Genomic DNA, 72,089 nt, shown 5'->3' with positions numbered 1-72,089 from the left:
ATACTACCAGATATACATGCATACACACACTATGCTGAGTATGGTTCAGATAAAGTGCCAGGTTCACATAAAGGCATTGTGACATGAATACCAACATAAGCAAAAAATAAGTTTGTACATTCTTGTATGTACAATTTTAAGAACATGTTTAAAAATGTACATAAAATTTGGACAAAGACTTAAATCTAAAGATTCCTTATCTTAATGTTACTTATTGTGGCAAAGAATTACAAATATCTTTAACAAATTTGAAGTACGTTTTTAAACAAATGATGGTATTTCAGAATAATGAGTATTTAAAAGTGATGTTGCAGATTAATTCTCTTTATATGGAATATTTTAACTTATTTTACATGTGTTTTGACATAAAAACATATCCTAATAAATTATAATAATTTTTTATCTATAAAAATGACCCCACTGAATATTATCAGTGTTTTTTATGGCTAGTAGACTTATGCTAATTTTGATTCTTTAATTCCATGTTTTACAGTTTTTCTACAACAACATGTTTTCCTTTTAGAGTAAAATGTATTTAGTTCTGAACTACAGCAGAAGTATTTAATGCAGATAATCCTTGTGTTTTTAAATATATTGAATAAATATTAATTGAATTGCTGTTTTAAAATCAAATGGTGGACATAAATCACAGCAAGATTCTTTTTGACCCACCTCCTAGAGAAATGGAAATAAAAACAAAAATAAACAAATGGGACCAAATGAAACTTAAAAGCTTTTGCACAGCAAAGGAAACCATAAACAAGACCAAAAGACAACACTCAGAATGGGAGAAAATATTTGCAAATGAAGCAACTGACAAAGGATTAATGTCCAAAATTTGCAAGCAGTTCACGCAGCTCAATATCAAAAAAACAAACAACCCAATCCAAAAATGGGCAGAAGACCTAAATAGACATTTCTCCAGAGAAGATATACAGATGGCCAACAAACACATGAAAGAATACTCAACATCATTAATCATTAGAGAAATGCAAATTAAAACTACAATGAGATATCATCTCACATCAGTCAGAATGGCCATCATCAAAAAATCTACAAACAGGGCTTCCCAGGTGGCACAGTGGTTAAGAATCTGCCTGCCAATGCAAGGGACAAGGGTTCGAGCCCTGGCCCAGGAAGATCCCACATGCCACGGAGCAACTAAGCCCATGCGCCACAACTACTGAGCCTGAGCTCTAGAGCCCACAAGCCACAACTACTGAGCCCACGTGTCACAACTACTGAAGCCTGTGCGCCTGGAGCCTGTGCTCTGCAACAAGAGAAGCCAACACAATGAGAAGCCCATGCACCGCAACAAAGAGTAGCCCCCGCTCGCTGCAACTAGAGGAAACCTGCGTGCAACAACGAAGACCCAACACAGCCAAAAATAAATAAATGTATTTTTAAAAAAAAGCTACAAACAATAAATGCTGGAGAGCATGTGGAGAAAAGAGAACCCTCTTGCACTGTTGGTGGGAATGTAAATTGATACAGCCACTATGGAGAACAGTATGGAGGTTCCTTACAAAATTAAAAATAGAACTACCATAGGACCCAGCAATCCCACTTCTGGGCATATACCCTGAGAAAACCATTATTCAAAAAGAGTCATATACCACAATGTTCATTGCAGCTCTATTTACAATAGCCAAGTCATGGAAGCAACCTAAGTGTCCATCAACAGATGAATGGCTAAAGAAGATGTGGCATATATATACAATTGAATATTACTCAGCCATAAAGAGAAATGAAATTGAGTTATTTGTAGTGAGGTGGATGGACCTAGAGTCTGTCATACAGAATGAAGTAAGTCAGAAAGAGAAAAACAAATACCGTATGCTAACACATATATATGGAATCTAAAAAAAAATAAAAAACAAAAAATGGTCATGAAGAACCTAGGGGCAAGACGGCAATAAAGACGCAGACCTACTAAAGAATGGACTTGAGGACACGAAGAGGGGGAAGGGTAAGCTGGGATGAAGTGAGAGAGTGGCATGGACATATATACACTACCAAACGTAAAATAGATAGCTAGTGGGAAGCAGCCGCAAAGCACAGGGAGATCAGCTCGGTGCTTTGTGACCACCTAGAGGGGTGGGTGGGAGGGAGGGAGACGCAAGAGGGAAGAGATATGGGGATATATGTATATGTATAACTGATTCACTTTATTATAAAGCAGAAACTAACACACCATTGTAAAGTAATTATACTCCAATAAAGATGTTAAAAAAAAAACCACACACACACACACACATATAAAATTAGAAGAAAAAAAAAATCAAATGGTGCCCGAGAAATATTTTTTAAGTTGTGTAACAGGAGAAACTTACACTTAGAATTTAATTTTTGAAACTCTAGTCATTTGATAATTATTAAATGATATGGGAAATGGCTAATACATAAAAACTTACTGCACTACTCATAATCAGTATATGCAGACAACAACTGCAGGGAACACACAGGCTATCATTCTTCAGTTAGAAAACTGAAGATGATTCTACCACAAGTGTTAGCCCTCTAGCTAGGATGACTTTCCTGTCATAGATAATTATGGACATTAGCTGTCCTTGATAGCTTGTTATCGAAAGTGACATTGGGTTTGAGTGTATGAATGGGAGGGAAAAATAGAGAAGTGGCTGTTAAAATAAAATGTAATCAAATATAATTAAAGAAGATAGATTATTGAGTTTTTTGAAATAAGCCAAATGAGGTAGTGTGATTTCAATATAATCTTTTGTTTTGAATATTAATCATATTTTACCATTTATAAAATTATTTTATTGAAATTTAATTTTTTCCCATGAGTAAAATATAAAGATTGAGATGTACTGTTCTAACAATATAAATTTTTAATCAATTTACTATTTCTCAAATTTTGTATAGGAAAATATGTGTAAAAGGTTTTTAAATGAATCAGAAAAGGAAAAATAATTTGTGTTCATCTAAGAAAAGACACCATATTGTGTACTAAAACCTTGAAAATTATTTCTTAATGTACTTTTGGCCTACTTGTCATGATTAAGAGTATTTCAAATAAAATATTAATTTATTCATTTATAACAAGACTTTACATTTTACAGAATATAAAAATTTCTTCCCTGGCTATTTATCCTGATGAAATGTAAATATGTCGTTCTTTATCTGATTTCTGGGGGCATACAAATCCAAGTTTGGCCAGGAGGATCCCCACTTTATATGTGTTGGAATAGTCTGGACCATATAACTTGGAAATTATTCTTTTTGTTTTCATTTTTTAATTGTTATAGTAATATTCACATTAAAATAAGCCAAAATGGGTTTGGTAGAACTCCACTTTGAAAATATAGCTTCTTTGGTGGTCTTTTCCAGTAATCCCACTTTAAAACTTGGTTATATCTATAAGATTACTTGAGACCACAATTCTCTCTTTATGTGAGCCTTTTTGTGGGAATGTCAGCAAAGGTTACCCTCGGAAATATGGCTTGTTTGGCTGCTCATTAGTAAGACAAGGTGTGGGTGTGTAGAAAAAAACGGTATTTTTGGTAATAGTTTTTTAAAATCAAATATGTTATAAGTTAATAAATATAAATAAATTTACTCAAGACATAAACATAAACCTGTTCAATTTTCGAAGCTTTGCTGGTTGATGATAAATTATATAGTCAACCCTACCTATTACCATCATCCAAAAACATTGACCTTTTTATTGTACCCAAAGTTCTGTGTGAATAAAACTCTCTCATAAATCTCTGAATGCTCTTTAACAATGAAATATCAAAAATGCCCCCAACTCTTTTATTATCGAGCTATTAAAGTTCTTGCCATGATGTTATCAGTAATTAGAACTCAAAATAACTTATTTATTCAAATTCTTCTAATTAATCTTTTATACATTTAAAAATATAACTTAAAAAATGTATGTACAGTACTACACATATAGCTGGAATTAAATGATTCATTTATTCAAAATATATATATAACTTTTTAAATAGCTTTTTACATTACTTGGCAAATACACTAAAGGTTTTGTGTTGCCTGTTCTTTTGTATGATGGATGAAAATGTACTAAGCTCGCTAGCTTTTTGTTTTTGTATGTCTTTAAATACAGATATAGAGTCAAGACATCTCATTGCTTCAATTGAGTTGCTATGTAAAAATGTTTTTATTAAAATTGCTTTCATTAATTTATCTTTTCACCATTTGCTGCAAATGAACAGTGAAGTGATAAAAAATGATAGATGCCAAAGACAAGAGGAAAACAAAAAAAAAAAAAACAAAGAAAACAGATTCTGATTATACTAAACTGATCTTTTTACATTTTCAGGTGGACTTTGACTAAACACTGTTTTTCTTTCAGAAGTAAATTATAGAGCTATTTAGAAAAGCCACTCAAATGAATTCCTATGACCTCTAACTGGCTTTAGGAAGCTAATTCAAACTGAGAAGAATTAAAGAAAAGCAAGATATAACCTTGAAACTAGAAAATTGATGCTCAAGTAATTCTGGAATTAATGATAATCTGATGTGTGAGATGTATGTCTAATATATTTGTCATAGATCCGTCTAAGATATTTAGAACAAAGTGTAAAAGCATTACTGTGTGTGGGGAAGGGAAAAAAATGGAAAATGAGTAGCATCTTTTTCAAGAGTTTAAACTTCTGGAATGACTTCAAGGAAAGCAGAACTAGCAAACTATTATAGTAATTAAGCCTACTTTAAACAAAAGATCTTCCCATGGCAATGTCTGCATCTGAATAAAATGAATATAAGTAAGATATTACATTTCCTATTATTTTTGTTACTAAGTTACTATTGTCATCTTCCCTCATTTTGGAAAAGCACTAAAAGTAGAACATCTGCTTTTGATGAAATTGGTGTGCCAGTATTTCTGTTCAAATCCCAACCATAATTAAAGATTGCTATTCCTATCATCTCAAAAGATGTTTTGGAAATTACATCTCATTTTAAAAAATTACTCTCCTTTTTATCTAATAGTTATACTTCTTTTTGTTTCTCAAAAATAAAATAAAGTAAAATGACCTGTTCTGTAAAGGTTAAAGCCATTGTTCTAAATACTCTTTAGCGCATGACAGATTTTTTATGATGGTTGTCTTAGTGAGTTTAGCTAATAAATGAATCTTCTAGACAACTTTCGTATGCTTTCCTTTCTGAAAGTTTGTCAAACTGCAACATTATCCAAGAGCTCAGTTCTTTGATTTATGTTTAATAGTGCAAGGGAGGACTCTGCGTTTAAAAGAAAATGAAAGATTGAAAAAAAGCTTTCAGTAAGTGTGGTTACAGCTAAATTTTTTCTCTTTTTATTCCTCAAACTTGGAAATTTTCTATTAACCAACCCTTTATTTTCTTCAATACCTTTAGTGAAACTATGTCTAGAACTATCCTAATAGAATCTGATTACTTGCCATAAATCTAGAAAGAATGTCTTGACATCTTCAGCTCTGATTCTCACTGACATCTGAAACTCAAAATGTACAATATGAACCAAACGTTCAAGCCATTTCTTCCTACATTTCCTATTTCAGAAATTTCCCCACTATCTGCATCAAATTGGTCCACTCTATTGATGACATCACTTTAATTGTGACCGATGAGCAAGAAATGGCAAGTGTTGTGAATGATTTGGTAACACACTCTAGAGGATGCAAGGCAAACCCTACCAAGATTTAAGGGCTTGCCACATTGGTAATGTTCTTAGGGTCCAATTATCTGGGGCATGCTAGGACATTCCACACCAACGTAAAGGTTAAGTCATTGCACCTTGTGCCTCATACAACTAAGAGAAAACGTAAGGCTTGGAAGGTATCTTTAGGTTTTGATATCAGCATATTCCATACTGTAGAATACGGCCATCACCCATTTATTGGTGTGTAAGGCTGCTAGACTGAATACGACAGGAAAAAGAAAAGGGTTTGTAGCTGTTCTAGACTGTGACATAAGAAGTCCTGTCACTTGGGCCATATAACCCTACAGATTTCAAGGTACTTGAGGTATCTCTGATAGAAAAAAATGGCATACAGATTTGCTAAGTATTTGCTAATACTGACAAGTCTTAATACAACAGTCAAAGTGCAGACAGACACTAGGACTCTGGAGTAAGGCTATGCCAACTGCTGCAGAAAACTACAACATTTTAAAATCAGTTCTTGGCATGCTCCTGGCCCCTAGTAGAAAGGGTATCTGACTATGGGCCAGCAAGTGATCATGTGTCTTAAACGTTCCATCGTGAAGTAGATACTGATACTGTCAGAGCCACATAATTATGGGTGAGCTCAGAAGCAGACCATCAGAAAATGGAAGTGGGCTCAAGAGGACTTAGAGAGCACAAGCTGCACAAGTCAGGTGCCCAGCACCGCATGTCACCTACCAATATTGAACCAGTACCTCTCTCACAGCTGATGTCTATCCCTTAACAGCCTCCCTATGAGGAGCTGATGAAGGATGAAAGCATCTGAACTTGGTGCATGGATGGGTCAGCATGGTGTGAGCGTATGAGCTAAAAATGAGCTGCTTTTGCACTAAAGCTCATCTCAAACATGGCCCTTTCTCAAAAGTGAAAGAGAGAAGTGAAGGAAATTCTCCCAGTGGGTACAGGTTAAGTTTGTTTATGTGGAGATAGAAAAGACCTGGCAACAGAGGTTGGCTTAGTTTGTTCATCAGGGGACTGGGAAGAATGAGATTGAAATATTGATTACAAGGAGACCCGAGAAAGAATTGTGTAGATGGACCTACTGACATGGGGACAAAGTATAGAGACCTTTGTATCACAAATGAATGCCCACTAGAAGTGTCCCTAAACAAGTAAGTAGACAACAGATTCTCCAGTGAGTAGATTTCAGTCAGTCTCTGTCCTAAGCCAATCCAGTGCTTAGGCAGTGGAATCATAACTATCGGTACTATAGGGGCAGAGGTAGAGGCCCAATATCATGGGCTCCTTCAAATCAAGGGCTATCTACTGGTGCCGCTGAATAAATAATTGCCAGCAACAGAGACCAAAACTGAATCCCCAGTATGATACCCTCCTCAAGGGGAACAACCAGCCACCTGGTAGCAAGTTGATTATATCAGGTCCCTTCTACCCTAAATAGGTAACATTTCTTATTGATTGAGATTGACACATATTCTTGGATGAATTTGCTTTTTTTTTCTTGCAGTGCCTGCACCATCATTATCCAGGGGCTTCCAGAGTATCTCATCTCCATCCTGGGATAGCACATAACATCTCCTCACTCCAAGGAATCCACTTTACAGCAAAGGGGATGTGGTAGCGAGCACATGATAATGAAATCCATTGTCTCCATCCACATACTGCATTCCCAAGTTGCTTCCTGACAGAGCAATGGAATGGCCTTTTGAAAGTATAGCTGAGGAGCCAGTAAAGAAATGACATCCTCAGAAAATAGGCTCTATCTTTCAAGATAGAATATGTACCTTAAACCAATGGCTTATACGGCACTGTGTCCCCAAACGTACAATACATAGGTCTAGAAAACAATAGGTTTAAGTAGAAGTGACCCCACTCCACCACTGCCAGTGACCTGCTTGAGGGATTTGTGGCCCCTCACTCCTGGTTTCCAGACAAGGGGTGCTTCCACAGGGTGGACACAGTGAGAGTCCGACAGAACCTTAGGCTAACGCCACCATCTAACCAATTTGGCCTTCTTGTGCTAATAAACCAGCAAGAAAAGAAAGGAGTTAATGTTTTAGTCCAGGTCATTGACCCTGAGCATCATGAGGAAAAAAGACTGACACTACATAAGAGGAAGAAGGAAAAATAGTTTTACACTTAGATGATCCTCCAAATCATCTCTGGCTGCTCTCATCTCTGGTTCTAACTGTAAATAGGCAAGTGCGGTAATCTCAGCTTGATGAGGGTGTGGTGTCCAGTGGCTGACCCCTCACGAAGGTCTGGGTCAATCCACCAGATAAGCCAGTGAAGCCGCCTAGCCAAGCAGAAGTACTAATCTCCCAGTGGAAATCTAGATTTTTTGAGGGAAATCCTAAACAGGCGGTTGGAGGGTGGCAACGATAAGCGGCAGAAAGAAACTTGAGAGCAACTGCAGCAGCAAGGGCTGTAGTTGATCCCACTTTTCCTCCTCATGTAAGTTTTTCCAGACATTGTGAAAAACCAGAATCAAGGAAAAGCTTGGTCAGAATGGAAGGAATTTAATGTAAGAGTTGAGTGATGAAGGAGGTGGAATGCCCCATCCAGATTCTTTATACAGGTGGCAGTCCCATCCCACAGGTGTTGTGACTGTTGGTCAATAACAACCCACAGTTTCTCCCTTCCCCAGAGAACCAAACAGGTCCAGACCAAACAGGAGCCACAAGACCTGGAGGAATCTGTCCCACATTGGGAGTCAGACCTCAGCCAGTAACTGACTGAAGGCAATGAGTGATTGCCTCAAGATAGGACTCACTCTGTGTTGCAGTTTGGTCCCCAAAGCTTCCTTGTGTGCTAAGATTCAAGATAGTCTAGAAGAAAAGTACATTCTTAGGGTTCCCCCCCTCCCACCTTCCCTGTCCTACTTTCCTCATTCCTTTTCTCTTGAGAGTACATCCCAGATAATTCACTTGATTAGGACCCCATCTCATGCTCTACTGCCAGGGAACTCCACCTAAGACCTAGTCATGCTTTTTAACATCTCAGCATTATTACATATGGTGTTTCCTCTATCCAGGGGCTATGCACTCCCCTTATCTAACAAATTCCTACCTATGCCACATATCAGTTAAATTGCCTTCTATTCAAGGAAGATTTCACAGATATTCAGAGTCAGGTGCCCATTTTGTCTCTTAGCTTTCCAGGCCTATCTTCTTGTTAGCACTGTCTCATCATATTATAATTGTTTTTGTCTCCTGCAATGGAACAAGTATCGATTTTAATCCTCTTTTCTGTCTTGACTTGTCTTCTCTCTCTCTTCCCCCTCTTCCTTCTTTCCTTCCTTTCTTCCTTTTACCTCCTTTTATTCTTCTAACATATATTTGGTGCCACCTATGAAATTCTGTGCTAAAACTATGAGAAGTAGAAAAGTTTATAAATCATAATTTCAGTTTTACAGAAATTTACAACCCAGAGTTTTGGGTTTTTTTCAAGTATTTGAACTATAAACACCAAAGAAAATTTTCTTTATGAAACATTTCAGTTTAACCAAAACACCTATGACAATTCTTCTTCCATCCTCTATTTCAGAGTTAGAGTTTATCTTGTAGTACTTAATTAGGCTTGATCATTTCTTTTTCTTTGGATAAAAAAAAGTGAGTAAAGTGTGAATTTTTTAATAGAAGCTTCTTTAAAGGTTTACTTTAAAATAAATTTATTTCTCTTATTCAATCATGGATTTGTGAAAAATGGACATTTTGAGTCTTAAAAATTAAATTGACATTTTTCATTTTTTATATATATAATTTTTATATACACACAGGATATAATGGATATGAAAAGTTTCCAGGAAACCTTTATTGTGACACACTATTTTATTTAACGAATTCTATTTTTTTTACTCTTATTATATGTTTCATTAAAAAAAATATAATCCCTGGAAGTAGAAACAGGCAATTTCTAGGCTACACAAATTGCTCTACAGCATGAAAATTGTTGGTGCGATCCCAAATTTTACAATATTACTATACCCTATCAGACTAATAAATGTATATATGTATGTATTGTATATATGTCTATTGAATACATATTTTTATATAAGAATTAAATGGTGTCTAAATTTAAGAAATATTGCTTACCTTAGTGGAAAAGATATATACATAATCTTCTATCAAGTTCATATCCATCAATTCATCTGTTGTGTCAATAGTAATAAAATATATGATATGACTGGTAGAAAAAGAAAAGTGGAATATGTATTACCTAGACTGCTGAATAGAAAGAAACTGAATAAGTTTGGAAAGCTATTTGTTCAAATTAATTAAATTTTAAAATGTGAATATGCTTTGAACCAGCAGATTTAGTTCTAGAAAGTGCTATGAAGATCGATGTACAGAGGGTTATATGTAGAAGTATATTAATTGCAGCAAGATTTGTAATAAAAATAATGAAATATATTAAATTTTCATCAATACAAAATTGCTAAATTTTTATCTCCATAAATTGAAATGCATACAGCTGCTTTAAAATTGAAGTGGATATTATTCATACATATTAAAAAGTATATACATATACAAATATATATATAATATAAATTGATATATATATATAAATGTATATATGTACACTCTATTTGTAGATATTTGTTTATCTATACACATATGTATTGCTGAAAGCCTGCTTTCAGTTTCAAGGTTCGTTGGATTCGCCGGCAAAATAACCACTCGTCTCACACAACTGAACAGATTTAATTTATTTCTTTAATAGATGATTTAACTTAATTTCAATATACAGTCATTAGAAGGGGATGAATAAAAGTATTAGAGAGACATAACAGAGTATACTTCACCAGATTGGGCCGACACCTTCATCCAAATTCAAACAGCAGCTGGGAAGTCCCGAGTGACAGCAATCTGGACTCCCTATTGGGAAGGGTCCCAGGCGGTGCATCCACTCCACCAGTTAGGCTTCAAATTGTAGTTCTGGGGGCTTCCATTTATAATTCCAGGCCACAAACTTATAGCATCAGTTTGCGTGCAAAAATGCAGCTCTGGTTCAATTGTAAAAATGCTGTTGATTTCACCATGTGAGTCACAAGATTTTCCAGACCCCAGGGGACTGGCCAGGTCCCCAGGGCTCAAGAAATTCCAAGACCCACTCCCTTTCTTATCGTACGTGCTGCTTGACTTGTTAGTAACAATTGTTAGGTGTGCAGGCAGGCACATGGTCAGGCAGGGTCACAAGTCAGTCAGAGGCCTGCTTTTGTATCTGAAGCCTGAACAAGACTACTTTACTAGTTTTCCCAACAACATATAGGCAATTTTTCCCAGACAGAATTTATAAAAGATAAGCTGCTAGTCATTGCATATTGTATATTATTCTTTTTATACAGGACTATAGGGATAGTTATAGTTAAAATAATACATTACAATATCTATTGATTTTTAGTGGAAATAATTGACTACTTTTATAATTATTAAAAAAGCAATAACATATTTTATAACTTTGATCTAGCAGTTCTCTTTTTAGATATGAATTATATGAAAATAGCCAAAAATTCACTGAAAGATTTATGTTCAAAGTGCTCATATAAGTGTTATTTTTAATTGTAAAAAAGGGATCCAGTAACATGTTCAATTGCAGGACGACAGTTAGTAAATTATGGAGCATTCAAATAATGTATTTTAACCATTGAAAATACTTTAGAATGTAATTAATGATCTTAGGAAATGCTTACAACATAATTCTAATGAACAAAGAGAGGATAAAATTAATAAAACATATAATCAAGATTCTGTTTTTAAAGATTCTGTTATTACATGCATAAGCACATTAAATTTGGTAATAAAGTAAGAGTTAAGAGTGAGAATGACAGGGGCTTCCCTGGTGGCGCAGTGGTTGAGAATCTGCCTGCTAATGCAGGGGACACGGGTTTGAGCCCTGGTCTGGGAGGATCCCACATGCCGTGGGGCAACTAGGCCCGTGAGCCACAACAGCTGAGCCTGCGCATCTGGAGCCTGTGCTCCGCAATAGGAGAGGCAATAGGAGAGGCCGCGATAGTGAGAGGCCCACGCACCGCGCTGAAGAGTGGCCCCCCGCTTGCCACAACTAGAGAAAGCCCTCGCACAGAAACGAAGACCCAACACAGCAAAAATAAAATAAATAAATAAATTTTTTAAAAAAAGAGTGAGAATGACAAATTGACTTATTGGGAAAATCCTCCAAGAGATAATAGCTTAAGACCCTGAAGAAATAAAGAGGAAGACAGGGGTTATGCAAATCAGAGAGCATCATCTTCCTGGAGCCTGAACATTATAGAGATGCTGAGAGGTCAAGTAAGAGTTTCCAGAAGAGTAAGTAGTGCTCTTAGGGTCAGTAATATAATATAAATCATCGCATTCCCAAACCCCCATCCTGTCTCAGGTCTCCTAAACACTCACCTTCCTATCATCCTGAAAAAATCTTCAGTAATACTACAAATATAATGACATACCTGGTGTGACTGAGTTTGGTGATGGGTAGGATTATGCTCTGAGCTGCAGTGTCATCGTGGTATTGGGTGGGGGGAGGAAGAGATTAAATTCCCTAGGTAGATATAAGAGAGTGAAGAAGCCATGTGGGAATTCAAAAAAAAGAGAAAGAAAAAGAAAAGAAAAATCAGAAGCAGCTATACAGTGTGAGGGAGAACACTAAATTTTCTCTGCTGGTGGAACTGGGAGTTTGAGTCAAATTTTATTAAATCTCCGAGGATATGGAAATCCTAAAGCAACATTTGACCAGAGGGAAAATAAACATAATATATACATTTCCTAAGTATTAAACCCTTTCTGTAATTCTTTACACCTTGACGGACTGGACTGTAGTGATTGATAAAGTTGTAAATGGAATTCTGCTTTGAGTCAAGTGGGCTAATTGTTCAGATATGTACTGGATTAAACTTTATCTATTGGTCTAATTAGAGACAGCTAGCATAAGGATTTACTTAAATCCTATAAAATGTCAATGTCTTCAGATATGAGGTAGCCATTAGTGATTACCTAGTGTATTAATTTGCTAGGGCTGCCATAGCAATATGCCATAGACTGGGTGGCTTAAACAAAAGAAACTAATTTTCTCACATGCAGTTCTGGAAGCTAGAAGTCCCAGATCAAGTTGCTAGCAAGTTTGGTTTCTCCAGAGGCCTCTGTCCTTATCTGCCTTCTCGCTGTGTCCTGCAGGGCCTGTGCCTGTCTCATGTCTCATGTCTTCCTTTTGTTATAAGGACACCAATCATATTAGATTAGGGCCCCACTCTTATAACCTCGTTTAACCTAAATTAAAATCCCTATCTCCAAATACAGCCACATTCTAAGGCACTGGGGTGTAGGACCTCAATATACAAATTTGAAAGGGAACAGAATTTAGTCTGTAAAACCTATAAAAGTTTGATGGGGGCTCTTCATTTGGATTAATTTATGACTTCATTAATTTCTTACATCCAAAAATCTGTTCACTGAATTTCTATCAAATGAAGTCTAAGTATGCATTGTTTAAAAACCTCCATTAAAAACAAGTATATTAAAAGTAAACCTGCCAAATAGAGGCATTTTTTTGTTGTTGTTGTTTTTTTGTTTGTTCTAGGCAGTGAGAAGAAAGAGCTAACAAAAAAAGCATAGATATATTACTCTTCTTGTTAAGTTTCTCAAGTAGATTGAGAATGATTTCAATCAGTCTGGTGCAGAAAAATCTATCAACCACCTTCCAGAAATAAAGGGGTGAACTATTCCAAAAATGACACTACCAGCTAGAACAGGTAAGGTCCAGGTCACTACTAGCATAACCTAATCTGAAGAGGGATTCTCTGAATAGGCAGCTTTCCAAATGAGACCTGAAAGAAAAACAGGAATTAGCTAATAAGAGTGAAGAGGGCTTCCCTAGTGGTGCAGTGGTTGAGAGTCCGCCTGCTGATGCAGCGGACACAGGTTCGTGCCCTGGTCCGGGAGGATCCCACATGCCGCGGAGCGGCTGGGCCCGTGAGCCATGGCCGCTGAGCCTGTGCGTCCGGAGCCTGTGCTCTGCAACAGGAGAGACCGCAACAGTCAAAGACCCCGTACCGCAAAAAAAAAAAAAAGAGTGAAGAACTTTCCCAAGAGGATAATCCAATTACTGCCTTGAAACTGACAAAACAAATTGCTTTTAAATCAAAGTATCCTTTTTCCATTGCAAACAAAATGTTTATCTTTACCCTTTTGGTTTAGGTAAATAGAATAGCATCCCCACCTTCCCCTGTTTTACTTCATTAAAAAACCTGCAGTTTGGATTCCACATTGTTTCAATTGTGGCCCAACTAGCTTGACTCTAATTTTCTGTGTTTATGTAATATATTCCTTAAATAAATGGGGCTGAAAATAAAACTATACGTCTTAAGTTTCTATAGTGCCTTGTATCATTAAACGTTTAATATTAATATAAAAGGAATTAAAATATCTAAAATTAAAGCAAAACTGCTACAGATGCAGGGAACACATACACTCTGACAGCTCATTACTTTGGTAGCATGTTATACTGGAGAACATCTGGCATGCATCAGAGCTGTGAGCATACTCAAGGTAATGCTTTCTTTTTGAATAATATGTCATGGATAATTAACTATTTATTAAATCTTGCATACTGATGCAACTAAACCAATTCATTGGACACCTTGACTATCAATTATATTACCAAGGTCATGGAGCTATAGAACAGGGCCAGGGGCATGGCAGGCAGTCTGGAAGGATTAGGGGGAGAGTGGTCATTCAAATGGAACCAGAGTTTCATTAGCTGTTTTAAGCTTTGTTTTTTTCCCATGAAAGGCAGATGGACCTTACTTTGCTCCATTCCCTCAATATAAATCAGATTTGGCCTGTGTGATAGCAGCACAGTATCCTGAAGCAGTAAATACATCTGCAAGGTTTGGGAAGTTTCTTTAGGCTCTTACACAGAGGTCCTAGAAGGTACTAGAGTTTTGGCTTTGGGTTTTGAGTCTAGGAAGCTGGCTCTATATTAACTGTTCCAAATTTCTTTACTCTTTTCCTTGTTGTTGAATGGACTCCAGACTCAAAATAAGAACTGTGGTTGGAAAGCCTCTGGCTTTCCAGAAATCTTTCTGGTGTATCCTGTCTCTTTTGCTAAGTGAACTCAACTAGGCTGAGCCTTGCCTTTTAAGTCAGTGCCAAGTATAGCAGTAGATCTTAGAAACCTAGAGTATAGTTGTTGCTATGAACATTATTAATTAATAAAGTTTTAATGGGGGTTCTGATTACATGGGAACTTTCCATATTGTTGGAAGAAAGCCCCCAAATTTGCTAAGAAGCCTGTACCTGGAATGTCTTGCCTTTTGGAAATCAAAATAACACTAATGTGGTTATAACGCTATTGATGTAGTAATCCCTGTGAGTCAAACTAAGGATGGAGGCACATTTAAAGAATATAATACTTGGGACTTCCCTGGTGGTCCAAGGGTTAAGACTCTGCTTCTACTGCAGGGGGCACGGGTTCAATCCTTGGTCCAGAACTAAGATCCCACAAGCTGTGCTGCCTACAAAAAAAAAAAAAAAAGGAATATAATACTAGAATGTTTTCTGTATCTATAAGTCTGTTTCTGTTTTCTCGGTTTTTTTAACATTTGTTCATTTGTTTTGTCTTTCTCTGTCTACTTATTTCACTAAGCATAATACCCTCCAGGTCCAGAGAGCAATCTAGTGGTTACCAGAGGAGAGAGGGTTGGGAGGAGGGCTGAAATAGGTGAAAGGGCTTAAGAGGCACAAACTACCAGTAAAATAAATAAGTTACAAGGATGTAAATGTCCAGCACAGGGAATATAGTCAATATTTTATAATAACTTTTTATGGTATGTAATCTATAAAAACTATTGAATCACTGTGTTGTGTACCTGAAACTAATATTGTTAGTCAACTGTACTTCAATAAATTTTTTAAAAGGAGGAAAAGAGAATATAATACAACCAGGTGAGTTATTTAGTAAATAAATATTAAGTAAATAAAATAAATCCATATTTTTTACTCCAGTCTCCTGTAGGATAGCAAAGGGATTTAATACATAACACCTGGAAACAATGGATCTAGTTTCCTCTTCTCCCAGAATCTCTTACACCCCACATTCTCTTAAGCCTCTCATTTTTCAACCTCCCTCCGCCATCACTACTCCGCTCTGGGAGCCCAGCCCACTGGACTCTGACTCCTTCCTCCCCTCTCTCCCATCCAGCTCAGTCTGTCATTCCCTCTCTCATGTCTGAGTATTATTTTGACTCATTCTCCGATTTGCTTGGGGAACAGGTGGATATGGCAGGCTCTTCTGGGTGCAGGGGGTAAAATTTAGGGATAGGTCAGGATTTGCATGAACAATTGCTTCACAATCGTTAGCAAGTTGAAGGAGGAGGGTATTTTCTCAATCTCTCTTCTTATTCCTCAGTGGTCACAATGAATACAAGAATTTTAGAGATAGAGAAAACTATCCTATCAGAGAACGTATGCGTACGTACTATAGCCTTGAAAATGGTAGAACTCATCATCGGTTAAAGTAAAAAGGGGACCTATTTATGAAAAGATTTGAGTTTTAGAGAATAGAAATTACATATATGAAAGGAAAATGAGGGATACCCTAAGGGAAAAATAGCAACAATGAAAGATGGTCTAGTTCTTTAAATACGGGACTGGAAAGAGACAGATATTTAGTTGTAACTTGTGAGCTTGATATTGACTCAAGCTCAGGGAAGATTCAAGAGAGTGAACTTAGCCAGATGGTTACAGCAATTTCTGGAAGTCAAAAAATAAACCAATACTGGAATCAATTGAGGAACCTCTTTCAAATGGGTGAAGCAATGACATAATATGTTTGCGCCAACATGGAAACTTTAAGCAAACAATAAACAAGGTTTTTCAGGCTCTATTCAGTGTGTTGCAGAATGACGCAGTTTGTGTGCGAAGGTGAGGGGAAGTAAGACTGGCACTTTTAATGAAAGAGCATGCTTGGGAAGTGTGTGGATTTATATCTAGAGGGAAGTACTAAGAAGATATGCACAAAAAGGAAGTCAAGGTTAAGTCCAGCTTTGTATTAGATACTATATCTACAATAAATAGGATAGCCACATACTTTGCTTTCCAAACTGGTACACTTGTGAGTGTGAAAGAGAGCACTATTAATAGTCATGTAAAAACAATAAATATAAACCAGCATTGACCTGAGTGAATTGGATGTGTGGTCCCTATAACCATAGAGGTTGCATTTTGGATTAAATTATTCTTCTCAGTGGGGTATCAGTGCACATGATTTGTGCAAATAACACATATTTTTGTCAGTTAAATAACCCAATGACATAGCCTTACTACCCCCACTATGCTGAAAGGAAAAGGATATTAGGAAATGTATTTATGAAACAATAAGCATAGAGGAAGGAATTGTGGTTGTATGTCCAATTTTTGTACTAAGGATAGGTCAGCTAGCTAGACCTAAGAGAAGGAGACTACATCATGTAAAGGTGAATAAGGTTGATGGTAGGATATTCACCTTGAAGATTCCAAAGCTCTTAGACATAGCCAGGTGAGGGATAGTAAATGACTGAGACTATCAGTAATGTGAAGCCCTGAAACTTATCTTTCATGTGATCTTCTCACTATGAAAATGGTCTCTGACACTGAGTAGAACAGGATTGATGGTGAACCAATCAGCCATGCTGTCTGAATACAGAGATTCGAAAATTTTAAGACTATGAGTTTCATTATAGCCTATAAGAGAAAAAATTAAAACACCACCATAATGAAAACAGACAGAACTGAAAGATGTATCCCAAATTCAAAAAGCCAATTCGTGAAAAAAAAAATGTCACTTGCTTAAAATAAATAAATGTGTTTAGGAAAATAAAAGCAAAGCCAGATAAAAGGTTAGATCATTTCCGCACATCTGAAAAGCAGATAGACTCATTAAACTAGTTCAGGTATGCTCTTTCTCATAGTTACAGTGGTCAGCTTATGTTCCAGGTGATGGCAGTCAAAGATCAGATTCCTGGAAATTTCATTATTACTATTATGGTTTTTATTAGTTTCAATCTTCTTGGAATTTATGGCTAGAGGGAGTGAGAATACCAATTTGTAGGAATCACTTTACTTATAAGGTAGGCAAGACTGTCATCAATTGAGTTAATTATCTTGTTATTGGAGAACTAATTAAAATAAGTATAATTAAATATTTTGCCAATAGGCTAAGATGTTTAGCAGTCGAAATTTCCAGTAGTACCAATGACTTCTGCCTGCGTTTATGATACCAGAAAAGGTATGGGGTGAGCACGAAAATACGTATTTGGGTATTCAGGCTTCCAACAGACAGAACATCTGTAGGCCCCAGGCAAATTGAAAACAATATGTTATTGCTATAGATTTACTATTGTCCCCAATTATTCACTTCTCACCTCCCTGTAAAGAATATTATATCCTGTCCCATTGTCCTGTGAATTGCCAAGAGTCTTCCCTGTAGGAGGAATACACTTTCTCAACAAATTGACATTGGTTTTGGCCACGTGAATGGATTTGGACAATTGGATATGAGCGTACATGAATGACGCCACTTACAAATTAAAGTTCCAAGATCATTTTCCTTTGTCATGAGAATGACATGTTCCAGGCAGAAGCTGCTCCTTCAGTGCAGAACTAGAAATGAAGCGGAGCCGCAAGAGCCAAGCTACAGGTGCTGGTGCTGTAACTTGGGAGAGAAATAATATGTTGCTGTAAGGCTCATGGTGAGATACAATGTAAGCCAGAAAAGATCTGGGACTTTTTGTTTTTTAAACCAGAGCAAAGCTAACTAATACAAGTAACCTTCAAATAAGTGGTAGATACATGTAGGTTAATTGCAGTTTAAAGGAAATAAGGTAAATGTATCTTCTTTCTAAACTCTATATTGACATAATGTTGCAAAATTAAAATCTAATAACGCCTAGAGGCTTATGAATGAGTACAGTGAGCCTAAACACTTACCAAGTCTATTAGCCTTTAATTTAATAATTTAGAACTACCCACAAATGTGGATCCGAGCCATGTTCTTTATTCCCTTGATTAAAAATTGGTTCTAATCCATACCAGTGAAGGAAAGACCTCAGTGCAAAGTTATATCGCACTGAAAGTAGGCAGAGGACATGAAGAGTTCCATCAGAAACATTTTCTAGTTATATAAACACTTTCAAGAACAGAGCTACCATTTGTTAATTGAGAGTTTTCATGATCTCTTGTTAATACCTGTTAGCCAGAATCACAGGGAGATTAGAAAGTAACTATCCGTATGTTGGAGGCACTTAAGGAAAATAATTGCTATTCTGACCTAGAGGAGTGCATCTTTCTCAGTGGGAAAATAAGCTGGACTTCAGATGTACAATGTACTAAGTTCAGCTTATTTCCAGTAACCATCAGCCATGGAGAGAAAAGCATCAGCTAATATGGAAATTAATGAAAGAGACAATAGCTGCATTTTGCTTGGCCTCATTAACATCTGATGAAACTTTTAACCTTCATGCAATAATAACTGCCAATATTATGATGATTGTAATTAAGTGCATGAGAGAGAAGACACGTGTGTTATATGTCTACAGAGGGCTTTGTGAAATTGAAGTGTCCCTGGTGAAAGAGGCATTGCTTGTTTCAAGGGAGTAGCATAAACCTAGAATTTGATTTCGGGTGGTGGTGATAGTGGCAGCAAAAATTCAGAACCAATTTTATTACTAATTGCATTAATGGCTTAAGCTGGATACATTTTTAGAAGGACCAATCTGTAATAACTGCCTAGTGGACATATCTATATGAAAATATTAAAGAGGCTGTGGTCTGATCAGGGGGGCTGTGATCAAATGAGAATATTTGTATCCCACTATAAATGTAATTTATTTCGTCTAGAGTAGGAAGACCTAGACAGTTTTGATAGATGATATATGTATAGATAGATGATACATAGAGAGATAGATAGGGAGAGAGATAGGTGATAAAATATGCTGAAGGGGGCTGCAAATTCTATAAGAACATAAGGATTTCAGGAGTTAATGTCATTATAATTCCAGGGAGAAAATCATGGATCCCTGGAATTCAGTAGGCCTTGGAAATTGTGTCAGGATGCCTAGTTAGGTGTCCTATAAGACTTTGGAAGTAAAGGAAAATTTCCCCTGATGACTGTAAAAAGTTTCTATGAATCTAGGAGCAAAATGCTATTCTTATTTGGTGAATTGATAATCAGGTTCAGGCCCAAGTTGGGTTGAGCATACAGGTAGATACAACATATAACTTCAAAATCACAACCAAATAAAAAGTGCAAAAAGTATGGGACATGCTAAGGCAAGTGTGAGGGTTAGGGAACATTGCAGAGCAGTTTTTCAATTACATTAGAAGAATGCCTAGTGTTCTCAGGTTCATCAGGACCACCCTTTCTCACTAAAGGGAATTAACTCTGACCTTCCTTCAAACAAACAAACAAAAGAGTCCACTATGTGCCTCCATTTGGGCCGGTAGCAGTCAATGATTAATCTCAAGTTCCTCACAAGGGAAAAGTCACGTGGTCTGAGGACACATTTCTGGGCCCAAAATATTTTCATATTTAAGGATAAGTATAGGAAATGAAGCCTTCAAATATTTTGTATTTTGGCTTGTGAGGCTAGGTGGAGGGAGGGGGTCAAGGAAGCAGAGAATCTAAAATTGGACACCATCTACCCTATGCAACTTCTTGATTTTCGACAAAAATAAGAGGAGCTGAGGCAAGAAAACTGGGGACTCCACTAACCTATTTTTATTACCTTCATACTAATAAAATAAATTGGACCAGCATTTTATTTGTATTATAATAGCAGTAGTTTCTCCAGAATGAATAGAGGCTTTCCTCACCAAATATCATTCTAGTAAGGTCACTGCAGAGATTCTAGCCTGTGGATTTTCCTATAAAATACATTTCTCCAAAATGATTTACTAAAATGACGATCCACCTTCAGAGTAGAAAACTTGAGGGGATTATGATAATATTTATATTTATATATATATGCCTTACATACTGTAGTAACCTGAAAGGAGTTGGGAAATTAGAAAATAAAATCATCTTGAAGGGGAAAAGATATAGTTAGTTATACCATTTGACTTTTATGCTGGCATGAAACCTAGAAGAAATCATGCTCTTCCCTTTATGAGTTCTTGGAAATCCTTCCCACCACCCCCCCGCCCCCCATCCCCCACCCACACATGCCCTTGTTCTTTACATATTTACAAGTTACAGAGAGTCTCAATTTCTAATACACATAAGAATATGGATCTAATGTCTAAATGGGTGTGACATGACATGAAACCTGATCTAACATTTCCGGATGAAGGAATATAAATTAGAATATATGCTTAGAGAATTTACATGTTTGTCTCAAACCCAAATGGCAAAGACAATTTTTTCCCTGAGTTGTATGTGGCTACAAACAATATCCACACAGGCATAGTTAAAGTCATAAAAGAAGTCCATTTCTGTAGTTCTGAAATCCCCTTCTGTGACTGTAGCATACCTGGAAGATCTGTTGAATTTACTGAGATGACGGCTATTTTATCTATCTATATATCTATTATATATTATACATGTATGTACTATTTACTCAAGATATGTATAAAAGAAATACAATAAATCTTTGCTGAATCAAATAACTAATTCATACTCTGGAACGAAAGGAAACACATTTTATAAAAGGCCAAGTAAAATTGAACACAGTCTTCTGGGAGAATAATATAACATAAACTGGTGGTTTTGTAGACCATAGAGATGGTGCCTTCCTTCCTTCCTTCCTTCCTCTCTCCCTCCCTCCCTCCTTCCTTACTTCCTTCCTTCCCTGCTTTCCTTTCTATCTATCTCACATTTTCTACACCAACCTATATTTTTCTCCCTCTTCTTTTCTGCCCATTGTGGTTTATTTAGTTTTGACTTGTTATAAGGGGTAACTGTAGGATCCTTGTCTTAACGAGGTGACTCCAAATCTTGTTTTTACTTGTCCATAACAAATTATTTTTACATCTTTATTGGAGTATAATTGCTTTACAATGGTGTGTTAGTTTCTGCTGTATAACAAAGTGAATCAGTTATACATATACATATGTTCCCATATCTCTTCCCTCTTGCGTCTCCCTCCCTCCCACCGTCCCTATCCCACCCCTATAGGTGGTCACAAAGCACTGAGCTGATCTCCCTGTGCTATGCGGCTGCTTCCCACTAGCTATCTACCTTATGTTTGGTAGTGTATATATGTCCATGCCACTCTCTCACTTTGTCACAGCTTACCCTTCCCCCTCCCCATATCCTCAAGTCCATTCTCTAGTAGGTCTGTGTCTTTAGTCCTGTCTTACCCCTAGGTTCTTCATGACATTTTTTTTTTCTTAAATTCCATATATATGTGTTAGCATACGGTACTTGTCTTTCTCTTTCTGACTTACTTCACTCTGTATGACAGACTCTAGATCCATTGGTATCCTTAACCATGGCATCTCTTTACCTGCGTCCAGAGATAGGATGGAGCTAGTGACCTGAAACTGAACCTCCACGATTCTGGAACCTGCTGGGATCTCCCTTCTTCTTTGATCTGTATCTGTCCCCAAATTATTTAAGGAGAGATTTGTACCTTTGTTTTCCAAATAAAGCAAATTAAAGTCTAATGGGATTTCACCACTGGAGAGCTTGAGAGGAACACTCACTAAGGGGCTTTAATTTTAACACTAGGAAAGTTTATTAACATATAAAAAGAATCAGATCTTTCCTTTCATATGTTAGTATGTTTTTCTAAAAATTCTTCAATATACTTGTCTATTGTTTACTGCAGGTGCAATGGTCCTTAATGCGATAGAGTAATGTAAGTTCCTGTCCTAAGAATACTCAGTCAACTGAACTTTCTCAAATTCAGGGAAAAGACTAAAATCAATGAGGGTGATTCTAATTTATGAAAATATTTTAGGTATCGTATTTAATAAGAATTAAAAGTGAAGTAGTTTAATTGGTTTTTGTCTTTGTTGTTTTAAATTTTTTCTCTTTAATATGAAATTATACTTAGTGTTGAGTCCAGAGTACTAGCTTCTAAAACTAGGAGAGAAAAAAAAATGACTTTCATAAATGTTGCTAGAATTTGGGATTCATAGCCCTTTAGAAATTTAGGAATTTAATGATGAGTAAAACAGACCCCATTTTGCTGTCATCAAAAAGTATAGTCTAGTGGGAGAAGCAGTTACTGAAAATAGTATGGTAAACATTGTGAAGGACAAATGCAGTGTGCTATAAATGAAGGATCTAACTTAGTCTAGATAACTGTCCTCTGTATTTTCCTGAAAAAAAAAGTTTTATTTTTTTCATTGAGATCAAAAGGATGAGTGGTTAGCTAACAGAAAAGGGAAAGACAAAATTGTTTGGGCAGAGGGAACAGAGTGTGTGATGGTCTAAAGCAGGGAGCAGTATTGCTCACTAGCAGAAATGAAGGAAGGTCAGAGAGAAAAGAAAAAATAGGAAAATGTTAGAAGATAAAGCTGGAGAGTGAAGTATAGACCCAATAATGACGGTCTTTATACATGTTAAAAGTGGGGAAGCCATTGAAAGGTTATAAACAAGAAACACACATTTCTGGTTTTCTTAGCCTGGCATTCAAAGCCATAGCCCCACTCCCTATCTACCAACTGACTCAAATTTCTGTGACAGGACACCTTAAGAGCTAAATATTGGATTTATTCATCTATGGAGAAGCATCAAGGATTAATTAGAAAAATTAGGATGATTCCCAATTTGCTACCACATGGTCAAGTAGGGCAAAAAGAAATTGTCCCTCGCTAACTCCTACTCCAGTGTGAGAAAACCCTGCTGATTTATTTTTGCCACTCCTGTATTGCAAACATCTGGTCAAAGTGGAACTTGATAATTGCATATTTAATAAGGAAAACAGGGAGAAGCATAGCATATACATTTTTCCCTTGGTAGCAGGCTTATATTGATGTAGCTCTCAGTAGTTATAATAGCTAATTCTTTTATGCACTTGCAGCACTATGCTAAGAATGTTACAGATATTGTCTCGTTTAATATTTAAATGACTCAGTGGAATAGATACTGTTATTTGTTCAAAATAGAGACTTACGCATTAAACTACGTGGCCAGCATCATGTAATTAGTAACTGACAAAATCAGTATTGAACCAGGATCGAAATACAAGTATTTCCATTACAGAGACTGTACTTTAATCCTACACATTATTTGGGGCCTTGTCAAAAGCAATAGGTTGAAACTCTTTTAAATGGATTCTGTAAAAAGTAGAATTTCCTTCACTATCAATATTTTAATCATGAAAGTCATATTTTCTTATCGGTAAACTATATTTGAGATGCAGAATAAAGATGTGTTAGGTAATTAACACTAAAATTTTAACATTGATTCAGAACTGTGATTTTTGAAAATATATTTAGTAACTTCAGTAACCAATTTTTAATTTTGCATCAATAATTCTGAAAGAAACATTATGGTTATAAACTGTGTAATTGGAAATTTCATCTCAACCGAGAGTGAATAGACATTTGTTGAGTTTTTCTTGAAGGAGTACAACATTATTTAACTTGTTCCATGGTCTCTCATTTCCTAAGTCACGCACACAAAAGTGGAGAAATTGCACTAATGGGAGTCGTACAGTAACAAAGAGGTTTACCTTGAATTGAACCAGAATAATAAAATATTCTTTGTATAGTGTCGAAAGATCTTTTACGTCCACCCCTACTCCCATCTCTCTCTCTTCTTCTCTCCCTCTCATAATGGTACAAGGTTTCATATTAGTGGATGTAGCCTTACAGAAGTCAACTGATTGCTATTATAACATCTTCCACATTTCCAGGTAGAAATGCATTACTCTGTGTTTTGGATTATAGTAGGTCACTGTAAAAATTACCAATAAGTGAAAGTTATAATCCTGAATGATACAGGGGAAAAATTAATCAGACATGAATAAATAGCTCGTTAGGAATTACACGGCATTTCCGCCACAGTTTTCGTCCTTTTCCTTTCCCATTCTTCAGGCCTTCCCATTTCTCCTTTATCAAGATTCGAATCCTGAATGTGCTGCAAACACGATCCTGGGCACTTATCTCTTGAGGGGCTTAAGTTTAGTTGAGGAGAAAAATATCTAAGCAAACAAACTGCAAAAGAAGGTAAAATATTTTACATAAAGAAAGTATTGCAAAGTGGATTTTCAACTGTACCACCTAGTATTTTGAAAAATGAGGTGATTTTCTAAATCAGCATTTTTGAAAACTGGGCACTAACAAAAAAAAAAAGAAAGAGTGTGATTTTAATTCAAAACTACCCGTTTAAATTATTATATTTTGCAATCTAGAATCTAAGAGCTAAATTGCATCACCTTCTAAGTTGGAATCAGATTATTTGATTAGGCAGATGCAGGGAAGAAATTTTAAAACCTCTTTCTCATTGAAATACATTTGCCATCTTTTTCCATTTCAATGATTATTCTTATGGAGAAGTTTGATGTTTAATAAATTAAATTTCATTTATAACATTTATATAGCAGTATACATGTATGACAACATCCTTTCTGAAACATTTACAAGTGAAGTAATTAATTTTATATTTTCACTAAAGTTTAGTTATTTCAAAGCATTTGACTTCAAAATGTTTACAACAAATTAGTGAAGATTAATTCTAACTAGGATCAGTCTCCTAATGATCAGCTCTGTGTGCTTCCCATTAAACTAGACTGACACTAGTTTTTTTTTATTTTCAATTCCTATTGACATAATGGTATATATATTAGTTTGCTTTAACAAAGTGTCACAAAATGGGTACTTAAACAATAGAAATGTATCATTTCAGTTTTGGAAGTCTGAAGTCAAGATGTTGACAAGGTCAGTTCCTGCTGAGGGCTACGAGGGAAGGATCTGTTCTATGCCCCTCTTCTTTCTTGTAGAGGCTGTCTTCATATTCACATGGTGTTCTCCCACATGTGCCTATTTACACATTTCCCCCTTTTGTAAGGACACTAGTCATATTGGATTAGGGCCACCCTAATGATCTCATGTTTACTTAGCCCATTACATTTGCAATGGCCCTAATTCCAAATAAGGTCATTTTCTGAGATATTGGGAGTTAGACTTAAACACATGCGTAGTGGGGAGACACTATTCAACCTATAACACCAACAAATTTTGTGTTTCAGTCCTTTTATTGTGGAAATAAATGAAAAATAATGTCATGATCTTTGGTCCTTTGGTTTCTCATTAACATAAGTACAATAAATTAGCACTTTTACCAACAAAATATATTCTTTACCATCTGCAAAGGATTATAAGACTTTTTTTTTTTCATTCTTTCTTGTACCCACCTGGGTACCAGGAATTTGGACCTGATGATTTAATATGCAATATAATATCAAAAAGTTTTGGTTTGTTATGTTTTGTGTCTGGGTGTTGGGGAAAGGGGATAGAGGTGTTGGGGGTTATTATGTGTGTGCTTATTGAACAAATTACTTTTCAATTAGTTTTGGTCCCTCGGGATTATTTCCAAGTGTCATTATCACCCTCAAAGTATTATATTTGGGACATTTTGCTTCTCCTCACCCCAGCCAACATGCAAACTCAGATTACAAAATGTGAAGTATAAAATCAGTAATAATTCTAGCTATAGATTAAGCCTCTCTTCATGCATTTCTAGTTATTTTTGGTGTTCCTATCATATTGAATTTATCACCTAAGTAGTAGAAACTTCTGTCTTTGGCAATATATCTTTCAAGGTGGAAATTAAAGATATAAAATGGTCAAGTGAAAGAAATCAGAGGTTGCAAGGGCCCTGGGATGTGAACCAGCACTCCAGCTCTTTATCCTTTTTCCTGACTTTCTGAGAAAGGCAGCTTTTCTCAGTATAAATGATGTTGCAGTCACTGTGCTTCTTCCTCTCAGTTTATGATGCTTCATAAAATTTTGTATAATTATATTCAATACTTTTTTAAAAAAAAACCTTCTTCTTTTATTTTCTTCTTTTTTTGTTTCAATTCAATATTCTTGCAACCACTTTTTTTCTATAACTTGGCTCATATTTTTTAGACATTTCAGAGAAGTCTTTATCACCGCTTAAGTAAACAAAAATTAAGACAAAGATTAAAACATTTCCTCAGGCTCTTCAGGGTAGTGTGTAGGCTTCATCCTGACTTTAATAGATGTGTCTAAAATTAAGCATAGACTTTATACCTGACTCTTACATAATCTCAGAGCTGAAAGTGGGCATAACACAAATATAAATTAATCTAATCATACCCTCTTGTTATAGAGCCTGTCAGAGACAAGATTGAAATCTTAAAAATTACACTAGTGATTTTACTGTTTGGAACTTACTTAAACTCTCTATGTTTCAGTTATCTCATCTGCAATATGAGGGTAATAATAACTACCTTTCAAAAATTTGTGCAGTGGCTAATAGAGATGACAAATGTAAAGTGCCTTGAATATTGTTTTAGTATATGATTAATAAGTACTTTACCGTTAAACAAAAGTCTTAAAAATGTTCTTTCCGTCTTCCTAATACAAACCAGCTAAGAATATTATCTTTAGCAATAATCAGTTTTATACCATCTCCAGACATAAAATTAGCTTGGTAAATTTTATTTTAATTCCAGAGGTTAGATCTTAGCTCTCTTTCTCAAAACTCTTGTGACTTTGAGCTAGCACTTCTCCTTCTGAGCCTCAGTTTACACATCTATAAAATGGGAATGATAATCACGACTAACGGGGGACTTCCCTGGTGGTCCAATGGTAAGGAATCCGCCTTCCAATGCAGGGGACACAGGTTCCATCCCTGGTTAGGGAACTAAGATCCCACATGCCACAGGGCAGCTAAGCCTGCACGCCACAACTACTGAGCCCACGTGCCACAACTAGAGAGGAGCCTGCGCACCACAACGAAGATCCTGTGTGTCACAACTAAGACCCGACACAGCCGAAAATAAAAAAAAAAAGTAAATAAATCATGACTAACGGGACTATGGTGACGACTGGTTTTGAAAATAAATTGTAAATCATAAAGCACAATATAAATGTTTTATCCATTTATGGTCAGCTTTGTACCAATATTGCCATTATAACAGATGCAGCCAGACCTAGTCAGAAATAGTGAGAAAAATGTAATTGTATACTCAGCTAGCAAGTATAAATTAACAGGTCAGTAGAATCTATCCACCAATTACTAAGATTTTCATCAGGCTCTATTCCAGTAGATTTGAATCAATTTAACATTACAATTCAAGTCATAAGTTGTTTACTATATAATTATGAACATTTCAAGGTTAATTCCTCCAAAATGAATTTATTAATCAGGCATATTATTTTTTTAGATGCATAAATAATTATCAAACAAATGGACACATATTTGAGCTTGACCAACTTTGCATATTAGGCTCGTAACCTCGAATCACAGAAGTATACATCAATCTAATGTATGTATGAATATGAGGCTTATTAGCATTTAAAAATGTTTGCTCTTGTTTTTTAAATACTCAATAGCACAGCAAGTCACTTTTATTACAGGCTGAGACTTTGGGGAACATATCTTCCTTCCTAAAAACTAGCAAATCAAATTTGCTTAATAAGTAGAGTGCTATTAAATATGTCTTCCTTCTTTGTGCATATTTTAAGTGGTAGTTTGTAAAATCTATCAACAGTTCCAAAGTAGCATTACTAATACATATACATGCTCAGTAATTCACGAAGATAAGTTGTGATTGATGCAGGAATTAAATGCAGAAATGTCTGGCAAACATTTGTGAAGAATGAGTATAAATTTACAATAATTTTAATAACTTGAGTAACATTTTCATTGAGCAAGAATAGTTTTCTGGGTTTCAAAAAAAGGAATAGAAACTGGAACCAAATATATCAATAATTTATTTCTGATCTATAATATAAACACTATAAGCTTTAAGAGATTTCAGAAAGAAAAATGCTAAGAGTATGAAGGTAAGGGCTAGCCTTAGTAGACATCAATAAAGAAAAGCAATGTAGTTTTAGATGGCTTACAAAATTACGTCAATTCATTTTTAATTGCTTTTTTCTTGAAAGGTCTTCTGAGAGAGTTTAATATGATATTTTAAGAATAAAATACCTTTCTTTTCCCATTCTCATATTTGATCATTAAAATTTTTAGCACCAAGGGAAAATTACCATATTCCACTTTGAATCAGCTAAATTATGAATAAATTTTTTATCTGTAACAAAGAGCTCACGTTTCTAAACATAATTAATAACTGTCAGGTTAGTGAATTTCAAAATAAAAGATTATTTGGAATATGTATTATATGCTATTTTCTTTCTCTTGTTTTTTAATGGTTATTAGTAGAATAAATAGATCCAAAACCAGAACAAATTGTTTTGGAATTTACCGTAACATGTTTAATTGATATGCTGAAGGAGAGTATTAATTTTCTACTACAATCGTTAAGAATAAATATCGGTGATAACGATGGCGAAGCAAAAGTAGAAGTTTATATTTGTGTTGGGCTGCACCCCACAGGCCTGCAAGCTCTGTGCTTGCCCAGCCTCAAGACTGAAGAAAAAGCCCGGAGTCAGCAACAGAGACACCAATGGTTTAATGGATGGATGGAGGGATCTTACATGTCCTGAACCAAGGTCCTGGAGAGACACCCCACAGTGGCAGTTGTCTCCTTTATGGGATGGGAATGGGAGTGCGGGGAGGGGGGCGTTTTACCAGTTATAGTGGGAATAGTTGCGTCAGCTTGGCTCATTCGTTACCCTGGAAATCAGCAGAGGGGCCACTTTGATAAACTATCATAATAGAGAAAGTTCTGATCTAAAGATTAGAACAGTCACTAGCTGGGGCCGGGGGCCAGTATATAGGCATTTATTGATTAGGCATTATGATTAAGAGGGAGGGTCAGTCAGAAGAGGAGGGTGTGTTTAGCAAATTGATCAGGTTCAGAATCACCCATGGCATTTACTTGTCATGACTCTCCAGTTTCCTTCAAACTAGGATAGTGTTTCCTTGGTTTTCATGATGTTAAAACTTTTGGAGTTTAAGGAAATCATTTTGTAGAGCATTCCTCAATCTGAGTTTGCCTAATGCTTCCTCATGATTATCTATACAGGCTATGCATCTTTGCCAGAAGCTATGCTGAGTTCTCTTTGCATCTTTATTAGGTGGCATGTCATTTCTATTTTTCTTAACGCTGATAATGACCACTTTGATCAGTTGGTTAGTGGGGTCTGCCAAAGTTCTCCATTAGAGAGTCACTCTTTTTTCTTTTGCAATAGACAAGTATTTTTTAGACAGGTACCTTGACACAATGCAAATAGCCAAGTTCATCATCAGACTTTTAATTTATTCAGTTTATTTTTATCAATACGGCTTCATGGTTTCCTATTTTATTCCATGAGTTAAAATTAATTAATATAATATAATATATAATAAATATATCAACTATACTTCAATAAAAAAATAAAATCAATTAATATTATTTATTTGGGCAATTGGAAGAGCCCCTTTAAACTGCTTCTGTAACCTTATCACCTTTGATTTCTCAACCTGCTGAAGCTCCTCTCTTCAGTCCTGTTAACACACATGCCTTCACTGCTGTGTGCCATTTAAGAGTTTTAGAACTGAATTGCTTAGAATGGTAAAGGAATGATGACATAGGAAATCAGGAGAAAGACCGTGTTTTCATTATTTAAAATGTTATTTTCTTGCCTATTTAGAAAGTGAAATACTTTTTTCAGCTGCTTTAATGTTCTTTTAGAAAACAGTGAATGTGATGGCAGTGGTGGTAATGATGGTGGTGATGGTGGGGTGAGTGTGTGTGTGTGTGCATTTTCTCCCAAAGAGGAGTGTTTTACAATTACAAATATTCTCTTATTAAGACTTATAGAGAACTAAAATTCAAAAAATTTAGAAAAATACCACTATGTAGCCAAATCTGAAATATTAACCATATATCTATAGCTCCTCTGATAATAAAATTATAGTCCCACTCATAGCCTAAAAACAAAACAATCATCTTTGAATTCTCTCCTTTATCTTCTACAAAATTCTGTTAGTTTCATGTTTGCAGTACCTTTTATATCTCTTTTTATTTTCATTTTCTTTCATCTGAGCCTTGACTCTTTCCCCTGGTTTGCTGCAGTGCCGCAAAACTGGTCTTCCCACTACAATTTTTAGGTTTTTATCCTACATTGTGCTACCAAATTAATGTCATCTGCTCCCTGCTGTCAGAGGAATAAAGGCATTCAACAACTTCAAGGATCTCTTTTCTAACCTACTTACTCAATCTCTTCTTTCCCATTCTTTTTCAAAATCAGTCACTCTAGCTAAAGTAAAGACTTATTGTTCCTTTTGGAAACCCTTGGATTTCAAGGTCTGTATCTTTTCTTTCACTTTCACCAATGGCATTCTCTATTTAATTCTCCATTTGCTTAGATCTTCCCCAACATGTAAAACCTAGCTCAACTGCAATCTCCTCTGGGAAATGTTACATGAGTCTCCTGGGTAGAAGTGCATCCAGCCAATTTTTAACCAAATGACGTGTATTATTTCCCACCATGTATTTTATTTTTTAATTTATGAACAACTTAACATTTACAATGTGCTAAACACTATTCTCAGTGCTTTACAAATGCTCACTAATTTAATGCTCGAAACAAACCTATAAGTACTATTGTTAATCTAATTTTAAATATTAGGATCCACAGAGTTTTCAAACAATTCAGATCCACAACAGCTGACTCTTGAGACAATGTATTTAAATTTTATGCTGTGTGGCTGATGTGACTTATATATAATTTTGCCTCATTTACAAGTAGATAAGGGAAAAATCTATTTATCAGTTAACCCTCCCCACACAGAACCTAGCTCATTGCATTGCATTTATAAGGCATTCAACTAGTTTTGATTAGATTTTAGGATATTGATTATTTTTACATGAGTCAATTATTTCATTAGGAATTACAAAATGGTTAATTTTTAACTCCACATATCTATAGAAATTTATTATCATCAATTAAGTAGTTATTTAAAATACAATTAACTTAAGAAAGTCAGGATGTCTGATTTTTTTTTTTCATTTTATTTAAAAATGCTTGGAGTAACTACTTCACACCACAGACAGCCTTTAATATTGATGGATGGGTTGGATTATGTACTCATGGGTTTTTACATATTTGAAGTGTTTAAATTAATGACAATTGTTCTTTTGTGTTTAAATTATACCATCTTGGGCTTCCCTGGTGGCGCAGTGGTTGAGAGTCCACCTGCCGATGCATGGGACACGGGTTCGCGCCCTGGTCCGGGAAGATCCCACATGCCGCGGAGCGGCTGGGCCCGTGAGCCATGGCCGCTGAGCCTGCGCGTCCGGAGCCTGTGCTCTGCAACGGGAGAGGCCACAACAGTGAGAGGCCCCCGCAAAAAAAAAAAAAAAAAGCACATTTTAAAGGATAACCTTAGCTAGTATTTGTTTGTAATACCATTATATTTTCAGTAATATACCCAAAGATTGTTATTTTTTATATATGCATAATGTGCTTTTCAAACTTTTTAAGCTATGGAATCCCTTATTGAGATAAAGGTTTACATAAAAGCTTAAAGTACAAATGAATGAAAGCAGAACTACTCTGTTGGGGAGGTTTTTATATAAATTTTATTTCAGTAAGCTTGCCTAGAGCTCTTCCCACTCAGAGAATCATGTTACCAAAATGACTTTAAATAGAAACATAAAATAAAAAATAAGGCTTTGGTTTTTAAGTAAGAATGACTAGGGTCTAAACTGGTTGTTCCACTTTCTAGCTCTGTAAATCAGGGTAAAATTATGTAATCTATCGGGGACATGACTTACTTGTGTGTAAATTCAGAATCTCAAGAGAGGATTTTACTATAAGAATGCAATAAAATCATGGTTTTGAAGGCATTTTATATATTCTAAGTTTCATATAAGTGCATATTGCAACTGTTCATATACTAAACCTTAATTTTCATTAACATTTTAAATTCTGATACTCCAGGATTGAGAACTGTCTCTTCGTCCTCTTCAAAAGAAAACTTACAGGATTCTCATATACACTCGGTTCCCAAGTGAATCTAAAACAATTGTGAATACCTAGGGCTTCTGTCTTTTAGGTGAAAATATGAGGCACTATTGGTAAAAGATGTTCATTCTCACCACTGACTAAATGATTCTGTGTGAGTTATTGTGTAGTCAGGTGCAGTACTGCACCTATTGATACTTTAGGACCTAGGATATTTCATACATCCCTATAAACTCATAACATCTCTAAAATCTTTGCAGCAGGCAGCATATTCATAAGCTATTAAGAAAAATCTGACGCAGGAGATAATTTTACCCTCAAACATGATTTCAATCTTTGATAGAAAATGTCTCCTTCATGAAATAATAAGCCTCTTTTAAGATGATTTCACTTACAAGGTGATCTCACATTATAGACCTTGAAGAAGACATTTTAGAGAGGTGCCCTTGTCAGTGTAATTTAACTACATCAATGATGTGAGTAGATGTCTAAATTTTGGTTAATAAATAGCACACTGAGAGACAATGTACATACTGCTTCCTATTCACTGCTTTATGTCCAATATCATCCTTACTGCTAGCATTTGTTGAACTCAGACGAATAGAAGTAAAATTATCCTAATAGAGGTTTAGCGAGATTATTCTGGATGTTATATTTTGGAAAAGTAAGAAGAATGAGGGATTGCAAGCTGAAAGCTCAATAAACATAAAAGACTCCAAAATCACAGAATATTTAACATGACTATATTTGAGTACAGACCATTGAAATTACTTTATTATTTATAACACTTCTAAGACTTAAGCAAATTATTATAATTATTCATTCCCCAAGAAGAAAATGGGTACAGGATCTTTCAGTAACGAAGTTGGAACATTGTAAAAGTAAATACAGCATTTGACAAGGAAGATGACATAGGTCTGTCCCGTCATTTGATGTAGAAACAAATGCTGCTTAACAAGGTTGAGTCTCTGGTATTATTTATCTCTGATAACACTTCTTGGAAGTCTTGTGCCTTAACAAAATGCTGTGTGATGACAGGTTATAATATAATCCCAAGATCAAAGCTATTTTGCTGGTACTTATCTATTTCCATAATGTATTTTTTTAATTTATTTTTTTACACAGCAGGTTCTTATTAGTCATCAATTTTATACACATCAGTGTATACATGTCAATCCCAATCTCCCAGTTCATCCCCCCCCACACTGCTTTACCCCCTTGGTGTCCATAGGTTTGTTCTCTACATCTGTGTCTCAATTTCTGACCTGCAAACTGGTTCATCCATAACATTTTTCTAGATTCCACATATATGCGTTAATATATGATATTTGTTTTTCTCTTTCTGACTTACTTCACTCTGTATGACAGTCTCTAGATCCATCCATGTCTCTACAAATGACCCAATTATACCCAATTATGAGTTCATATTGCAGTGGCTTCTCGTTGCAGAGCACAGGCCCTAGGCATGCGGGCTTCAGTAGTTGGGGTATGTGGGCTCAGTAGTTGTGGCACACGGGCTTAGTTGCTCCATGGCATGTGGGATCTTCCCGGACCAGGGCTCGAACCCATGACCCCTGCATTGGCAGACAGATTCTTAACCACTGCACCACCAGGGAAGTCCCTCAATTACTCTTAAAACAAAGAAAACAAAACTTTTTTCTCATGCTTACTTGCAAATTTCAGGACTTGTTTTTCTTTGTCAGTTATTTGTGAAGTAGCCATCCAACCTTGTAAACACTTTATAAACCCATTCAATAAATACAACATACTATTTTGGGTAGTAATACAACAATGGCAAAAATAATAAAAAGTGAGAAATATTATTAAACTTATTATGATTTATTATAATCTTTGTTTTGACAGAGTCTGATGCTAGATAAACCTTAAGGGAATTGTGAGTGGTCACATGCATATAAGAAAAAGGATGTGAACTGAAAGGGGGAGGCCACCTGAAAAATAGGAAACTTCCACTTTAGCAGATAAATAGCTGGTACCTGAAAGGAGGAAAATAAACTAGCTTGGTTGCTAAGGGCAACTCTAAATGCTACTTCTTCAAGCATGATATTGTATTGGAAGATTCATATCTGTGCCTCTGCTATTTATTTATCTGCAAGTGATTAAGATGATGCTATTTTAAGTCAGGTGTTCACACAACTGTCAGCAATCATGAGTTGTGAAGCAGAGAGCATAAGCACATGGGCTTAAATTCTATACCTTATGTGATGCCCAAGGCACAAAAGTAAAAGACAGTGAAGGCTAGGAACATGAAGAAATGTGGGCTTCTTTTTTTTTTTTTTTTTTTTTTTTTTTTTGCGGTGCGCGGTTCTTTCACTGTTGTGGTCTCTCCCGTTGCCGGAGCACAGGCTCCAGATGCACAGGCTCAGCGGCCATGGCTCACGGGCCCAGCCGCTCCGCGGCATGTGGGATCTTCCCGGACCGGGGCACGAACCCGCGTCCCCTGCATCGGCAGGCGGACTCTCAACCACTGCGCCACCAGGGAAGCCCGAAATGTGGGCTTCTTATCAAGCAGAATGTCACCCTTGTCAAGTAAGGCTGACATTTGCTATAATGTAACAGGATGCCCATCTGTTTTGGTCAAAATGCAATCGGTGTACAATGGAAAATTACCTGAGATTAACTTGACATATTTGCTGTTTTGCAACTCTTTGTCCAGTTACCTTACATAAAATAAGTCATGGATGTAAAAATAAATCAGGTTAAAACTACAATAGAAAATTTATAAGGATGACTCAAATTTGTTCAGGTATAATTAGGACTACTAAAGTTGTGTAAGTTTGGCTTAATACTATTTCAAGTGAAATTTACAATTTATATTGCACAATATTCCATGGAATATAAACGTTTATAACTATATCTTTTCCAGCTTTGAGATATAATTGAGAAATAAAAATTGTATACATATTAAAGGTGCACAACACAATGTTTTTTGGGGTTTTTTGCGATACGCGGGCCTCTCACTGTTGTGGCCTCTCCCGCTGCGGAGCACAGGCTCCGGACGCGCAGGCTCAGCGGCCATGGCTCACGGGCCCAGCCGCTCCGCTGCATGTGGGATCTTCCCGGACCGGGGCACGAACCCGTGTCCCCTGCATCGGCAGGTGGACTCTCAACCACTGCGCCACCAGGGAAGCCCGCAACACAATATTTTGATATACAAATACATTGTGAAATGATTACTACTATCAAGCTGATTAACATATCCATCACCTTACATAGTTGTCTTCTTTTTTTGTGGTGATAACACTTAAGGCATACTTTCTCTGCAAAATTTCATGTATACACTACAGTATTAATTACCTATTGTCACCATGCTATACACTAGATCTCCAGAACTTATTCATCCTGTATAACTGAAAGTTAGTATCCTTTAACCAACATCTCCCTATTTCCCCCACTTCCCAGCCCCTGGCAACCACCATTATACTCTCTGCTTCTGTAAATTCGACTTTTTTAGGTTCCATGTATAAATGAGATCATGCTGTAATTTAAAATCTTAAGCATTTAATATTGTTACTCTTACAGAAGTTGGAATGTTGACCTGTGCTGAAAAAAAAACCTACCAATTCCATTTTTCTAATGAAATCATGGTCACTAAAAAAATAAAGTCTCATTACGACTTTGGCATCTGGTATTTTCCATTTGAACAAAAGGTTTTGTGATTACAGGATGGAATGTTAGATGCCTATAGACTGTGGTTTCCATTTTGCCACTGGAATGTGCATTCATTTGAAAGCACAGCCTCCTTTCATCTTTGTTTCCACCATGCCAGTCAATGCCTTTAGACAAGGTATTTTAATCTGTAGTGCCTCAGCTGCATTAACTATAATCCAGATATTAAAATTGGCAAAAATAACTTGACTCCTGGGCTTCCCTGGTGGCGCAGTGGTTGAGACTCTTCATCCACTATAATCTAAAAAGCAATCCCTAATTTTTAGTATAAAAATAATATAAAGACTGTGAAAGGGAATTACCCAGATAGAGAATAAAGCTTAGACATAGTCTGTATGTAACATAAATAAACTTAACATCAAAGTTATCATTTTGCTTTGCACCTGCAAACAGATAAGTCACCAGCAGACCGCTGAGCACAGGTGTGATGTGCTCAATTCATCTGAGAGTCCTAAACAGAATAAACTTCTCTATTTAATTCTCTGTGAAGCCTCTGAGTCTATCTTTATGAAGCTCTTGACAGAGTGAACTTTTCTACATCCCTAAAAGTAGTTAGGTCCAAATTCAGTCCCATTGTTTGTGCCAATGAGATATAAAAAATCTGCGGTATTACTTGGTACATCAAAATCAATGGATTTGTTCTCAAAAAGCTGATAATGGAAGCTTATTATATATTAACGTTCTGTACTTCTTAATAAAAGGGTGACTATAGCTGGTCCCAGTGAGACATGGTGAATTGACTTTTTTTAACCAGCTCAGCAGGGCAACTCCGAGCTTAGAACAATGGAACAAATACTTATGTCAGAGCAGGGGCTTTGGTGGGGGGGTAATTATAAAAGGTGTGGTTCTCAGGAACCACACTCAGAATCTTATTCAATAGGTCTTTTGGGGGCCCAGAAATCTCAATGCCTGACAAACCTAGATCCCCAGGTGTTCTTGTTGCAATCAAAGGTTTATAGACTGAAATTTTTTTAAAAGTCAGGTTTACTGAGGTACCTATTTACATAAATAAAAATCATCCTCTTTAAGAGCACAGTTTATAGAGTGAATTTTTTTTAAAAGTCAGGTTTACTGAGGTATTATTTACATAAATAAAAATCATCCTCTTTAAGAGCACAGTTCTTCAAGCACATCCTCTTGAAGAATTGTGTGACCACCAGCATTAACAATATAGAGAACTTTTCCTCCTGCCTCTTTGCACTCAATGCCTCTTTCTGCCCCAAACAACCAACAACCAACCACTCATCTGTGTTTTTGTTGCTACAATTTTGCCTTTAGGAGAATGACACATAAAAGGAGGCACAGTGTATGCATTCTAAGTGTTATTTCACTAACATTACGCTATTGTGATTCACCCATGCTGTTGCATGTATCAGTAACTCATTTATTCCCTTTTGATAACAGAGTAATATTTCATTTTAGGAGTGTACCACATTTCTTGATTTATCCACTAGTATGAGCACATTTGAATTTTTCAGATTTAGACAATTATGGGTACAGCTGCTACAAATATTAGAAAGTAAGTCTTTGCGTTGACAAACGTTTTTGCTTCTCTTGGAATTGCTAGTCATATGGTAGTTGTATGTTATGTTACAAGAGAGTGTCAAACTGCTTTCCAAGTAACTATGCCATTTTGTGTTCCCACCAGCAATGTGTAATAAAGCAATTTGCATACTTGTCAGAACATATTTTGTTGTCATTTTTATTTTAGCCATCAATATTTAAGGGTATCTCATTGTTTTAATTTGTATTTCTCCGTTGACTAATGATGATGTTGGCTGCCATCTACACACTTCCAAAGGCAAAACATGTCTGTGTGTCCTGTCTCTCCTACAAGGGACTTGTCAGCGTTTGGATTATGATTTTATAGGTTATCTGGCTTTTTCTCATTGTTAGAGTGGGGTTAATATTGTCTGTGGCTTTTAACATTTTAAGTGGAATCTGATGCAGACAGAAGTCTAACAAATACTTTTCTTAAAGGGCTTGAAGGAATTGAACACACCAAAAGAAGTCATGAAGTTCCATTTCTGTCAGTGGGTATCCATGTGAAAACTCAAGAATCTTTCTTAACTTCAGATGTATTTCTCACTCCCTGAGAAAAATAGAAGGATAATTGAGGAACTAATATATATATTTGTATCATTTAATATCTATCAAATCATTTATTACAGAAACATAGTGGAATCTTCTAAATGGTCCTGATAAGCCATTTCAATAAGCTCTGGGACTTGAGAATCAAGGTGTCAAATAAAGGAATAAAGGAAGGAAGGAAGGAGGGGACTGTGGGAGAAGGGAGAGTAGAAAATAAAGTTGGATATCACACATATTTTCCTCAAGTGCAAGAGTAGCAATAAGAATCATATATCTGTCTATATCTTAAATTATAATTAAGTCCAAAATATATGTAGATTAAAGAAGGTTTTAATCAGAAGGGCTTTCTAGTAGCTTCCACTTTTCTTTCTCTAACCTATCTTTATCATGGAATAATAATTTCCATGATATTCTCTTTATTCTCCATAGGCAATTCCAAATCACTAACACAAATACATCAATTTTAAGAAGAGAGCAATGCTAAAATGCTTATGAAGATTTAAAGAAAACTTTCCTGAAGCTAAAAAGTAAAGATGCCTATCAATTATTAATACAGTACCCTCTGGGCCCCAATGCTGACCAGAGATGAAATATTTCATGCAATGAGTGAACAGAATGACCATAACAACTATAAGAGTTTAGCATTCTTGTACACATGTATCCAGAGGTGTTGAAAGTGTTTAGTAAATGAAAAAAAAAAAAAGTATATCCAATTTTTTACTCTCTCAACAAACTGATAAAACAAAAACTTACTTGAGCTAAAGTAATGGAACTGAGCCAAGAAAAAATTAAATTCCACACAGAGCGGGAAATAGAGTAGACAGATTTATCGAAGTATGCGATAGTCTCCCTGGGGGTGTTAAAGGCTGGACCTGAATCATTTGAAAAGAGTCCAGGAAACACACACACACACACACACACACACACACACAGAACAATGAGAGACATGCTAGAAGGACTTATTTGTACTGTCTGGCAAATTGGTTAAATGTTTATTTACCTTCAATAATTTTGAAGAGCCATGATCATAAAAAAAGCCTCAGAGTAAGTATGTTTAGAAAGTACACTGCAGGATTAAAGAGTTAAAACTATATTAGATGTGAAGAAATTTTGAATTCATTTATATATAATATTGGAAAGGGAAAGGTTTTTTAATATCAGTGCACAAAAACTACTCATCATAATGAAAAAGTATGGTAAACTTCACTAATTTAAATTTGATTATCTTAACAGTTAATGACCATAATAGGAAGTTATAAGATAATAATAATAATATGATAAATATGGCATTCAAAACAATAAGAGCCAATATTTACTGGACAATTATTACATGTCGAGTGCCCTACTCCCTACTTTATAAATATTAGTTCATTGAAATCATCTAACAACCAAAATGAAGTGCATAATATTATTGTCCACATTATGTAGATGTAAAAACTTGGTTAGATGTACAGTTGGCCCTTGGTATCCATGGGTTCTGCATCCGCGGGAGTACCAGCTATACTACGCCATTTTTAATAAGGAACTTGAGCATCCCTTGGATTTTGGTACCACAGCAATCCTGAAACCAATCCCCCACGGATACCAAGGGACTGTATGGACTTGCCCATGTTCACACAGCCCTTAAGTATTTACGCAGTGTAACAAGATAAAAACCTAGGCCTGGGTATCCTGAATCAGTGCTTCTTGGAACTTAATGTGCATTTGGATCAACCAGGGATCTTGTTAAGATGCAAATTATGATTCAGTATGTCTGGATTGGGGCTCAGGAGTCTATTTCTAACAAGCTCCCAAGTGATGCTGATACTGCCTGTCCAAAAACCATGCTATGACTAGCAAGGCTACAGAGTATGACTTTTTACCACTAAAGTATAGTCCCTCACATATAGATATCAACTGAATCAATCATAGATAAGATACAGGTAACTATGGAGTGATGAGATTCTATTATGTGTTTATGATGAGTGATTAGGCTGGAATCAGCAATTCTAGGTAAGGAAATAAATGTAAAGGCTTCCAAAATTTAAAATGCAGAAGTGCAAAACTTCTTTGTATCCAATTGTATGTCTATACATTTATTATGGAAATAGATTCTTACATGTGCTTAAATATTTTTTAAAGTGTTTACTGCAGTGTTATTTGTAATAACAAAAAAAAATGGAATTTTCCAAAGTATTTAGCAGTAGGAGACAGGTTAAATAAAGAAGAATAAATCTATCCAACAAAATATTGGGAAGCATTTAAAAAGTTACTTTATTGGAAAAGGACTCCATTTGTTTTGTAAGCCCAGTGTAGGTAGGGACTGTCTGTTTTATTCATGTCTGTAATGTCCATAAAGATGGAGCATGTCTTCTACACAGCTGGCATTCAAAACTCAACAATTTTTTTTGCCTGAATGAATATATGACTTCAAAGATATATGACTGAGTGAAAAAAATGTATAATAGTAGTTATAGGGTTTGGCGAGGGCAGAATCTGTAAATTTTGGGTAGAGGTAAAATTAAGCATTTATAGAGGTAAAATTATACTTTTATTTTATACTTTCTTCTCTGGTTTGATTAATGTCAGCTTTGATATTTGGAAAATAAAATTAGTTAAAATATACAAAAAGGAGAATCAGATATACCAAGAAGTTAGCATGTTAGTCCTTAAATTCCAGTCTTTCTTTTTTCATGGTTAAAAGCACATAACATAAAATTTACCATCTTAACCCCTTTTAAGTGTACAGTTCGACAGACTAAGTATTTTCCCACTGTTGTGAAAGAGATCTCCAGGATCTTTTCATCCTGCAAATCTGAAACTCTATACCCATTAAACAACAACCACAGTCTCTTAAAGGAAGTGCTTCAAGCTACTGTGTTGAATCAAAGATAAATTTCCTTCCACACTTCTTCCAATATTTTATTCATACATTTAAATTCGTACAGTCAAAATTAGCCTCAAGGTTTCCCCTTTCTCATTTTTTAGGAGTCCACTTCGTTTAATGCTGTTCTCCCAAATTTGAGGATAATCAAAGTGAATTAAATGTTATAAGTTGATTTGTGCCATGATCTAGTTCTGCATATCAATTTTATAATATTAAGTATTCCATAGAAATTGTGAGGTAATTTGGGGATTAAGAAGGGAGATACAACTGAAAGAAAATGTTCTACTGTGTATTCTAAATCTGTTTGACTGTGCTCCCAGTAATGGCTACTTCTATTCTTCAAGTCTGCCAAAATTTAGTTGTAAATAAAATAGAACCTGCTCAAAATCTACAGAGACTAAATTATGAGTCCAGATCCTAGGGCTCTGTGATACAATTTATATGATTTACAACTACTATGTTTTTTTCAGTGTTAGAATATGTAAACACATCTATTTCTTGAGATTGAGTCAAATATGTCTTTTGTTCTTTAGGTTTTTGACTATTCAGTGGGATATATGGATATTGAGATGTTTCAAAATCCCTAGAACCACAAACTCCATCCAGAAGTCCTGATTTATGTCATTAAATGTTTGAGTCCTACAATTTTATCTTCTTCTGAGATAAATTCACCTCCAGATAATTCGCAGAAAATCATTCCAGGCTAAACACTAACACGTGATATGGCCAATACTTGTGTATTACTAGAACTGCTGTTCCATTCAGCCTGTTTTCAATCTGTCAGATTCCTTGTTTGTGTGCTGAAATCTGATGGCAATAGAGCTGCACTTTTTCACAGACAGGCTCTTTTGAGGGGAGATGTATTATAGGCAGAGGATACAAGTGGATAGTGTGGCCTTGAGTAAGGCCTTGGGATGTCAGATGTACTCATGGTCAAACAGAGGTCTCTTATTGGGAATCATGGCCCTGTTTTTAGCTAGGGTGCTGTGAGTGAAGGCTATCTATACCATCCTCCACAGTGGTTGCTCACAATCAACCTGGAATCTCCTTTTTTATTTTCTTAAATTTGTAATCTGCCTTATGGTGTACCATTTATTTGAACGACATATAATCAGCAAATTATAAATTTCTAAACCTATATGTTAGGTATAAATGAAAACAGGCTGAGTTTTAACTTCCTTTGGAATTTTAAACAATGCAGATAAGTCTAAAATTTTTATTTCAAAAGAATAATATGACACAAAAATTATCTGGAACAACATGGTCACAAATTTTTACATGAGAGATTTGTAACTGAAGCAATAGAAAAAAATAAGTATTTTCGAAACTGCAAAAAAAGTTGAGTTTGCAAACTAAAAATGAGTTAGATTAACCAATCATGAGAATGTACTTTCACAGAACACATAAAGGCAGTAATTCTCCAGGTGTGGTCTAGGGTCCAGAGTTATTAGCACGACAGGGGAAACTTTGATAAATGCAAATTCTCAGGCCCACTGTAGACCAACTGAATCCAATGGGGAAAGGGCTTACTGATATGTTTTAAAGACGCCCTCCAGGAGATTCTGTCCCCTGGCACAGTTTTCGAATTACTGCTATAAACTATAAATCATTCACTACTCTTTGATCAGTGCAAGTAATCTTAACCTAAAAAAAGAAAGAAAAATCAACTGCACCAACTATACATTTGACGTTTCCTTTGGAAGCCCAAGTACAATTTTAATTGATATCTAATGTAGTCTTTGTTCTTAAATTTCTGTAGCTCAATCTGTAGCTTTGATAATAGTTCAATGGAATTTACTGTGCATTTCCATATACTCTTAAATTGAGTATTCAATGATCGTGGCTCATCAAGGTTAATTGTGACATTAATGATTTCTATTTCTACCCTCACCACTTGTGAGGCTGCAGGGGTGGCTGACAGCACTCCAAGTGTGCAGTGCCCTCAGCTCTCCAGCTGAGCCCAGGATGCTGACAGTACAGGTTCAGGAAAGGGTCATTGTGCGAAGCTAATTTCCGGTAGCTAAGTGAGACAGTGATTCTTTCCACAAAGTGACTAATTATGAATACTACGGCAAGATTGATGTTCTTTTTCTTCCTGCTCTTTCCTCAATCCTATGTTTGCGACCATATAAACCCCAGTACTGCTGATTGGAACTTCATATGGGCAATCCGGTTGGCTCAGAGGAAACGCAGGATTTGAACTAAAATATCCATGAAATTGCTGTAAAGGCTAATTTGGGGGTGGGCAGTTTCAGGCAAATGTGAAAACAACTTTTGTTCTAGTATGACTCTAATAGGACTCAGGTAGTGGAACTAGACTAGGATTTGATAAGGTTACAACAAAAATAGTTATTTTCTAACACCAGATACAAGCAGTCCAATTACTGCTTAAGACTTAGATAGGCAGTGATGGTGTTTATTTAATAAGTGGGTGCTTGCAATTTTATGGAGTATAGATGTGATTTTTTTCATGCACTTTGATGCATCAGAAAATTCATAACGCTAACTTTATTTCCCATGGTAAAAACTTTCTGATTTTCATTGGGCATCTCACTAGCACTAGCAATGATGGGTTTCCTTGGTGCCATTTTTAATCTCATGATTTAATTTGGAGTGCATATTGTGCATTTGTGAGATGGACAGCAGAGATTCGATGTACTCAGTTTTTAAGAAAATGTGTACTTAGTCAAAGCGGAGTCACTTATGCAATAACTAAACTTTCTTTTCATGTTGTGACACAGGAATTTTATTGAAATAAAGAACCAAGCATTCATTTAAGTGGAATTCAAAGATGCACTAAGGATTGCTACTCAAAGTGTAGCCTGAGGACCAGCGTATCAGCATCATTCAGAACTTGTTGGAAATGCATGATTTCAGGAATCACCGCAGACCAACCGAAATAGAATCTATTCTAACATGATTCTAATTGGTTAGTATGTTCATCAGAATTTCAGGTGCACAGTACTGGAGAGAAATAAATAATATTTGATTTATCCAGTGTGTTGTTATTTGTTACCAAAAATGAACATGCACTTTGATTTACTGAGGTTTTCAGCAGCCACTTTGGGGATTAAAATGTGCAGAAATTATCATGCCATCTGTATAAATCTTGCAGACCTAAGCATCTGCCATAAGTATATAAAAAATTCATCTTTTTTTATACCTATTGGGTCAAATAGTTATTTGACATTGAACAGGTTAATTTTTCTGCTCTTAAATTTCCTCATCTGCAAAATGGGGACAACACTAATACTTCCATTACAAGGCTGTTTTGAGGATTATATGAATTATACATGTAAAATATTTGGAAGAGTTTTGGACACATAGTAAACAGTCCTTACTCATTACTTTTAGTATTGCTTTTTGACATTAGGCACAGAAGGGTGATTTGCACTCTTCAGACCAAGTGAGAAAAGGGGTCAGGAACTAAGATGGGTGAGTCAGTAGGTGTGAGTTTAAAGTTACTATAGAGAGGCCCTTTGGTTTGTCTCAATTCCTCATGACACCTTGGGATGAACAGAGCAAGGTAAGACAAAGCCAGCTGAGCCTCACTGGTCATCCTGGGTTGCTTGAAGTTTTTGATTGTAGCTCTAGAGAAATTCACTTGGCACCCCTGAGGTCTGCCATAGGGCAGCCAAGTTCAGCAAGGGCAGCAGAAAGCGAAGCAGCAGTACTCACGCCAGCACTATTTTATAGCACCCTTCATCAAAGAGGGAGAACAACCCCCCAGAAAGATGGCTGATGGCATTAAAGGTAAAACATGAAAGAAACAGAATTTTCTCTAGGACGTCGTTTTTTGTCTAAAGGGATTCCACAGAAAGCGTCCTGTAGTTGAAGGAGAAATCTGGCCAGAGGGGATAAACTTCACTTGGTATTCTGGCCACTCTGGGTATTAGCTCAATTCTTGATTTTTAAAATAGTGTGTTTTTACTTCATATCAGGTTTCTAGAAAATTTACTTAGGATCAAACTTCTAGAAATATGCTTGTTTTAGGATAGGTGTATCCCTTGTTCAAATATAATAACAGAAAAAAAGATGTACAGACTGGATCTTCCTTGAAAAAGCAATTTCAGATAATGTTTCACAGAGAATTATAATGAAAGAGTGTAGCATTGCTTTCTTCTTAAAAAAGAAAAAAGAAAGAGGGAAAAAACACAACTAAAAATGACTCTGAAAATGAGGGCACTTTTTATATTTGCCATGTGGAAAGTGAAAATAGTTTATGACAGTGTTTATGGAATATTCAAGACTGTCTAGGGCTTCCCTGGTGGCGCAGTGGTTGAGAGTCCACCTGCCGATGCAGGGGACACGGGTTCGTGCCCCGGTCCGGGAAGATCCCACATGCCACGGAGCGGCTGGGTCTGTGAGCCATGGCCGCTGAGGCTGCGCGTCCGGAGCCTGTGCTCCGCAACGGGAGAGGCCACAACAGTGAGAGGCCCGCGTACCGCCAAAAAAAAAAAAAAAAAAAAAAGACTGTCTACAAATACAAAGTGGAATAATGATGATGATGACGATCACATTAGAAACAAATGCTATTATATATTGGGCTTCTGTGAAGTGCAAATGACCATATGCATTGCTTCTGATACTAACAGGAAACTACAAGATAGATATCATTAGTATCAGGTAGTAGTATTTCTCAATTAAAGATGTGGAATATAATGTTCAGAGACATTACTTGTCCCAGGTCTCAGGCAAGGCAATACTAAGAGATAACTAGATGGGCCATTCCCATTAGTCTGCACCAACATCTTCCCATAAGTCAGGCCAGAGAAACTTCCTCACTAAGAATAATATTTCTGCTTTTTCCCCAAGCCATCCTGCTGCATTAATTCTCATATCAATATTCAGAGCCTCTACTGTGCTGATAATGAACTAAGTAAGCATTCAATTCAGGTGTATATGTATGACTCCGAAGTCCTTACTCTTAAAAATTTATTTTCCCACAATTGGTCATTGAAGACAGTCACCACTGTAGACATTCTCATTTTCTAGACAATCATTTCCATAGTGGAGACAAATTTCTATTTCTATCAGTATCACCTAAACCATAGGGCAGAAATATGTGTAACGTCAATTGCTCCTACACATCAGAGATGATATGATGCTCTTCCGTGTTTCTTCTGAAAAATCTGGCTCCCTGGCGAATAAATACTTGGTGCTTGATACAGATTTGCTAATGATTAAAGGAAAAGACACAGTTAAGTTTCTCCCCTTAGAGTCATACAGTGCTGCTGAGAAGGGGCTCTCCCTTTCCCAAAATAAAATAAATAGAAATCAGTAGAGGGAAGATTTATACAATATTTGCTGTGGATCTTATCACAATCTTTTCTCTTCCCTCTCAAAAAAAAAAAAAAAAAAAGGGAAAGTTAAGCCCATTATGCTTGAATAAACTCTTAAATTTGCAAGATATGAGCAACCACATTTCCATCTGCATCAGAACAATTAAATATAATTGTTTTTAAGTTCTTATAAGACAAAGTTCAGGACAGCCATTTTTCCAAATCTATAGTTTTCATACAAACAGCAAGAAAAAGTTCTCGCCGTTCACAGGTACTTACTTATCACTCTGTGACTTTTCTCACTGAATTTTTTTCTTTAAAGTTTTCTGTTGTAGTCATGTTATTTTTGCAGCCTGTTTCATTTCTTTGAAAGTTCAAAACCCACATTTGGCCACGGGGTTCCCAAATCACTTGAATGCAAAAGATGTTTTAGCAGTCTGCATAATATCTACAGCAGGATGTGAATACTTATTGAAAGTAAGAGATGTTTAAGGGAGGAAATAGAAGGTATATGGCTAACATTTCCAGAAACTACTTATGAAAGCTTGATACATGTCTTTAGAGCAATAATACCTTGGGATTGACATGCCTGAGCCCATTTCCTAGGAAGTATCACTGTGTGAGTGTCCAGTGGATTGCACGGGGGTTGGGAGCAGGTGCAGAGCTCTGCCAGCTCAGCATGTACACTGCAGGGCACACAGCAGCCACGTGTCCCTGCTGTCTGCACAGCTTACTGGGTGAGACTGTGTCTTTTTTTTTTTTTTTTTTTTTTTGCGGTACGCGGGCCTCTCACTGCTGTGGCCTCTCCCGCTGCGGAGCACAGGCTCCGGACGCGCAGGCCCAGCGGCCGTGGCTCACGGGCCCAGCCGCCTCACGGCATGCGGGATCCTCCCAGACCGGGGCACGAACCCGCGTCCCCTGCATCGGCAGGCGGACCCTCAACCACTGCGCCACCAGGGAAGCCCGAGGCTGTGCCTTTAATGAGGAAACATGCCTGTAAGATAAATCCAGCTCAGCTTTGCAGATGCACTGGGACAAACGAAACGACAGGAATGTGAATGAAAAACTTGATAGATTTGGCCACACATAAACATAAAATGTCTACATGTTAAAATACAGAAAAAAAGGTCATTTCAATAGAAAAACAGAATAAGAAATATAACCTGACAACACTCAAGACATAAGAGAGCCAATAAACGTACGAAACATATTGAACTTTACTTGTAATCAAACAGGAAGGGATGCAAATAAAATAACAATGAGTCCCCACTGGAAAAGACCAAAAGGGAAAAGGTATTAGCAACAAGCAGAAAGCAAGCACTTTCATACACTGTTACTGAAAATGGAGGAAATACATGATAGATACATTTGAGGGGAAAATTGTCTATCTTATCTATTTATCTATCTTAAAATTAAAATGTGTATAATTTTGATACAGTAATATTGTTTACTGGAATTTGTCACAGAGACATTTTAAAATATGTTAAAAATTCATATACAAAGGAATTTAGTTATAGTATTTTTGGAAATATTAAAAATGGAAAAGGAGACAACCTAAGTGTTAAGAGTTTATATTTGTAGAAAAATTCATGGCAAATTATTTTGACGTGGTACATGAACGTAGTCAAAATAATAATTTTAAAGAATACGTAAGGATATGGGGGAATAATTATAATGGTTATTAAGTTAAAAAAAGTTTGCAAGACAACATGTAACTTATAACATCAATTACACAATATAAGATATGAAAATTCAGCAACTATAAAAAATGGTTTTGTCTGGATGTTCGAATTTTTCCTTAATTTAAAAAAATCAGATTCCTATAGGTAAATGTATCTAATGTACAGAAAGTTATATAATTAAGTGCTAAATTCTCCTAAACCGAATCTTCCTAACCTTCAGGTTTACTTGCCAGAATTGATAAATTAAAAATAGTTGTTTGCTTTTAGTTCCCGGAGATACATCCATAATGCTAGATACTAGTCTAATATCACTATTTGTCTCTCTGATAGATAAAGATTTAGCTAATTTATATGACTCCCCTGCCCCCCTCCACGCACCAACTCAATACTTTTCCTACCAATACAGTCATATCATGCAGTTTAATTTTTCGGTTAGATAAAATATAAAAGTAAATAAAACATTTAAGCCACATTTCTTATTATCTCAACTACATATATTATCTCTTGACGTCTCACTTTGTTTGATGAGGCTATAAATGCCCTATTCCTTCATTTACTTCTCTTCCCCTCTTCTACCACCTATTTGTGACATTTATAAAATTATGTTTGCATCTGTAAGACAACCGCTGTTCTGTAACCACATTAACTTTTGTAATTTGTGTGGAGATTAAGCTTATATTTGAAAACAATTGGAGAGTATTGATTACGTCTTATCTTTCACTTTGAAGGTGGTATGATTCTTCTTCGACTACAGCGTCATGATCACTTGTCAAAATAGAATATTTCCAGGATTAAGTCATTTTTCTTACGGGTGAGGTAGCCAGGATAATGAGCCTTGTGAACATTCAGCCACAGGGAGCGTAGTAGCCAGAGACCCCAGAAGCTGTGCTCTGAAATCAGTGCTGGCCTGAGATGTGCACTGAGGCCAGGCTTCCAGGGACTGGTCCTAACCAATGACTGAGCTTGGGAGGGTCACTATGCAGGCACAGTCCGGGGCCACGTGGGACTCTGCTCCGGGCTAGAATTGACACAAGAACTCCCTGAAGACCTCGAGGTCCTCCTTCCCTCTCTTCTTCACAAAGACTCAGACTTGCATTGCCTTCCTTCCAAAAGCTCTTCTAGCCTTCCAGCTTCTCCCCATTTCTCACACAATCACTCACCCAACTGAAATCCTTGCAGGTTGAATCTTACCTTGGCGGCTGCTTCTCCTTGACTGAACGTAGATGCCATTAATTCCTCAAAAGGATGCAATATTTTAATGTGCTTTATATTTTAACCCTCAGTTCTGTACATTTTCTTAGCAATATTATGTTAATTATTAATTATATCATCCATTATTTAGATATTATACATTATTAAATAAAATATTAATACAATAACTATATTAATAATTAACCATTTCCCTTTAATCTATGTTTTTATTACATAATTGGGTTTTATTTTCAAATTTACAATTATACTGTGAATTCTGGTGCACACCATTTGCTCCATGCCCATGACCTCCCTCCCAGAGAACTCTGTCCTCCTGCTTCAACTGTTATTCTAGTATTTTCTTTTACTCATCTCCAAGTTTGAAATCACTATTGATTGGATCTCAAGATCTTTTCTTGACTTATTCCTTATTTCTTCTGAGGCACACACTAATTTCCTAAGAAAGGATGTGCCAGAAATAAATTTCTGAGTTTTTGGAATTTTATAATGGCTTTGTTCTGACTTAGATATTATTGAGCCATCAGAGTTTTCAATTCTAGTTAGAAAATACTTTCCTTCAGATTTTGGACGGCCCGATTTCATTGTCTTGTAACACACACTATTGCTGATAAGAATTCAGAGACCAGTTTGTTTTCCTATATTAACTGATAATCTTCTCCTCTATGAATTCTCTTATAATTTTTTCTATATTATTCACATACTGAATTTCACAGCAATATATGAAAATATAAATTTTGTGTGTGTGTGTACAGTTGGCCAAAGTGTTTTTAAGATTCATGTTTCTCTTTAGCTTTTAGTAATTCTCACCTTTCATAATTGCCTGTTTTCTTTCCATTTTCTTTCTTGTCCATTTCTCAAATACCTTAAGTTTGAGAGTCAATCACCTGGGTTTATCCTCTGTGTCTTGTTACACCTCCATTCTCAGTGTATTTTTTATTTGGTCAATATAGAAAATACACCTTCTATTTATTCCATAACCAGTCATATTTCTTAAGAACCTCATGCCACTGGTGAGGAAACATATTTCAGATAATATCGTAGCTTTTTTCCTGTTAAAGTACTCTATTCATCGTTCAACTCCCCACCAGTGCTAGTTTAACTAGTTCTTCTTATGCAAATGAGTCTTAGATTATGTTCTCCTTTCTCTTCCCCAAATGACAATTGTTGATATGAGGGTGTCTCACTGAGTCTTTTTCATGATTAAGAGTCTCTCAGATTCACGCATGTGCTCTGTGCTGTTTTCTGCTGTGAGGAGCTGGTCTGATGTGATTACTGGACAAATAACTACTGATTCTGAAGGTCGTGTTTGGCATATTGTGGGACAGGCCGACAGCAACGGCTAGGATCTGTGGTTCTGTCCATTTGCCTTTCATCTGAAAGTCCTCACACCCATATACTTCTTTTCTCCAACCCTAAACCTCTAACCTTTTACTCATTGTGTTCAGCAACTTCTTTTAACTTTTTGAGTTGCTTAATCATTTCTCAACTGCTTGCTGGCTACACATAGGTTTGTGGTGGAGCAGAAAATTATCTCTGTATCTTAACTAATTGCTTCTCCCAAATGTTCTCATTCCTTATCTGGGTAATTTCTCAGAAACCTCAATGGACAGGACACTGATGTGAAAGCCAAGGTTCCTCAGTGAGTCCATGGTTTTCCCTATGCTGGTTCAAGAACAACAGGACACTTGCTCTCAGTGCTTAGGTTCCCTAGTGCATTTAAAGTGTGCGCTTCGCTAAGATTAGGACCTGATGGACAAAGTGACAATTAAGTAGGGAAAACTCACCACGTTACCACTATCTTCTCCCTTCCTCTAATAATCCTCGAGAGCAGGAGTGAGAAGACTAGTCTCTTATTTTTTCCTCCTTAAGTGTGATCTCATGATTCAGCCCAGTGGCAGGTAGAGTCAGGAGAGAAACCAGTCCTATGATAGAAAAGCACAAATCAGGAAGCATTTTGCCAATACTGTATTTACCATCCATCTTTCAGGCAACCCCGGAGGAGCACTTCTATCTTCCCCTCCTGCTGAGTTTGGAACTTATTGAGATATAAGACAGAGGAACCAGAGAGCAAATGACCCCTTAATCACTGATAAAGCTGTTTGGTCAATGTGGCTTTAAGAATATGGCCACTTGGCTCTGAAATGCTTCACCACAGGGTTAAACAGACTGGCCTGCCCGGTATTGGCAGAGCTGAACAAAGTTGGCCTTCCTGACCTCTGAAGGAGTGGAGGAAAGTAGGCCTCCTGCAGACCAGGTGGTCCCACAAGAAAACCTGGAGTGCCCTCAGCCGATTAAGCAAATGTGTGGCTCCCTGGAGCAGGCTGCAGCGGGATGTATTCTTCCCATACCTTTGTTGCTGGAGTTTTGAAGAAGGAATGTGCTCCTTTTTCATGGAAATGTGAGGAATGGAAAGTAAATATTCTCCAATAATACTCTTCAGATTTGTTTCCCTTGCGAAGCTAAACAATTAATTCTATGATCAGCCCTGACTATAGCTGCTCACTTTTGTAGAGGGCAGGGGTGACTGATCAGGCTACCCCTATTTCCAGCTTCACCGTGCCACTCGCCTGATGCCAACCTGGTTTCCATGTCACTCCTCCTGGACTCACTGGAAGGAAGTTAGTTTCTGCCCCAAAGGGGTTTTTTTTTTTTTTTAACATCTTTATTGGGGTATAATTGTTTTACAATGGTGTGTTAGTTTCTGCTTTACAACAAAGTGAATCAGCCATACATATACACATGTTCCCATATCTTCTCCCTCTTGCGTTTTGAAATGGGTTAGAACCTTACTACCTCTGACCCCGAAGCATCAGCATCACCTGGGGGCTTCTTAGAAATACAGAATTTGTTAGAAATGCAGAATTTGTTAGAAATGCAGAATTTCAGACCCAGCCCAGAACTACTTATCCTATAGTTTAACTCCTTGAAAGTTAAATCCCCAGGTAATTCTTATGTACATTAAAGTTGGAGAAGCATTGTTTTAGAACAAGTCATTAATTAAAGTACCTCAAAGGCTTTGCTAAACCCTAAACTGAATATTTCTTCCCAGTTTTGCAATGCAAATTAGCCATACCACTATCTTCAATGGACCTCACTAGAGATTATGAGATGAAATTAAATTGTAGTGGATGAAATATAGATGAGATTAAATTAGCGCTATTGGAATGGCTTAAGAGTAATCAGTCACACATTCTCCATATTTGAATTTAAGTTACCCCCATCATGGAGTTCAAAAAAGTATTACAATTCAAAAATTGAATCCCCTTACCCAAATATGAATATAAAACTTGAAAATATATCAAAGTCCATATTTCTTATTAAAGTAAATAATAAAGTAAATTCTAAAACTGAAACTCTTTGACCTTGTGAGCTAAAGTCGCTTTCCGAGATACTTGGGCAGATAACCCACTCTGAAGGCTGGGCCCTGGATGCCTCTTCAGTAGCTGGTGCCAGAACTTGTCATCCACTTATTCCTGCTGTCTTCTCACTCACAAAGTGGCATTTGAGGCATATGTGCCTTTTAGCAATGTGAGGAAATTTGCACTGGTGGTGGCCCAGTTCCCAGATCACGAGATCTCTTTCTTTCCTGTGTTATTGAGCTTAGTACAAAAAAGGGAAAAAAACCTTGTAACCAGTATCTCTACATAACACCTCGAGGCCCTGGACGTCTTTCTTCTTTCATCTCTTGAACATTTCCAGCCTGCAGTAGCATTTCTTTCTACTCTTTCTCTGTAGTAGAAGCTATGCCCTTATTTACTTTTTCTTCTCCTTTCACCCCTATACACTGAGGAGGGCTCAGATGAGTTTTTAGCAGTTTAACCTGAGCTCACTTTTGTTTTTCTGAACCACATACACAGCAAGCGATTTTGCTAGATAGAAAGACTTATTTTACTCTTTCTCTGGTGGTGTTAGGCTTCTCTATTTCCCATTGAATTTGCTAGTTTTGCTTTGTGAGGCCACTTGGTTAGACAGAGCAAATTCTGGGTCTGCAAAAATCATAGTATTCAAAGAAATATTATATATCTTCACATCCCTTGTCTGACTCTTTCCCCAAGGAGATATTTTCCCATCAGACTAAGGATGAATGGATATGATTGTTATTACCCAGCCTGGCTCTTTCAAGGAGTTTTCTCTCTTTTGTGTCTGTTTCTTCAGAGCACAAGCAATGCTTCCTCACCTACATTACCCGGGTCACCTTGAAACTCACTCAGTAATTGTTTGGTTATATACACTAATCTTTCTAGTCTTCCTCTCTCAAAGTTGTCCATGTCTTCCCCAACTACTTAATATTTGTAAATATTTCTCTAACTACTTAGGCCTTATCTTCAAATTGTGATTCATATTTTTTAATATTTTTAATTTTTTAAATTGAGTATAGTTGATGTACAATATTATATAAGTTCCAGGTGTAAAACATAGTGACTCACAATTTTTAAAGGTTACACTCCATTTATAGTCATTATAGTATATTGACTATAATCCCTGTGTTGGACAACATATCATTGTAGCTTATTTTATACCCAATAGTTTGTACCTCTTACTCCCCTTCCCCTATATTTCCCCTCTCCTCTTCCCTCTCCCCACTGGTAACCATTAGTTTGTCCTCTATATCTGTGAGTCTGCTTCTTTTTTGCTATATTCGCTGGTTTATTTTTTAGATTTTACATGTAAGGGATATCATACAGTATTTGTCTTTCTCTGTCTGACTTAATTTCCTTAGCATAATAACCTCCAAGTCCAACCGTGTTGTAGCAAATGGCAAAATTTCACTCTTTTTTATGGCTGAGTAGTAATTCTATATATATATATATATATATATATATATATATACCACATCTTCTTTATCCATTCATATGGTTTTTTTTGTTTGTTTGTTTGTTTTTGGAGGTACACGGGCCTCTCACTGTTGTGGCCTCTCCCATTGCAGAGCACAGGCTCCGGCACAGGCTCCGGCACAGGCTCCGGACGTGCAGGCTTAGCGGCCATGGCTCACGGGCCCAGCCGCTCGGCGGCATGTGGGATCTTCCCGGACCAGGGCACGAACCCGCGTCCCCTGCATCGGCAGGCGGACTCTCAACCACTGCGCCACCAGGGAAGCCCCTAGGGAAGCCCCTATCCGTTCATATGTTGACAGGCACTTAGGTTGCTTCTGTATCTTGGCAATTTTAAATAATGCTGCTATGAACATTGGGGTGCATGTATCTTTTCGAATGTTTTCTTTTTTTTTGAATATATACCCAGGAGTGGAATTTCTGAGTCATATGATAGTTCTATTTTTAGTTTTTTGATAAACCTCCATATTGTTTTCCACAGTGGCCACACCAATTTACATTCCCATCAACGGGGTATGAGGGTTCCCTTTTCTCCACATCCTTGCCTTTTGGATGATGGTCATTCTGACAGATGTGAGGTGATTGATCTTGTTTTAGGAATTTTTTATTTAATTAAATATTTAACACGTTATCTATCAACATTTTTTGGACTCTTTCTGAGAGAAGGTTCCTAATCATTGAGATCTTGCCTTTTTCCTGCTGTTATTTATTTATTTGGGGGTATACCCAGCCACTCTTTCTGATCTAATAGAAACCAAAACAGGTGTCCCCTCCTTAACACCTTCCTTAAAAGTATATGTCTTCTCTACTTTCTTATCTGTCTGGTTTCACCTCCAAGATGTCATTTGTCTCCTATCAAATGTGTATACCTTTTCCTTTAAAATGACAAGATTTCTCATGTGGAAATTCTCTCTTCCTCAAGCTTAATTAGCTTATATTTATTATGTGTTCGTTCTTCACTATTCCTGCTATCAAAAGCAAAGCATAGTTTTAAATCAATCCAATCACTCCTAGATTTCCTGAGAAATGAGATCCCTACAGACAGAATGTTCCAGCTCAGGCTTTTTAAATTGCTGCCTAGTCTTTGTACTTGCAGTGATTCTTATTGACATGTTTTTTGTCCTCAGCATACACTCCACAATTAATGGCCTCTTTTCCTATCATATTTTGTATAGATATACTGAGCTTATGTGGATGGAACCACAATCTGGATCTCTGAAACTTAAAACTTTAATCAGAGTTTCAGAAACAACTCAATTCTGGTACTGTTTGAGACCAAATAATGGGGTCCAACTCAAGAGTGTGTGTATGTTAAAAACTACATAGAGCCTAAACGAATATGGGGCATCTGATCTGGCACTACTAGCTCACATATTGGACACTCTCAGGAAATTTAGCTGCCTTTACAATGATGAGTTCTAATCTGAGGTGATGGCTGAGAAGTACAAGAAAAGCAGATAAAATTAATCCATACTTCAATGACTTAAACTGTAGTTTAATGAATTTTTGCTTGTTTTAAATGAGCATAATGTAGGTCTCAGAGTCTCCTTTTGTTCAATATAATTTATCTACTTGATAAAATCTGTGTCAGCTTAGGTGTGGTCATGTTTAGGTCATGAGGGACCATCTTATATCTTAGGTCAGATTGGTGTCATCTGCAAAGAATTCTATTCCTGCTTATTAAGGTCTGTACAGGCTATGCTTAATAAGTTGAAGGCCCATTAAAAACAGCACTGAACCTCTAAAAACAGAAAATCCCCTATGGCTAAGCCACTGTGAAAGGTTGAATTCAAATGCCACATAGCCTTTACTCCCTAAGGCCTTCTATTAGTACTATAGCAGAAACATCAATCATCTTTGGTCCTCAGATACTAGTTCTTATATATTCTCAAGACTATGGGATGCAGGGCTTTCCATGAGCCAATAAAAAATACTCCTATCTACTCTGTCACACAGAGTGAGGTAAGTCAGAAAGAGAAAAACAAATATCATATGCTAACACATACACGTGGAATCTAAAAAAAAAAATTGGTTCTGAAGAAACTAGGGGCAGGACAGGAATAAAGACACACACATACAGAATGGACTTGAGGACATGGGGAGGGGGAAGGGTAAGCTGGGACGAAGTGAGAGAGTGGCATGGACATATATACACTACCCAATGTAAAATAGACAGCTAGTGGGAAGCAGCCTCATAGCTCAGGGAGATCAGCTCGGTGATCTGTGACCACCTAGAGGGGTGGGATAGGGAGGGTGGGAGGGAGATGCAAGAGGGAGGGGCTATGGGGACATATATATACGTATAGCTGATTCACTTTGTTATACAGCGGAAACTAACACACCATTGTAAAGCAATTATACTCCAATAAAGATGTTAAAAGAAACAGACATAGAACAGAAAAATGAAAGGTGACATACTAGGTTAATTATTGATAACACTGAGTAGAGAACAGAACTTCAGCTAACTTGGCAAATGTGCTTGCTTATCCTTCAGCCTGGAATTAGGTGGACTCAGTCATACAGTCCCTGGTGCCTTTGGGCACCTGCCTACCTCCCCGGGCAGGGCAAGAGCCAGACTCTCCAAGCTTCCCCCATGGAACTGCATAGGACGCACATGACTTGCAAAGCAGCTGGGCTCAAAAGGAAACCTGGAGGCACCAAGTCAACCACACTCATTTCTTCTCTTAAATGCATTGGTCAGATGCATTTCTCCCACACATTTCTCTCCTGGGGAGTGGAGCATAAAGTCACACCTCCTCTGTACTATGTAAATGTGGATGGAGACTGGTTTCTGCATTCAGTTGATTACTCTTTTCACTTACTTTTTAGCCAGTTATTTGGGAAAATACTTGAAAGTGGTAAATATTTTCCCTCTCCAAAGCATGAAAATATTTATTCATATTTTCCCTCTCCAAAGCATGAAAATATTTATTCATATTTTGGCAGTTTCAGTCAGTTTTCAATGGTTTTCATTTTAGCTGGGGCTCATTGAGTGAGGAGGTGAGTGACTTTCTAACAAGCCAGCTAGATCACTGAGCAAATTTGTGTTATCTGAGCAAAACTGGGAAAGGGAATTTTCTTAATGAGGTCAAAGATCTATGGTTCCAGTCCCAACTACAGTACTTGAGTTTGGGCAAGTGACAGTCGTTTTATGCTTCTTTGTCTTTAAAATGAACACAAAACTTCAAAATATTATTGTGATTATTAAACAATAAATATCTGTACATTGCATGGCATAATGATTAACATGTTATTCAAGTAAAGTTGGAGCTCTGATTCTTAATCATTATCAACATCATTAAAACCCAAAGTTACTTTTTGATTTCATATATAAATGTTAATATTTTCATATGTGTAATATGCCAAAACACTGATAATTATTGAACCAACTACCTTAATGATCTCTTCTTTTTTTTATCTGCACAAGATATTGCTATTAATCACTGACCTGCCCTCCAATGAGAGTACTGCCCCCTCTATTCCTCTCTAGGCAGCTAAATGATAGTAGTTAAAATATGTCTCATGAGATTTTTCTGTCACCAATATCACTGCAAAGAGTGTAAAATAATTCCTGCAACATTCATCTGAACAGCTGTGGACTCAGGGGTTCATGACCCTATGACAGAGGGTGTGTCTCTAAGTGTCTCTTTTTTTTTTTTTTGCGGTACGCGGGCCTCTCACTCTTGTGGCCTCTCCCATTGCGGGGCACAGGCTCCGGACGCGCAGGCTCAGCGGCCATGGCTCACGGGCCCAGCCGCTCTGCGGCATGTGGGATCTTCCTGGACCAGGGCACGAACCCGTGTCCCCTGCATCGGCAGGCGGACTCCCAACCACTGCACCAACAGGGAAGCCCTCTAAGTGTCTCTTTGAAGAGACAGTGAGAGCTGGAGTGACGAGAACAGGGCAAGGGAAAAAGAGCACAAGTCAGTCATGAGAAGGACAAGTGAACTGATTTAAAGGGATAAGCAGAGGATGAAAACTTCAGTATTTCTTAGTTCCACCATGGAAGCCATAGACATAAAATTTTCAAAAGTTATTTTCTGGACTGCCAATTAGATTGACTATTATTAGGTAACCTTGGTTTAAGTACATCTACCTGGAGACATGAGGTGGCAGATGAAGTGGGAGTTTTAGGCTTGGATGTAAACAGAATTTTGTACATTTCTTCCATATACAGGATTACAAGACACAATGATGTTTGTCACTGCCCGAGACCTAGATATCCTTGACCAAATATTAGTTCCAGAAAATTGTGAGGCAATGACTTCTGTGATTATTTTGAGCCCGTGATCAAGTGGAAGGTGTTGTACTTAGTAATGAACAGATATTCTCAACGCAGCTTCAGGCAGGCATTCATGTTTGCTACTTAAAAAAATATTAGCCAAAAAATGGTGTAAATCCTTCAATAATTTCTGTTGTGTCTGCTAGGGATACATCCTTGGGAATATGTGCATTACTAAATTAAAAATATAGATGATTCCAACTATTCTTAAAAATGCATAATATTTCACATTCTTAAATAAAATATCAAAGTTATTTGAATAAGCACCCATCTGTATTGTTAATTTGTGAGATTTCAAAGATAGAAGACATAAAGATCACATTCTTTTTTTTCTACCTTTTTCACACTATTAAGGTAGCTGGTAGGACGGTTTGTCATATCTGCCAATGACAGTTTACAGTGTTAATAACAGTGACAGTGAAAGTTACATTAGTATTATTATTATTATTTTATCGCGGTGCGCGGGCTTCTCACTCTTGTGGCCTCTCCCGTTGCGGAGCACAGGCTCCAGACGCTCAGGCTCAGGAGGTGTGGATCACGGGTCTAGCCGCTCCGCGGCATGTGGCATCTTCCCAGACCGGGGCACAAACCCGTGTCCCCCGCATTGGCAGGAGGATTCTTAACCACTGCGCCACCAGGGAAGCCCACATTAGTGTTATATTTTTAAATCAAAATAGAAAATGCAGAATGCAAACCTATTGCATACCTATATGAAAGCCTCCATTATGTGCAGGTACTCTGTTTTAAAAGGTCTGAATCAAATTATAATAATTAAGGGTCCTTACAGAATTTCATCAGAAAAAATTTAAACCTCTGTCAAAAATCTTGAAAAGCTAGCCATTAGGATGGAACACAATGAAATACTGGTATTGCGATAAGAATCTCATTAATGAACCCCTTTCTGAGTTTGCTCTTCCCCTGAAGGTACACACTAGTTTTGCAATTATTTGGCAATGCATTATGCAGCGTAAGTCATGACTTGGTGTTAGTCAAAGTTAATCGTTGCAAGATTTACCTAATTTGGTTTAAAATTAGATTTCAAATACTCACATGCAAATGACAAAACACAATGATAGCATTGCCCTTTAGTTCTAGTTATTGTACTAAGAAAAAAAGTAATCAAAAAAGCAATTGCTTTGGATAGAGAAAAATACACTAGAAATCTAGTCTATAACCTCTTTTTAGAAAAACATTAAGCAAGCATTATTAAAACTATTAAAATCATATAGGAAAGATAATAATTCCTAGTATGCTAAGAAATCTTAACATGACATGTATGGAATAATGTACATTTTAGTCAATACATCTTTATTTTGTTTTCTAGCAGAATGTTTTGATAGTATGACAAAAAGATGCTGTATTTGCTGATTTTTTTATAAAGTTCTGTGTAAATAAACAAAGGCATAATTGAGAAATTTACCTATAGTCCATGAATTTACATATGAAATTCTTCGCCATTGGTTAGGGACAGTGGGATGGCAACCCCCCCAGATTTATTTATTGGTTCATTTATATACTTGATATTAATCAAATATCTATTTTGAGCAAGTAGCACCTTCAACAAATACCTTCAACGGTATTTGTAGCACCTTCAACAAATACTGATTACTGTATTAAATCATTTAAATTCTATTCTATTATTGCTTTACTTTCTCATTTACTTTTTTTTTTTTTTTTGCAGTACACGGGCCTCTCACTGTTGAGGCCTCTCCCATTGCGGAGCAACAGGCTCCGGACGCGCAGGCTCAGCGACATGGTTCATGGGCCCAGCCGCTCCGCCGCATGTGGGATCCTCCCGGACCGGGGCATGAACCCATGTCCCCTGCATCGGCAGGCGGACTCTCAACCACTGCGCCACCAGGGAAGCCCTTCTCATTTACTTTTGATCACACACTTTGACATTTCAACTAAGAGTGCACAGATATAAATTTGGTATTGATTTATTTGATATTCATTTTCCATCTAACGAAAACTTAACGTCTCTTTTTTTATTCGCTTTCATAGAATATGATTTTATCCTGAATCTTCTCAGCACTAAATTCCATCATGGCAGGGTAGGTATTTTGCTTATATATCTCTGGTAGGCAATGCAAATATTTAATGGAGTTCATGATGTATTTGACTCTACTATAACTTTATCCTTGTCAAACGAGGCAAATCAGTAGAATGAAAAGATCTTAAGGTCTTTCGACCCAGAAAACCTAGAATGTGAGTTTTACCTGTGATGTAGCACATCCAATAGAGATAAGACTCTATTTCATCATATTAAAAAAAACGGGACCCAAAATATCTATCCACATGGATTTATTATGAAGTTTAAGTGAGATATTACATGTAAAAATATCAGTTTAATGCTTGCTTTGTAATCCAAATTTTAGTTCTCTCCTACACTTCATATGAAAAAGAGGCACCTACAGTCTGTTCTAATGAAGACAGAAAATGCCATCATGGATTCGCTCAAGAAAACAACGTAAACTATCTGGATTCCTTAGAACTATAGAGCAGTTTAGCTCTCAGATGTTCAGGACATGGCATTCATGATGCAGATTGACCGTCTTTTTCTTTATCAGATAAATTGCCTAAATTCTCACAATACAGCATTTCTTTATGCATCTTTTCACCCTAGGTATCTCTTTTATTTAGGTTTACTTTACATAGTTTTATGTACTATTTTATTGAAATAAAATATCAGCATTTCTCTCCAAAAGGAATTTAAAACTTGGGATGTGGGTTTTATCTACAAACAATACTGAATCTCATAATTAAGAGAGGTTTTGCATTTATCTTAGCACAGTTCCTGAAATATAGAAGGTTAGCTTTAAAAATATTATTGGGATAAATAAATGATATTGTTAATATAGTTATTCAGATGTGATGACAAATCATGCCTTGTTTTCATTTCTGGTCACTTATTTGCCTGAACAATCCTCATATTAATCCTAAAATAAAACAGAATTAGGTCAATCGTTATACATATTTTTCTGACATTGGAACCTTAGCAAGGTAGACAAGTAGTTAATTATATTTTGGACCTTCTAAACACAAAATATTCAAATCAAGGGCTTCCCTGGTGGCGCAGTGGTTGAGAGTCCACCTACCAATGCAGGGGACACTGGTTCGTGCCCCGGTCCGGGAAGATCCCACATGCCGCGGAGCGGCTGGGCTCGTGAGCCATGGCCGCTGAGCCTGCGCGTCCGGAGCCTGTGCTCCGCAACGGGAGAGGCCCCAGCAGTGAGAGGCTCACGTACCGCAAAAAAAAAAAAAAAAAAAAAAAAAAAAAAAAATTCAAATCAACCTGAACAAAATTCAAACTCACCTGATTGTATTAACATGGGACTGGTAATCAATCCTATAATTTTCATCACATAAAAGTATTCTAGCTTTGTCTGAATATTAGTAATTACAATATTTAGTTTCTTGAGAAATGTTATTAATAATAACCATCACATAGTATCTATGTCCTCAGTATCCTTGAAATGCAGATCAGTTTGTGTACTGAAATTGGTCAAAGCAGCGATTTATGTCTCCTCATTAAGTTGTACACATCGAGAAAAATTTTCCAAATGTGTTTATCTGACACAGAATAGGCCCTTTTATGAACATACACTCAACAATTAAAATTTCTAATGTAACAAATATATTTAGATATTATATACGTACAGGTGTCTACAGTGTATCCTAGCTATTTTGTTATATTCATGAAAAACACTACTAACATTCTGAAGATTACAGAGCACAATGTTGAGAAATGTGTGAGTTATATGTAATGAGCATATAACAGTTCTATGTAAGTGATGATGATATTAGCAGACTATTCACTTTAAATGAGTTTTTGCTGATCATCCATATTTTACCAGCTCATCTCTCTCTCATTAAAGGATACATTAGTGGTAGCTTCTGGAATGGAGCAAAACCCATGGTCTGTTCAAAGTTAAAAATCACAATTGAGATTTCATTAACATCAGAATTTTATCATTCAAGCTAAGAAAATTGAGGACAGTGTTATAGGTAAAATAGATATTCATGGATGTGGAGATTGATTAGACAATAACATAGAATTTAGAAGTGGAGTAAGTCTTAAAGATCACCTGTTTAATCCGTTTATTGTAACAGATTAGAAAACAGATTCTCTCCTTCCAAGAAAATATGTAACCTGTCCATGTGTATGTATCCCTTAGAGATTAAAGGCAGAGGCGAGGAGCAACTAGAACTTGATTGTCTTAATGATTATTATTTTATTTCCTGTTCTAACTCAGTTTACTTCCAGAGAACATAGAATAAAAAAAGGTGATTTATTCTATAATAGACTTGTTTGAGCCAGTCAAATTTCCCATTTTTATCCTCATTTCTTAGTAATTAAAGAAAAAGTGAAGGGAAGCAGTGTCTTCGAGGGAAGAAATTCTTGATTATGAACCTGAAATGGACAGAGATAAAGGAGCAGGTTGACGAGCCAGGAAAAGGACGTCACCCTTTTGTGCCAGGTGTGCTTACGCATATTACCTTATGTACTCCTTACTGCAGCGTATAAGGTAAGTGTATTTTCCAACTTTTAGAGCTGAGGAAATGGCAGCTTTTCCAAAGTCATACAATTAAAAAAAAAAAAATGACTCAAGAGGGAAGAGAGATGGGAACATATGTATATGTGTAACTGATTCACTTTGTTATAAAGCAGAAACTAACACACCATTGTAAAGCAATTATACTCCAATAAAGATGTTAAAAAAAATAGGGCTTCCTTGGTGGCGCAGTGGTTGAGAGTCCGCCTGCCGATGCAGGGAACGTGGGTTCGTGCCCCGGTCCGGGAAGATCTCACATGCCGTGGAGTGGCTGGGCCCGTGAGCATGGCCGCTGAGCCTGCGCGTCCGGAGCCTGTGCTCCGCAACGGGAGAGGCCACAAGAGTGAGAGACCCGCCTACCGCAAAAACAAAAACAAACAAAAAAAGATGTAAAAAAATTAAATTAAAAAATAAAAATAAAATAAACAACGGATTCGGGATTATAGTAAATCAGCAGTTGCTGTTTTTGGAGTGTCTGCAAAGGCATATTTGCATATACTATATCTAAATTTCATGCCAGCTCCAAAAGAGAAGTTCAATAGCTTGCCTAAGGTGTCAGGGAAAGTAAGCAAGCAATCTTGAATTTAAACCTGGAAGAGTCCGACCTCTTTGATGTTCTTGTTTCTAGACCACACCTGAGTTTCACTGTTATTTGACACTTTGCTGCTCCCAACATAACTGTCTTTGTTTGAATGGTGACAGAGTTATGCCTACCTTGAGAATTGCTGTATGAATAATTCGGAAAACACATGTAAAACTGGGTTTTGAAAAAATAACAGTAATACATTTCCCCTGGTTGTACATAAAATTGAAATAAAAGAAAAAACGTTCTACTGAGATTCTGGTATGTGTTGTAGCTCCCAATTTACTGCTGCTCCCAGAATAAAATTAGGCTTTTAAAAATTACATCCTTGAGAGTTTAAAATATTTTAAAAAATTAAACTATGTTTAAAAATATTAAGTGCACATGCTGCTTTTGTAGCCTTCTGCTATTAGAAAAGACAACGCAGCACAGTCTTCCAGGACTTTGCTGTGGAATACATTTTCAAAAGTTTTCTCTTTTTTTCTGAGAATATTCACAATCACCTGGCAAACACTGAATTCTGCCTTTTAGTTGTCTTTAAACCATTAATTTCATTCTATGAATAAATCTTTAAATTCACTTCAAAATCAATTTTAATCTCTACTGCTGTATGGATTTAAATGTATTTCACTCAATAAATCTTCTATATATTTTAATCCAAGTTATGTAATTAATTATACTGTTGTTTCATTGCATTTCACACCATTCTCATATAAATCTCACATTATTCATCAAGACATCCGTTTCCTTACAAGTTCTTTGTAAGTAGAGAGTTTTTTTTAATGATTGAGGGTATTTACTTCCTGTAATATTGTCTTCAGAGATCATCACTTTTTACTAAACCTGCATTATAATTGATATGCTGATATGTACAAGTATTTATATAAAAGATGATTCCTTGTTTACAAGAAGACAGTAATATGCTAAAACAATAGATGAAATATGATTATATGTAGTGTCTCGTGGATAATAAAAACATACATTGCTGCTAATCCTTTTTGCCATGGAAAATTTTAAAAACCAGCTCACAAAGTGACTCATCAAAACAGCTTGTACAAAACGGTTTGTAATCTGTATTTGTGGCATTGAATTATGCTACAACTTCGTTTCCAGGTACAAACCATATTACTAATGTTTGTTTGATTTTACATTCCTATTTTTAAGATAATTTTGAACAGGATATTAAGCCTGCCCCTGTGATGTACGCTTTTCCTTCTTTTACTGTAACTACAGAACTATGTGCTCCTCAAGGCTATCTTTCAGACTCCGTAAGTAAATTAAATTTGTTTAAAGTAATTTATCTTTACTGCGATTAATAATCATACTTATCGTAACTGACATTTCTTTTTTAGATGCTCACTTTGTAAGATAAAATACTTCAACATCTTTACTAAAGGAAACATTTTTCATTATGATTTTCCTACAAGTCATCTTCCCATTTGTTTTGAAGATTTTATTGTCACAAATTATGACGTGTGGTCTTCCTATAAGAGGATCTTCATCGGGGGAAAAAAAGAGGGAAAGTAAAAGCCTATGATCTTAAGCCTTCAGAAGCAGGGATAAAAAGTTAGCCCTGGGACTTTCCTGGTGGCTCAGAGTTTAAGAATCTGCTAAAACATCTACGTTTTTAACAGACCCTGAACTGTGTTGAATATAAATAAAATAAGAATAAAGTAACACATATCTAGGTTTTTCACACAAAAATATTCATCAATTACTCTGCTACTAGTTTTGGATAATGTATACATAGATAAATAAATTTCCAGCAGATTAAATAACATGTACTTCATGCATATCAGGGCTTCTTGTTTTGATAACTAGCCAAAAATTAAATGTGTTAGGCCAATTAAGAACTAGTTAAAAATAATCTAATTGAATAAAAACTCAAAATAACTGTTAGTATAAGTGTGTATCATCTATATTTTTTTCTGTCTCTTCCATCTTCTATGGGCTGCTTTCTCAGAGAATGCTCACCATCTTTATTAACTGTGGAAACTTCAACAAAACAAAGCAAACAGTTTGCAGCACTTCACTGCGGCCCTGATATGCATAAAATACATGTTATTAGGTTGTATCTGAACACACTTTCATGTAGTTAAACTATTATATAAACTAAATATAATAAAATGTAATTGCAAATGATTCCAGTGATGTACTTAAAATTAGTTATCTTAAGTTCAATAAATCAATCATATTTGTTGTAATTATATGTATATAGTATATATAATAAAATGTGTGTCTGTATATATAAATTAAATACATATAAAAACAATGGGTATTGTATAAGGTATATGTTGAATAAACATTTGTTTAAATAATGAATGAATAAATGTATGATTGTATAAAGCCAGCATAACTGATAATGCTAGCTAGACTAGAAAAAGGCAAATGTGTGTGTCTTATTATCTTTTGCTTTACCAAAATATGAAAAATTGTTAAATAGTTTCTAAGGCTAACATATTTCAAAAATATACCTTATTACCATGAGTAGAAAATCAAACTAATCAATACATGATTCAAATAGAAAGGATAAATTTCTAAGCATGGTAATTTAATTAAATGTAAAAGGGTCTTATGTGCCAATGCTAAAGTTTCAAAGTCTAATTGAAAATTACTTATATACATATTCAATTTTAAACTAAATTATATAAATAGCTTTCATTAATTTAATACATATAGTAATAAACAATTGAAGTTTCTCCTTAAATTTTTATTATTTGAATGTGTAATTTATCAAATTGAGAAGACAATAATACTGATGACATATAATTTTTTAATGGCCTCTGTCTATTAAAATATATATAAATGTAAAATATACTCTGGGAATCCTTAATCCCTAGAGTGTCTGCTTACTCTGCAATATCATATACTCATGAATTTGTAATCCAAATTGGTATTTCTGTATACAAAAGTTGACACTTTCATAAATAATTTAGTTTTTCTAGTCTTATAAATACAAAGTTATTTGCACAATATGGAATATAAATGAATTTCCTGGCACTATCACTTGATGCTAGATTTTATAATTTGATTCCCAGAAAAGGATACATTTTCATAATACTCTTGGCTTATTTATGAGATAACAATTTTGTTGATAAATCATTGTCCTAAATGCATCACTATGTTTAAGAAGAGATCTCAAAAACAACACAAGTTTAAATTTTTATAATCCATAATTCATGAGGAATAAATTTCTCTTGTGTTCGAGTTTTTTCTTTGGGATTTCATAAGATCAGGGGTTCTTGATGCAAATACTAGGAAAATCCCATTTTACTTCATTTTATTATTGCAAAGTGTCTGCATTATTAATCATACACATGATCATAACTCAGACTCCTAGTAACCACTGAGGTTGCTAGAAGATACAACAAATGAATTATGCAAAAAATAATAAGGTTAGAAGGTAAGGAAAAGGCTAGGCTATGGTTCCCTTAAGCACGATGTGTAGATCCTGGTACTGGTTACCTATTAACATAATAATAATGCCGTGTGTGTGTGTGTGTGTGTGTGTGTGTGTACAAACCATAAAACTTTGTGGCTTAAAGCAATAAACATTTACTTAGCCTAGGAACAAGCAAGTCACAATTTAGGCTGATTCAGCTGAGTAGTTTTCCTGGTCTCATCCACATGTAGACAGTTGGGGGTCTAAGAGGGTTTGGAGGTGACTGAGCCGTATGTCTCTTATCCTACAGTAGGTTAACTGGGCATATTCTCATGGGGGGGCATGGAGGCAGAGGTACAAAATCGAAGTCCTAAAATTCAAGCTTATTTAATACTGTTTGAATTACAGTCCCCAGCATTTTATTGGCCTTAAACATGCCTCATGGTGGAGCCCAAAATCATGATAGAAGGTATAAAGTTACATAATAGAGTATGGACCCAGAGGCTAGTAAAGAATTAGGACTACTAAAGCAATCAATGTACAACAGTCTTCTAAGCTTTTAATTAGGTAAGATATGATAAAAGCCTGTGAGTAAGATAGGCAAAGGATATATACAGGGGAAGGCTGTAGCCATTATTGTCAAAACAGAATTGAAAGGATTTGGAATTTTTTTGGTTGTGAGAGGTAAAGATGACTGTTAAGTAAAATACATCTTTGTGATTTATGATGTAGTTGTATAAGTTTCCTACAGTTGTCATAACACAGTACCACACACTGGGTGGTTAAACAAGAGCAATTTGTTCTGTCAAAATTCTGGAGACTGAAAGTCCAGAATTCAGGGGTTGGCAGGGCCATACTTCCTTTGAAACCTGTAGGAGCAAATCTTTTCTTACTTCTTCTACTTTCTGGTATTTGTTGACAATCCTTGGCGCTCTTTGGCTTGTAGACACATCACTCAAATCTCTGTCCCAGTTGTCACAGGGCTGTCTTCTCCCTGTGTACTTTCTTTCTTCACATGGGGTTCCCTATGTTTCTCTCTTCTTTTAAAGACACTAGTCATGGGAGTAAGGGTGCAAACTACTCCAGTATGACTTTATCCTGATTATGTCTACCAAGACTCTATTTGTAAATAAAGTCACATTCTGTGTTACTGAAGGTTAGGATTTCAACATATCTTTTTGAGGAACACAGTTCAACCCATAACAATAGTGTCATTCATGAAAATAAGGTGTTGACAGGAAAAATGTATTCAGGGAAGTCATGAGGAAAAGCTGAGTTTGAATTCAGCGCATTCCGAATCTAAGCTTTCAGAATAATAACCAGTTTAGAAACACAGGAAATATTTAGAAGTGCAAGATTAATTTAGAGATGAGGATGGGGCTAGAGAGAAATATGAAACATTTGCCAAGGCAAAGCTTTTTCAATCTAAAGACTAATGCACAAGGGTAGGTACATAAATCCAGAGGTAATTTTGGAGAAGGAAGAATGAGAGAGGTAGGAAGACATACAAAAATAGTATTATCATAAAATTAGGAAGAAAGTGTTTTATTTAGTCAACTAAGGACCAAATACAGTATTATACCTGAACAGACTAATAAACATTAGAGATTGTTTACAATGAACAAGGTGACAGTTAAACCAAGGCAAGTATAATCTTAATAATTATTAATTTAAAAAGGAGTCTAAATTGTAAAAATCTAAATTATTATAACTAGCAAATTAAGGAATAGTCCATGTGTGAATTTTAGAATTTATGCAACAGTACTTAACATAATTTTATCAAGAAGAGTTTCAACTAAAATCTTTAAAAATACCATTTATCTGCTTTTCAAGTAAGGATCTTGAAGATCAGGAATAAAGAAAGCCAAGTTAATTTATTCTGATTATAGAATTCTAGCTCACAAAGCATATGGTAAATTTTGAAAATTAAAGTAAATATTCCCTTGAAATGCCTAGTTTTAGTGAAGTATCCACTGGAACTGGAATTGAAAATAACAGATAAAGTGAAATACAGTTCATCATGTTCTTAAGGAAAAGTAGAAGTTTTGGAAGAAGGTAGCCCTTTTCTGAATCATTCCAGCATATTCTTCATTACTGTTCTATCACTGGGAAGCAGATTTCTCAAGGGAAATAAGGGCAACAGATTTGGACCCAGAATATAAATAATAAGTCTAAATCCTGGAAATACTTTTAAAAAACAAGCAACTAATTAAAAAGAAACCAAAGTGAGAAAAAGAATGTCAGTTGCTCAAATGCCCACCTTTGGAAGTGATTAGTTTTTACAGCCTATCTTTTCCAAAGTATTCCTTGAAGATATTAATAACTGTGTGGGTTGTGTTTTATTCCAAGCAGTTCTATTTGGAATGTTAGCGCTGAAAATATGGCATTAAGGGATTAAAAAGAGTAATGATGCCAGTATTATTAAAGGAAAAAAACCTGCCAAATGTAAAACAGATAGCTAGTGGGAAGCAGCCACATAGCACAGGGAGATCAGCTCGGTGCTTTGTGACCACTTACAGGGGTGGGATGGGGGGGGTGGGATAGGGAGGGTGGGAGGGAGACTCAGAGAGGAGATATGGGGACATATGTATATGTATAGATGATTCACTTTGTTATAAAGCAGAAACTAACACACCATTGTAAAGCAATTATACTCCAATAAAGTTGTTAAAAAATTTTTTTTAAATAGAAAGGAATTTAGTGGTATTTAGTGGAAAAACATGAGATTAACAGGCTGCAGAACTAGCGAGTTACCTAATCTGATGCAAGTTACTCTCCTGCTTTAAAAAAGAGAAAGCTAAAAATCTGTTTACACTATTATTAAAAAGAGTAGCTGAAATGATGCATTTAAAGTGCTTGATAGTATAAGCTCAACAATTGTTAGATTTTTTACCTTTTAACTGAAAAATATCAAGTCTCTGCTTGCCATTTTTGTAACAAACAAAATATAGTCATAGAATCTGTAATCTATTTTGTGCATGGTTACTTATAAAAGTAGGTAAAAAGGTCATAATCTTTATTCAGTTAATTTATCTTTTAGCTTATTTCACTTATTATCTCTCAAGATTTAATTTAGGACCCTTACAATTCCACATGCCATATCTAACCAAAAATTTCCATTGTAGAACAGTTTTGTTTCCTTTCTATCTTGTATTCATATTAAAGTTTTGATATTCTTAGGTATGCCTTTGAAAGCTAAGAAGAAGTATTTCACAAAGCATCATATTTATATTCCCTAAGTAATTGTATGTATTACTGTCATATAAAATAGGAACTTAATAAATAGCTGTTTGGTTATAAAAATCATAGGCGTGAAAAGTAAGACAAGAAGCCCAAAGACCCATAGATGCCAATAAATGAAAATCCTGGGTAAAAGGAAGCAGTATTTGCATTTGTACCAATTTCCTTGTAGCTAGAGGGTTTTCTGGGGATTCTGCTGCTGGAGAAGAGCCCAGGTCCCTCTTGGCTGCTACTCCATGCCTGGGGCAGCAGCTGGTTCATACGCTTACATATTGATTACCCTCCAGATGGATTGAAAAGATGAAGTAATTATGAATTATTATAGAAAATAAGGTTTTAAATTTTGACAACATGATGAAAACCAACTTTAAGTCATGGTATTTCTTAATTACAGTGACTAAGGATTTATTTTCCATTTATTAATAATGAATAATTTTAAAAATAAAAACTCAAGTACTATTGTCATAGACTTAAAAAAATTTTTCTATTCAGTGCTATAGAATTAAATTAAGTGCCCTACCAAACTTGTAAAGATATGATGGATACCCATGCAGATTTCTCCCATTCCTGAACGTCCTATGTCCCTTTCTGCATTTGACTGGACACTAAAGTTTACTTCCTGGAAGTTACAGTGACAAGGAAGATATTGCCTGAATTCTCTTACTCTATAACTACTTACTAAGAATCTTGATCATAATATATTTGCACAACATTTCTAAACAAAAACATATTATCCTTAAAGGGAAGCAGGAACTCACAAATGCATACTAGCTTTATAAGTTTTAAAGCTTATTATTATCTTCAAGTTTTCGTTCACATATGCATCAATTCACTAAGTTGAGGAATAGTTAATATTTACCCAATACTAGAGTAGCTACTTTGGGGGACAAAGTCAATAAAACAGTGCAAGAAATTCCCTATTTTTGGAAATAACACATACAAACATGATACAACAGGATAGAGATTACTAAATAAAACATGTACAAGAGCTGCGTACTGTGTTGAAAACTCTTTCCCCATTTGCAAAAAGTATCTCAAGGATTCGATCGATGATTCAGTAAGCATTTCTCAGCCAAAGAAAGATGAATGTGGCAAAATAGAGGGAAAGAAGTCGTATAACATGTCTCTAATCTTATCTGAATGAGTAACAATTTCATTCAAATATTACCCAATTTCTAAAAGGTGTCAGGAAATCTGTGCCCCAAAACATTTTTAAAATAAATATTCCTGTTCTGTAAACATGAAATTCTTTTTTAAAAATTACCCATTGAGCACCTATTATGTGAATGATGAAGTCCAGTGAACATAAAAGTAAATATGATACCATCTTTCTCTCTGAGAAGCTCACTGTCTGACTGGTAGAAAACCACATAAATGATAAGCTTAGTGATAATGTTACAACACAAATATCTGAAATTACACATATATATATGCACATGCATGTACATGTAAAACTATATGCTTGAATTATGCTTACATTTACATATATGTATCACAAAAATTATGGTGACATTCTCTCAGGTTTTCTAAATACATAACTAATTGCTTAGAGTCTTGATTATACCACAAAACGATCAATATTTCCTCAATAATTATTTAAAAAATATCAAATGGAAGCTACAGTCTTACAAATGCACAGCACCTCTTTCTGTTCAATCGTGTATGATGAGGGCATTCTTATTGTGTTGACCAGATTCCAAAGGCATATAATATGG

This window comes from Orcinus orca, chromosome 18 (assembly GCF_937001465.1).
Source record: "Orcinus orca chromosome 18, mOrcOrc1.1, whole genome shotgun sequence".
Classification (NCBI taxonomy): Eukaryota; Metazoa; Chordata; class Mammalia; order Artiodactyla; family Delphinidae; genus Orcinus; species Orcinus orca.
The sequence above is the reverse complement of the archived record's forward strand: the minus strand, read 5'-3'. Positions refer to the sequence as shown.